Genomic DNA, 72089 nt, shown 5'->3' on the forward strand with positions numbered 1-72089 from the left:
CCATCTTCGCCTTCAAAAGGAATAGGAACCTTAAGAACTATTTGGTCAAAAGGAGACTTCAGGCACCCCCACCCTCTCAACAAACAGGCATTACGATCGCTGGACCTGTTCTAGGCAACCATCGCTGTGGCAACTGTCAGGCCTGCCCCAATGCTATTACAGGAGATACTATTGACACCCCAGAACGTCAAATTAAATTATCCAACATGACGAATTGCCGTACTTCCAACATTGTATATCTGATTATGTGTCCATGTCGGATGATCTATGTTGGAGAAACGGGGCGAGAATACAGAATCAGGATAGGGGAACACAAGTCGAACATTCGAAATGGAAAATTGTCAGCCCCCCTGGTCCAACATTGGCGGAACCTGAACCACTCTGTACAGGACCTTAAGTGGTCGATTCTAGAGAGAATCATGACCCCTCCGGGAAAAGACCCTACTCAGATTCGTAAAAAAAGAGAGGTTTTTTGGATCTACCTTTTGAATGCAGTGAACAAAGGACTCAACGAGCACTGCCCTTGGGAGAACGCAATTATCTAATTCTCCTTCAGTAGACCTCTTGAAACAACCTCTTCGGCCCAATTTGTCGGACCCAATCTCCAGAATGTCAATTCTTTAACAGATTCTTTTTTGTTTTCTTTATTCCTTATCCCCCCCGGTCCTTTTTAATCTTATTTATTTTTCAATTTGGTTTTCCTTGAATTAGTTGTTCCTATGAGGTACTTCTCGACCGGTCCAAGATGGCCGCCGTGTTCGTTTTCCTCATTGTCCCTTTTCTATATCTAGCTTGTTCGCCACCTACCCCATCCTCCATCTGTGATTGGCTACCTGACTATTTACATCGACATAAAAGAAGGTGCCCTCTCCTTTGACATTTCCTTCCCCAGGAGCCGCCTATGCGCTGTGCCTCCGTAGAGATCTGTGCCTCGAGCCCGTGTGGTCGTCTCCTAGTCGAGTGTAATTGGGTAAGTGTTCCTCTTTAGATGGAGACCTCTTCAGCCATACTTGCCTGCTGATAGGGATCTTAATATCGGTATCCTTACACCATTCTAGGTGCTTCCATTCTCATCTCTCATCTACCCAAATTTTGTATCAGTTTACCTGGCCGAGGGACGCTTGGTACGCTCATCCAGTATCCCGTAATAGGACAACCTTCCCTCTTTACTCCTGGACGACTAAAATGACGGGTAGGTTACATTCTACATTTCCTTCCCTTTCATTTAGTTTTGCTAGAAACCAGTGTAGAAAAGTTTCTTTTAAGTCCTTCCCTTAACCTTTGCCTCCATAATTTTTTAGATTCTGAATCGCTTGAGGTTCCCTTCAGCCATTAGATACCCGCTATCTTTTTGAAGATTTACCGTCAACGTTGGCTGCTGTTTAAAACTCTTGATTGCTAGTGCGTGGCTGAGTCCTCGACACGGAAAACTACTGACCTTTAGGTATTGGTTGGTCTCCCCCTCCCCAAGGGGCATTGACGCTCTTTACCCTTCCCTTTCTCATTATCGCCACTTACTGCTTTGAGGGGATATAAGGTCGTCATTCCCGTTTAGATATGTGACTTGTCCTGGTTGGTGCATATTTTTTCCTATCACGATGCTTTTGCTAACTTTCCAACTTGGAGCACATTCAATTTTCTCTGTTTCGTCATTCTCTGGTCATTCTGATCCTTATCGATAAGAAGGGATATAGGACTATAAATCCTTATGATCTACATCTTACTCACCCTTTATGTTTTGTTGGCTGAACACATATCTATTCTCTGTCTATTTAGATAGCTATTCTTCATTTCTCTATTCATTGAATACATGTTGAAACATCTGTTTATATTGTTTACCTTTTCCTATTTTTTAAAAAACTTATATTTTTAAATTGATGTTTGTTACCTATGCTGCACCTTATTCCAATTTTCCTATTTCATTTCTTGTAAACCTATATTTTTTTGCTTCGACCTGTGGCAAACCGCTTTGATGATTGCTAATCCACCGGATTTAGATTATATTAATTATGTCAGGTTCAACCTCTGATTGAACTTTAATCAGATCTATAAATTGTTTTCCTCATTCAATGCTGTAACTTCTATCATGTTTACATTTGTAGCTACACCATTGTGTTTAGATATTATGTTACTCTGAACTGTCTCATTTTTTGCCTATTGTTTACAATTTTTGTTTGTTTATAGGTGTGTCTGTCCCACCATCCCTGCTCTCCTTCGCCCTGATGAAGGTGCAGCCCCCGTTGGGGCTTGTTCACCGAAACGCGCGTTGGCATTCTGTAACCGCACTCCCGGCTACCATAAACGTGCTCATTGGTGCCTTTTAGCCGCATGGACTGTTCTAAGTCCATTCCTTAAACTTCAGTTGTTAAACGACCATTTCAACCTGTTATGTGTTTTTACGAATATGTATTATTGTTACATGTCGTTTGATGTTGCTGTCGGATATGTGATAGTATGAATGATTGTTCGTTTGAAGGAGCATTTGTGGGATTGTTTAGTAATTCGCTACATTGAAATTGTATTTGTTGGATATTTTGTTTGATTACTTTCTCTGATTTATTCTGTCTAATTTTTTACAATCTTTATAAAACAAATGATTTTCATATCTAACACAAACACTAATGATGAAATAAAATAAAAAAGACTTTTCTTTAAAAATACTCAAATTATTTTAGACTCTGTCTGTTTGTCTCCATTCCATTCTATCTTGGTTCGGTTTGCCTATTGGTTGTGGTCCCTTAGTATCTGGACCCTGATCCAGGGCCTCATTGTGATCAACCCGTGGCAGGTACTCTTTCTTTCCTTTGTAACTTGATGATTCCCCTGGTAGTCCTGCCCGCATCATTTTTCAGGGGTCCCCCTTCTTAGTAGGCTCAGCTAGCTACCTTGCTTGCTGTGCTGGGCTGCGAATGCTCTGTTTTATGCAGAGGATCTGAATTGAGTGCTAGTAGCATGCCCTGCCATCAGGCAACCCAACACAAGTACCTTCAGTGTACCCCATTCCCACAGAGGGGTGGCCCCTTCATTCAGCTCCTGATGCTAGAGCTTACCTCCATGCTGCCCTTGGGGTTACCATACCATACTATTGTTGCTCGGATATGAATTTACCGTTAAAAAATTAAAGACAAGAGGCATTTGGCAAAACAGGAATGTGTTGGTTTAATTAAATGCAGCGTCTGGGAGCGCATCAACTTAGTCGTATCTGAAGACTGTCTTGATGTACAGAAGTTTGGTCCGGCATTATTTACAGTTCTTGATGTACAATAAATCAATTACACATTCTTGTAAAACGTGTAAATCTGGGCCTAGTCATGAACCATAAATACATCTATCTGATAAGGACAAAACAGCTGGCTCTCGAATTTGTGTAGACCTAGTGTGGGCTAGTGTGTATGTGTCCAGATGTCTGGCAAGGGGAGTGTGTGGTCACTGCGTGTAGTGAGCATGTTGTGTTCTGATTGGCTGAGTGTTCCTAACTGCATGTGGCATATGTCTTTGTGGTATTGAGGAAATGCGCACCTTTGTCCAAACAGTTTTTATTGGGGCCAATCTCCTAAGACTTGTTGTGGTGCAACTGCCAATCTCCGGTATCAATCTGGGCTTTGCATGTTCATGCGTTTGTCTTCGGGCGAAGTGTAACCCCACCTGTGACCTATTAATTGGTAGGATTAGGTTTGGGGTCCAGGGACTGTCTAACCATTTCTCACTCTACATTGGGTTGATGGGGAGCAATGATACAAGTTTGGTATAACGTGTATATATAACATGGCTGTCATTTATATTACATTTACCAACATACTCAATATTACATTTGTCATAGTGTACATCAACATCGTATTTACTGGTATTGACATTGTTATGCATATATAGATTAGGACTTACAATGACATTGCATTTACTGCTATTACCATTGTTATGCGTGCATATATTATGAAGTACATTGACATCGCATTCACCGATGTTAACACTGTACCATGGGGAACAAATCCCACATTTTTTTTGTATTTGCGTCATCTTAAGGCCCCTATGAGGTTACCACGGAACATGCCCTGCCCTTTGACTGAGTGCACCCTGGGCCCTGCGTAATTTTCGTGACCCCTGGGGTGATCAACCCGTGTCTGATGCACTCGAAACCCATGTTCCTACAGAATTTGCTAACTGATTTGTTCAGTTTGCCGTGTGAGCGCTTCCTGTCACTATCAACTTAAACCATCAGCACAAATTCGGAGGGGAGGCTAACAATTAAGACGATTTACCACAATTTTGTATGCACAAATTTGGAAAAAACCTATACAGAAGTTAGAAATGAAACTTTCACACTTACATTTAAATTTTGTCAGGCCAAAAACCCTAGTCTAAAAACTAGGAGTTAATTATAATAAAGCTCAATTGGGCTTTCAGAAAGACTAATAAATACATGCAAAATATAACTGTACCAGGTCAGAAGATTATAAATGTGTCGCGGATAAAATGACGAAGAGATTTACAAATAGAGGTTATTCAGACACATTATTATAGGAAGGACAAACACAATGTATTATCTCTCAATTAATGTATATTGGTCAGGCATTCCTCTTTTTACTGGATACTCAAATTGAAGGTTTAAGCAGGGAAAAAGTATTTTAAAAAAACATTGATATATATCAGTGGCTGGGTCAATTTTTAGAGATAAACTTCCTCCACAAGAAATTATGCCCTATCATTCACTTCACAATTTGCTTGAAAATCTAACAATTGAATATATTTTACAGAAACGCAACATACATGATTGGGTTCACACCTCTGGATTTTGGAATTGTGGTGATTGCAGTCTATGTGAACTGCCTCACAATAAAGGAGAATCTGTTTTGGGCTACAATAAAAAAACATTTACATCAAAGGGTTTATGAATTGAGGAAGTGCTAATGAGGTATACATTTTGCTGTGGCCTTGTGGCTTGCTGTATGTCAGTCAACATTTAGATAACTCCGCCTCTGTATCTTTGAACACCTTTGGGTAATCAAAAAGAATGATGACAGATAATGGTTGTGTAATAATTTATAGAATGTCGTAACTCTGATACCCGAGTATTGAAGTCCACAAGTATCTATTACCAAAGGGTGGCAATCGAAAATTGAATGAAAGAAATGTAATGGTGTAATATTATAATGTTCTCCATGCTAAAATTGCAAGGTTTAAAATCTGAGAGTTTACACTATTTAAAAAAAAGGACTTGTTCTACCACATCTGTATTCTGTAGAAAAATTAATGTTTGATCACGTTACCACCTGATCATGATATGTGTTAGGATTGGGTAACTGCAAAATTGTTTATTATAGCATTTTGTTATTGGAATTCATCACTGTTCAGTTTCCTAGTTTGCTTATTAAAACAATTGTCTACTTTTTATATTTAATGTAGGATCAACATGTAACTGATTGACTGATATATTGATGGAAAGCTATTGATTTACTAAGTATAGCATTAATTCATGCAAAACCTTCTATTGGCAGCTAGATATTGTATGCACCAAAAATTGCTATCCACGCAAACCCTTGGCGGAGTTCGCGGAGTTCACGTAGTCGCGCTACGCTGAGCTCCTTGAAGTGGTAAACAAACTCCGTGAGCTACGCGAGATTCCGCGAGCACGCAGAGTTGCTTGTTCCGCCCGTTCGCAATGCGTTTTCCTGTTCGGGAAAGCGTATTGCATGTTCGGGAAGCTGTTTGCGTGCCCGGGGGGAAATATCTTGTGAACTTGCCCATGCGGTCGCCAATGGGCGTGGCCATCTTGTTTTTTACTTGTCCCGCCCGTTCGCGATGTGTATTTCCTGTTCTGGGGTGAGTATTGCATGTTTCCCACCCGTTCGCGATGTGGATTTCCGGTTCGGAAATGCATTTTGCGTGTTCGCGGCGCTTTTTGCATGCTCGGGGGGGAAAATATTGCGCAAACTTGCCCATTCGGTCGCAATGGGCGCAGCCATCTTGTTTTTCACTTTTTTGCTATGGTTCTGGGCCTTCTTTTCTATCCTCCCTCTATCTTTTCAATCCTTTGTTTCTGGAAACTTTTTTTTGATCTTTTTTATTTATTATCTATCTCTTTATTTTCCTGATTCTATATTTTGAGTTTTTTCCTACCTTATGTGTGTGTTTTCCTTTGCTTACTCTTTTAATTCCTACCTTTTCTTTCCGCCCCCCGAGTACGAGAACCATGGCAGAGCCAGAGCCGCGACCGCCTTCCTTCTGGAAGGGGTGAGGGCACGGGCCTTATTTTGAGAGGCAGAGGTGGCCGCACTTGTTTTTTTTGTGCAGCGCCACCTCCCTTAACTCTAGCAGCAGGCGTCAGGGCTGGGTCCGGGTACGGGCTCCAGAGCGTCAACAACGGTGGGGAAGGGTGTGCCGGGCAGTGTTTCGCTGCTCTGGGGTCTGGCGCACCCCTAACCAGCTTACGCACAGGTGGTCCAATATCCTGCTAGGAGTTGAGGTCCCGGGGCTTGGTGAGTAGCTTTTTAATATTGCTACTTTGTGTTCTTCTGCTCTGTGTTCTATAGTGCGAATATAATTTTTTTCCGAATAGCAAGAATGCTGCTGCTTACATTGCAGGTAAATTACATTTAAAAATCTTCTGCGATTGATATGCCACAGGTGCTCGGCGCTACAAATCTTACTTGTTTGCAACTTTGCGCTCGCTTGGGCTGATTATGTAAGAGTTTACTTTAGAGAACTTAAGTTAGGTAATGCTAGAGAGATTCTAGTCCTTCCTTTGTCCTCCTGTCACTAAGAGATAGTGGTGGATTGATAGGTTTAGTTACTTATTAGTATTAGTCATTTTTTAGCTCTGTTACGTCATGTGCTGCTGAGTGCTGCTTCACCCAGTCCTTAGTAGAACCTTCTGTAGTTTGTTTAGTGAGTGGTAATAGGCTTAGCACTAGCAGAACATCAGCAGCAACCAACCAACAATTTGGTGTATTCAAAAATGTATGCATGTGTCCTCCATCTATGCATTTTTGAGGACTAAAATAAATGGCAATGCAGAGTAAGTGAACAATTGGCCAGTCTGGAATAGGTGGGCTAGGTCAGGTGGTACTTAGGCTTAGTTAGTATTCTGGAATCAGAATGGAACACTGAATTAGTGTTCATAAATAATAACTAGACGGTCCGCGAGTCCCGCGATACTACTAGTCGACCAGATTAAATTGGCCAATCTTATTGCAATTGTTTCCATAAATGATTTTTTGAGCGTTTTTGAAAATATTTTATTTGTTTCACACCAATCATCAATGTTTGTCTCTTTCTTTCCTATTTCTTTCATGATCAGCATCCAGGGGCAAGAAGACTGGGTCGTTGGATTCGGCGGGAGCAGCTGCAGAGGATGCCGGCCAGGACCGCTCCTCTACCGAGGGCTCTGCTGCTGGCCCCAGTAAGTCCTCCTGTTGTTAATATTAATAATTATACTTCCCTAACTTTTACTGCACCTTATTTTTTCCGAACTATCATTTCCGTTTCCTAATTCTATTTTTTACCAATTCTTCTTCGATCTAGACTATCTTTTTCTAAGTTCTTGTTATCCCTGCCTCTAACTGCCTCTGCTATGACAGCTTGCCCAGTTGGCCACTCTTTATTTAAAAGGTTTTAAAACTCAGATTCACCAAAGCTCTAGCCACTGAGTCCAGTCCTTTAGGTTTTCCTCTTCTAGTCTTCTTAATCTTGAGGCTTTTCGACAATTCCCACCAACAAAATGCCCAACCAGATATTTTACCATTTTTAATAGGATAGGACATACTACTACTCATCTACTCTACTCTAGTACCCAATTTGTACTAGTGATGTGTGTTGTATATATATGTATTCACTTTTTTTTCAATCTTCCTAGTGAAAAAAAATAAATAGGGGGAGGTGTATATGGCATCTAAAAAATGTGTAATGTTTTTTCTAGGCGTACCGACCATCAGTGCCACGGCCAGCGGCGAAGGCGAGGCGGCCATTAAGGAGGGAGCAGAAGATGCGGCAGCTGCAGGGGGTGAGCCAGCAGCAGTGGCGGGCGGTGGTAAGCTATATTCCTTACATATTGACATTACACTCGCTGCAAGGGTGTACACTGTACTGATGAAAGAGACTAAGTTGTTGTGAACAACGGTTGAAGAAGACACCCTTTTCTTAGCATTAGCAATAGCATTAGCGGCGGGAGTTGAGTAACTAATGGCCTCTTCTATTTGACTTCAACTCAGCTCTGAAGGTTTCATGGAGAAGACTATGAGTCAGATCAGATGACCTTGATGGATGGGTTGAACGAAAAGGGAAAGAAGGGTGGAAGGAGGAAGGACGTGCGAGATGTAATATTTATGACTGGCAGAGAAGGATACACTGGATGCATGGGTGGTTGAAGGATGGGTGGAAGGTGAAAGAAATTATGCCTGCCTGGGTGGGTGAAACTGTAGGGGTGGATAGCAAGAATCCTCTGGGGTGTTTCATGGGTCACGCTCAAAGCCAAGGCAAGCAAGGAAGGAGGGACGCATGGGTGGTGGTTTAAAAAAAAAGAATTATTTGTTGTTGGTGAAACTGTGGAAATGTGGATTTTCCTAATCAGTTATGTCCCCTATCTTGGACCCCAACGGTTCTATATGCATGTTACAAGTACATGTATGTTCCCTCCAGTTCCAGTTTCTAAGACGCAAACATACGTGTGTCTACCGTCGACATGTTCTCTGTCAGATTCGCCATCGATGGGCTGGATATTCGATTCCTAAGTATGAAAGGCCACCGACTTTATATGGCTAAATTACTACATTTTTACAGTTCAGGCAAGTAGGCCCGATTCTGTCCTCAAAGCCTTTCCCTGCTCTCTATCTCTGACAGCTTCAGCTTGAGCTCGCATCTGTATCCATGAACTTTGTCCTACTCCCTGTGCAGCTAACGGTGCCTGCCTCGGCCAGTCTTCGCCTGCCTGCCAAGAAGCTGTATTTCACCTTCAAATTATCTATTTTGCTCTCCAGCCGATGCATTCCTGTCTAGTGATTTAGGTAAACATTTCCTTTAGCTCACAAGCAAAGGACTCAGCCTTTCCGTCCTCCTGCAAGTGATTCATAGCCCTGTTGCCATGGAAAGTTTTCTGCCCCTCGCATCTCATATAGACACTTAGACGCTTGTACACGCGCACACAGTTAGTATAGAATAGATTCTGTCCGAGAGTCCTTCCTTGTGGATAACATAGTTCTCTAAACATAGGATGTTAGATATGATTTGGGATTAGGTTGACTTGACCCCCCAGACTTCTCGTCTCCACATGTAGAGCTAAAATGTCAAGTCCCCTTCACCCCCTAGTTACACGTCAATCACACGTCATACTGCTGCGCACGCATCTATGTTAAGTATTATCGTATAGATCCACCTATGTAAGATAACCAGAGCCAATCATGTTTCTTTTTGCTCCTTATTACGCCTAGTTTCAATTACGTATCACTATGTTAATTTATCTTATCAATCGTTACGCCTTTTTTGCATTTGTTTCATTGTAAGGGTATGACCTATAAAAGTTACTTCTTGTCAATAAAGTATTGTACTTCACTTCCTGAACCCTCGTGGTGACGGAACCTGAAGGCCGCGACTCGAGTCGGCCATTTTTGATGGAATAAAGCCCATTTAGAAAACCTCTTATACCACGGATTCTGCCTCTTGTTATTCTGAGCTATTTTTATTTTATTTTAAAGATTCCGTATGAAATTCAGTATTAGGTAAAAAAGAATATTTACCACATAATGGCGCCCGAATAGGGACACTTTCTCATCTCACGCGCCGGCGGTGCGTTGCAGGCCCGGTCTCCTGCCACAACTGGACGGACCATAAACGCGTACCAGCAGGATTTCCTGTAAGCTCCCTCCGGTCAAGCGGGGGCGACTGAGGCTGCGATCAACCCAGACGAGGCGGTGAGAAGTGCGAAGTATCCCGACCAGAGCCTAGCTGAGAGAGCAAGATCCGAGGTATACAGAGGCCCACCAGGTTTCTCGAAATCCCGATGTCCAGAGGGTCCGCTGTCCGCAGTCATCGAGTCCTGTCCTTTCTCTGAGGCCTTCCGTTTCAAGGAGCTACTCGGTGAGTACCATCGCCGGGGAGGCGTGTTGACGCGCACATAGGTTGTGCCGGTCAAGACGGATTTGGGTACACAAATCCGGTCTGCACTGTTTAGCAGTGTATATGTACTGTTTAGCAGTATATCAAGTATTCCGAAGTATTCAGTTACTGTCAAGAATTCAGCGTGGTGATTAGTTAGGCAGACTGTCATCATTGTCGGTCGTTGTTAAAATGTTTAATGTTTAATGTTTAAAGTGTTCAAATATTGTGGTATGAATGATTGTTCATTGTTCACTGTTCATTATTGTGTTTTTTTCCGTATTAAGTGAATTCAAGAGTAAGTATCAGATCAGTTGTCAATATGCCGCTTTTCTCGAAGTTAAGACAGATTACCACCAGAAAAGGGGTGCTTGAAGAAGCAGTTCCTATTCCTCCTAGGGACACTCCAGGGCATTTTATGTACCATAAGCATGGCTTAGATGCCATATTGTTTCTTGATCTATGGGTAGATTATACCAAGGGATTGCCGGAAAGTCAAAGGTGGCCCGCAGCGGGAACCTGGGATGCAGAGTGCATCATGAAAGTGGAGGAAGAGTTATGGAAAAGAAAGGTCAGACAGTCACAGAAAGACGCTGTTGAGTTATGGCGTAAAGAATCTCATAGACGTACAGAAAAAGCACGTAGACAAGAAGAGAGGAGTAAAGAAAGTTCAAATAAAGTTCAAGAAAATCTATTAATTGAGGAAGGTATCCGAGTGAAATCAGAACAAGTAAATAGACAAAGGAATGCTCTTATGAATGGTATGTATCCCCTTCTAGCCGAAGGACTGCCTAAGGCTGTTACAGAGATGCCAAAAGACTTGCCACCCCCATTATTTCCAATTAAGGTACATCAAAAAGGGCATCCCAGAACCGCAGAAGACGTTTTTCTTTCCTCATATCTAGATGATGCAGCTCCCGAGTATGCTAGCGCCACACCACATAGACCGTCTGGCGGAGGGGTTCAACGTCAGGATCAGGTATCTGTACCCGTGCAACAGCAAGTCCCGACGCAAGCTTCGGCAAGCACATCTGTTTCCGCATCTGTCTCCGCAGTCGATTCTACAGGGGCGTCGACGCCCATAGTTGCTGTGTCACGTTCGACGAACCCATTCACACCCGACGCCCCAGATGGGGCCTCGGGAGGTGCTAGCAGTACCTTTACACCACCCAGAATAAATAAACTTGTTTTTCAAGAGTCAGCGCATTCACGTACACCTAAATTCGTAAGTGAACGTACGCTTAAAGAACTCCTTGTAAATTGTAGATATGACCCGGTGGTTGGTAAAGAGGATGAAATGGTCCTGGCATCATTACGTATCAGGCGAGCCGCAGAGTATTTAGCGAGGTTACCAGGGATGATTACGCATCTAGATAACATATATCATTTTGTTCAAACAGGACGAGATCCAGGATGTATTAACAGAGCTATGGAATTCCAGAAAGTAGAGATACAGGGGGAACTGTTACGTTTCCTCATAAACTGTGTGATCAGAAATCAAGACCGTTCGGGGGTAGACCCGAATGCAATGCTTATTCTTACAAGATGGAGTCAGAATATATCAGAAGGGAGACACGATAAGCAAAATTGTATAATAGCCATGTGCCGAAAAATCCGTAAAGAAATAGAGCGTATTCATGAAGAGAGATTGGGAACAGACGAGTTCGAGCAAGATGAAGTGTCCGAATCAGGGAATTCCGCAAGACAGTCAGAGACCATAGCCTATGTAGGCAGAGGAAGATCCTGTGAAAATACTAGATGTTTTTCTGATCCCATACACTCTGTATGTCCAAATAATAGCAGAACGTATCCGACGCCTGTAATAAATCTGAAGTCTCCTGAACATTCGTTTCAAGCCGCAGATAAAATACTACGAGAACGAAGGGGTTACCACCTCCTCGATTCCATGGATGAGCAAGAATTAGCCAGATCAGCTGTTCACTGGATTGACAGTCCTGAAAAATACGGTGATGAGACCGTAGCACACACGTTTTTTAATCTCAGTACAGATGAACAACGTTTAGCTGGAATCTATATGATTCAGCAACTCCTCATATTATATAAGAGCCAACATGCTGACCCTGGTCCTTTACCTGATATATTAACGGAATTACTCACAAACAGATGGAGAGGTTCTAGTAACAAGCTAATTAAAGAGATATTAGTGTCACGTAAGCAGTATGTCCTTTTTGTAAGTCCGGATTCTCTCTCGCTGCCCCGCAGAGAAAGAGCGCCGTACTATATGGATAGACAAAATCCCTTACGAGAAGTGCACCCAATAAAAGGCGAAGACAATGAGTTTCACCGTGTATTTGTTTACACACCCATATCAAAAATGGAATTATTAGAAATGAAGAAAGTAGTACCTAGTCATGATAAAGACCCAGCGGGTTTCCACCGAGAAATTAAAGACATGTTACTAATGGGAGAGTACACCTTTCCTGATATTATGACGATATTAAAGGTGCTTTTGCCTGCTGGCATTTATGAAAAACTGAAAGAAAAAGAGTGGGAAGTGGGAGACCAAAAGATAGACTGGACAGCATTAGCAGAGGAAGAAAGGGCCCGAACTGCAGGTTCAGGGCTCGGGGATAAAGTTAAACTGTTACCAGGTTTACTAGTACAGGTACTGCCACGTTTATTAACTACAAAAAAGGAAGATTGGGGTGCAATCACAGCCTGCAAACAAAAGCAAGATGAAGACACAAGCGATTATTATGCTCGATTTGAAAAATGTTTTGGTATAAATAGTGGTATAAAAGCAAGTAGTGACTCATATCCACATCTATTTGTGACAAAATTAGTGGAAAATGCATTGCCCCCAGTGAAGAATAGAATATTGAAATTCGAGAGTACCTGGCAAAGTAACACTCCGTCGCAAATGCTACAAATGTTACAGTATCATCACAATAGAATTAGGGATGAACAAGAACACGAGCATAGACGCATGAAGGATACAAAAATGAAAATGCTAGTTTCTCAGACAGTACCAGCAGATGGTCACAAAAAGGGTGTGACACATTCTGGTGATTCTGCAGTTCCTGTAAAAGGAACCTGCAATTACTGTAAACAACTAGGCCATTATGTACACGATTGTCCAGTCCTGAAACGTAATATAGCTACAGGTATTGCAAAAGAGAGACCACGATTAGTTAGACCAGATCAGAATGAACAAGGAGCTATGCAGCATGGACAGTCCATGCCAGTTCAGCAACAGTCCATGCCAGCCTCACAGCAACCCATACAGTTTGTGCCAGCTGCACCACCGTTGCCTGCTACTGCCACACAAACCACAACACGACAAATGTATCAGACTGCACAGTATGAATATCCTGAGTATCAGCGTTACGCATGAACAAGCCTAGAGAGGGAAGTTGACTTACCGCTTATCGAGATTCCTGTGGATCAAGAAGGACCTTATGTACATAGTGAATTATTAGGTCAAGATAGAAAATTCTTACTCGATACAGGGGCAAGTCGAACAACTATAAAACGTAGTGAAGTTCCAGGGGCACCCCTCTCAGGCTCTCAAAATGTTTCCCTTGGTTTTTCAGGAAAACCTATTGTTAATGAAGTATCACAGCCTCTACCACTTACGATAGGACCTTTGACACGAACTACAGATTTACTGCTTACTAAATCATGCCCAGAAAATCTGTTAGGAATTAAGACTCTGAAAGCACTAGGAGCCATAATATGTTGTTCTCCGGAAGGAGTAAGGTTGTTTTTACGTGATTTTAAAGGTCACTATGTGTCTAGGGACATGGATCCCCGACTACAGACTTTACCAGTACATCTATGGGCACAAGGCCCTACGGATGTTGGCTGCATGAACATTACACCCTATCGAGTCACACTGAAAGCAGGAGTGGTACTACCACGAATGCGACAATACAAGTTACCGCATGATGCTGTAGTGGCTTTGCTGAAAATCATTGATGAGCTGATTGCCCAGGGAGTAGTTGTAGAAACAGACTCCAATGTATGTAATTCACCGATAATTCCGATTCTTAAACGAACTGATCCTACTGCCCCACCAGTATACCGATTGGTTATTGATTTGCGTGAACTAAACAAGTGTATTGTACCACAATTCCCTGTGGTCCCTGATATATCATCATTGTTGACAGCAATTGATTCCGAAGCAACATTCTTTACTGTAATTGATCTCAAGAATGCCTTCTTCAGCGTCCCAATAGATCCGGAAAGCCAATATTTGTTCGGATTCAGTTTAAATGGGCGCAGTTTTAAATTCTCACGCGCTCCCCAAGGATTCACAGAAAGCCCCAGCATTTACAGCCAAGCACTGAAACGAGAACTTGACAGTATCCACATGCCAGTCAATACTGCACTGCTTCAATATGTCGATGATCTGCTGATCACCGCGAGAAGCGGACCTGAATGTGAAAAGGCTTCTCTGACAGTTTTACATTTTCTAGCCGACAAGGGGCACAAGGTGTCTCCTTCTAAGCTGCAATTCTGTGTCAAGCGAGTTATTTATCTTGGTCACTCGCTGTCCAAGGAGGGAAGGCAGCTTACACCAGATCGCATCCAGTTAATTGCTAACATGTCAATACCCCAGACACAAAAAGAGGTGCGGGCTTTCATAGGCCTCACTTCATATTGTAGGCAGTGGATCCCTCAGTACGCATTTCTAGCAAAACCACTCATTCAGTTAACCACACAGGAGGCAGCCACATCGACTGTTCTCCCTTGGACTCAGGAACATACACAAGCTTTTGAAAGCCTAAAGGAAGCTTTATGTCAAGCACCTGTTTTAGCAACACCATGTTATAGCAAACATTTTACACTCTTTGTCACAGAACGCGAAGGTACTGCCTTGTCAGTACTCACTCAGGATCAAGCAGGATCACGCAAGCCATGTGCTTATTTTTCCAGTACATTAGATCCCGTAGCTCAGGCTTTGCCTGCATGCCTGAAATCAGTGGCAGCGACAGCTTTAGCAATCAGACAAAGCGATGCCATAGTGTTAGGACATCCATTGACAGTACAAGTACCACATGCAGTAGAGGTTCTTGTGAACCGAACACAAACACAACACTTGACCATAGCAAGACTTACCGGTTATGAACTGACATTGTTTCAACCACACATAGAGATCCGACGGTGTAATACATTGAATCCTGCTACACTATTACCTGTAATTGGAACAGACCCACTAGCTCATGATTGTGTTGAAATCATTGAAATAAAGACGAAACCTAGACAAGACTTGACAGACGTTCCATTGTTAGATCCAGACCTGACGTTGTATGTAGACGGATCGTGCATGAGAACAAGTACAGGAGATTTAGTGGCCGCGTATGCAGTCACAACAGACACTGAAGTTATTGAGACAAATTGTATAGATACTTTGTCAGCCCAAGCAGCAGAACTTATTGCTCTAACGCAAGCCTGTATTCAAGCCACAAATAAGAAAGTTAATGTATACACTGACTCACGTTATGCATTCGGAGTTGTACACGACTTCGGCGTGCTGTGGCGAGAGAGAGGTTATTTAACCTCCCATGGTGCCCACATTCAGCACGGACCCCTCATTCATGCCTTGTTAGACGCAAAACATCTACCCACTGCTATATCGATTATGAAATGTAAAGCACACACGAAGGTTACTGATATCATTTCTCAAGGCAATGATTTAGCTGACAGAACAGCTAAACAGACTGCTCAGAATCGCACATTAGACATGACAAAGCCAATAGTTCAGGCACCAACACAATGTATGACAATTAAGGATCCCGCACTTGACGTAATTGACATACAGACACATGCCACAGCAGAAGAAATAAAGAAGTGGACTGAACTAGGAGGGATCCAGACAGATCAAGGATGGATGACGAAGGAGAAATCTGTATGGTTTCTCCCTGATTCCATGGTTCAAGCCATTATAGCTACAGTTCACAGTCCAGCACATTTAGGAGAGAAGGCTATGCTAGACAGCATTCAGCACATTTGGTTCAACAAACATTTACGAGCAGCAGCTAAACAAAAAGTTCGTACCTGTATGATATGTTGTCAGTTCAATCCAGGAAAGGGTGTTCCCGTAGAGCAGGGTGGATTTCAGCCTCCTGACCATCCTTTTGAAGTCCTCCAGATGGATTATATTCAGATGGAACGTTGTCGAGGATTCAAATATGTTCTCGTAGTTGTCTGCGCTCTCTCCCGTTGGACAGAGGCGTACCCCGTATCAGATTACACGGCCCCGACTACTGCCAAACAGTTAGTTCGAGAATTCTTCCCACGGTACGGGCTACCACGTGTTGTATATTCAGATAACGGCCAGCCTTTCTCATCCGAATTAATGAAACATGTCTCACTTTTGTTGGGATATCAGTGGAAATTCCACTGTGTCCGACACCCCGAGGCAGCAGGTCTCGTGGAACGACATAATCAAACTTTGAAAATCAGATTGTCTAAAATATGTAAGGAGAAAGGTGTTGACTGGATAGTAGCCTTACCAGTTGCACTATTTTACATGAGAATGGTAGCACACTCTCGAGCAGGGCTATCCCCTTATGAAGTGATCTTTGGTAGACCACCGAATATGTGGGGGACGCCTATACCCCGTAAAATAACTGATGTTGACTGTAATATGCTGACAGATTACCTGGCTTCCTTGATGTCTGCACTACAATCTTGTCGTTCACAGGTAGTCGCAGCTTTTCCCGACAACACCGAGGTGAAACCTCATGATGTAATTCCCGGCGATTATGTTCTCGTCAGGAATTTCGATCGGAAAACCCAACTGGAGCCAAGGTGGAGGCTTCCTAAGTTGGTCCTGCTGACGACCAGAACAGCTGTGAAGATCGAAGGAAGAAAAGGCTGGGTGCATTCCAGCCATATCAAGAAATTTCATGGACTTCCTCCTGACACAAACAGTACTCCCCGTGTGTCTTCCCCCATTGACTCAAAGCTACCCTTGGCTGAGGCCAGTAGCACCGAAATCTATAAGCAGAAACTCAGGTCCAGATCCAAACTGTCGGACGATTTGATTGTTTAAGTCCTCTCCAAGGTGAAGCGGTTGAATCTGTCCCGACATGTATCCCTTAGGTCTGAATGATGTAGAGTCCAGAATCATAATGAAACGACATGCTTATTGTAAATTACTGCGTAGCCACTGTATTGTGACTTTATTAATTTTGTTTTCTTTGAGTTTTTTAATAGTTACTGCAAGCATATTGTTGCATATGTATTATCCTGTTTCTAAACGTGCTTTCAATATAACTAATGAGCATTCTTTTAGTGATCTACCCCCACATGAGTTGTCCTATAGACTTGCGCTGCGCAATAACACATTCATTAGTATGTTACATCATTCCCATCAGACTAGTAATGCCACCAATTGTTGGGTGTGTGGCCGACTCCCTCCCTATCAGAATAACAAAGGAGTTCTGCCTTTCTTTCCACATCCGTTCACACACAATGGCTCCTGTGGAGCATGGTTTAGTTTATTAAATTCCATAGACCCAGACACAGCAGTTTATCAACAACATTGGATATGGGGAAATCTGAATCTAGTTTTATTCAAAGTCTGTCACCCCAATAAGGAGGGTCACCCCAGTAGAACAGGAACTGATTTAGAAAATGAAGTGTATAAATTAGGTAATTTTACGCCTAATCTTATGATTTTGAATGTCAAATCCGAAGTTGAACTAATTCTGCCCACTATGTCTGTATTTCCAGTTAAGGGTGAATTATGTGTGAGAAAAGTTGGTTCCATACATATGGGCCATAGCCAATGCGTTACTACAGTAGAATATAGTGATCAAGGTAAATCTTCATTTAGAGCTTCTCGCCATTCTTACTTTATATGTGGTCAGACGGCATATATGCGTCTGCCTCTAGATTGGGATGGTACCTGTTACATAGCATTCCTTCTGCCACCTGTTTTCCTAGCTCCCCCTGATTATTATCGAAATGTTCATTTAGTACACAAAAGAGAGCGTAGAGATCTCCCAGTTGTCGATTATACTGAGACGGCATGGGACAAGTATGTAGATTTCAATAAAGGTATCTTTCCCTATATAGGTACCGTATCAAATAGTAAGCTGATACGCAGACTCACCAAGACTCTTGAAGCTGTAGTAAACGAGACTATAGCCGCCCTAGGCAATCTGACAGAGGAACAATCAGTGATGAGAATTGTTGTTCTCCAGAATCGTCTTGTCCTTGACGTCATCCTGGCCGATAGGGGCGGAGCTTGCAGGGTCATCGGATCCAGCTGCTGCATATTCATACCAGAAAATTCGCCATCTGTATATAAAGCTATAACACGCCTTCATAAGATTGTAAGCCAGATACACGAAAATCCAGGCACTTGGACGTGGTCCGGGTGGTTTTGGAGTGTGGTATCAGCCTGGGGATGGAGAGTTCTATCCTTCCTAGGTATTGGCCTTCTTATGCTCTTCAGTTGTTGTTTATGCCTGCAATGTGGACCAGCGATTTGTGGTCTGTGTGCCACATCATGCATTCCATATCACAGTTCTCGTTCAAAATGCCGGAAGAAGAAGGAAGAAGAAATGATGCTCCATGAGCAAATCGATGGAATGATGAAGATTGATATCTCTTGAAGGGCAAGTAGGGGACAAGGAGGGAATGTGGAAATGTGGATTTTCCTAATCAGTTATGTCCCCTATCTTGGACCCCAACGGTTCTATATGCATGTTACAAGTACATGTATGTTCCCTCCAGTTCCAGTTTCTAAGACGCAAACATACGTGTGTCTACCGTCGACATGTTCTCTGTCAGATTCGCCATCGATGGGCTGGATATTCGATTCCTAAGTATGAAAGGCCACCGACTTTATATGGCTAAATTACTACATTTTTACAGTTCAGGCAAGTAGGCCCGATTCTGTCCTCAAAGCCTTTCCCTGCTCTCTATCTCTGACAGCTTCAGCTTGAGCTCGCATCTGTATCCATGAACTTTGTCCTACTCCCTGTGCAGCTAACGGTGCCTGCCTCGGCCAGTCTTCGCCTGCCTGCCAAGAAGCTGTATTTCACCTTCAAATTATCTATTTTGCTCTCCAGCCGATGCATTCCTGTCTAGTGATTTAGGTAAACATTTCCTTTAGCTCACAAGCAAAGGACTCAGCCTTTCCGTCCTCCTGCAAGTGATTCATAGCCCTGTTGCCATGGAAAGTTTTCTGCCCCTCGCATCTCATATAGACACTTAGACGCTTGTACACGCGCACACAGTTAGTATAGAATAGATTCTGTCCGAGAGTCCTTCCTTGTGGATAACATAGTTCTCTAAACATAGGATGTTAGATATGATTTGGGATTAGGTTGACTTGACCCCCCAGACTTCTCGTCTCCACATGTAGAGCTAAAATGTCAAGTCCCCTTCACCCCCTAGTTACACGTCAATCACACGTCATACTGCTGCGCACGCATCTATGTTAAGTATTATCGTATAGATCCACCTATGTAAGATAACCAGAGCCAATCATGTTTCTTTTTGCTCCTTATTACGCCTAGTTTCAATTACGTATCACTATGTTAATTTATCTTATCAATCGTTACGCCTTTTTTGCATTTGTTTCATTGTAAGGGTATGACCTATAAAAGTTACTTCTTGTCAATAAAGTATTGTACTTCACTTCCTGAACCCTCGTGGTGACGGAACCTGAAGGCCGAAACTCGAGTCGGCCATTTTTGATGGAATAAAGCCCATTTAGAAAACCTCTTATACCACGGATTCTGCCTCTTGTTATTCTGAGCTATTTTTATTTTATTTTAAAGATTCCGTATGAAATTCAGTATTAGGTAAAAAAGAATATTTACCACAAAACAAACTAAGGTTTGTTGAGAGATTAAGAAGAATGATAGACATGTTTACTTTGAATGGATGGATGCCTGGATGGTTTTCATCTTAGATAGCATAGACTGTCACTGGGTGAAGAGTCTTAGTTTAAAGAGAATGTAAAAGAAACCGCGCCAGAGTAGCAAAGCCAAGGAGAATAGAAGTTGTATTTTCAGAATACACCCTAGACTCACAGTAGTTTACAAGCACAGCATTTATATTGTGTATGTAAGTTGTTATCAAGCGCCTTCCTCCGACTCCGAGGCCCACTCCCTATCTATGTTAATTAATTTTCGACTGTGTCAGCCTGACATGGGTGGCCTAACGGCTGCATGTTTATTGTTTACACAATCAATCAAAACAAAGTACCTCATGTCGTCCCATATATAAGCAATGATCACTTGGATCAGATATCATCTGCCGTTTTGTAGTAGTCAGGGCAGGGTGAAAGTGAAATTGAGCAGTTGCCCTTGATACAACAGAGTATGGCCAGTACCACCCGCAATAGAAAAATAGGATGATTGTGTAGTCAGCTTCTCCACCTGCAGACAGTAGTAAATAAAACTAACATGAGTCTGCGTCACAAGTATGTTTGTCTTGGGCGCAAGCTGACTAAGCTGGCATGCCGGCTACAACAAGGTTACATAATTTTGCTAAACAAGAGAGAAGAAGAAGACTGGTGTACTGTGTACTTGAGTCCATAGTGCTAGTATAATGCCTGAAACTCCCACAAATGATAGAGGCAGAGGAAGTGGGTGGATAGATATATACCACAAATGTTATGTACTGTGCTTGCCAGTGCTACTGTGCCACTATGTGTAGAATTAATTTGTCTTACTGTTTTGCTAAGAGTATATTGTTACAATAGTCTTCTTTTTCTTCTGGATATAGCTACTCCTTCCAAAGGAAAATCAAAACTGGACAGGAAGGAGTTGGCAGCCAGGGCCAGGCGCCAGAAGCTGGAGGCCATCCAAACCAAATACCGGTGGCAGGTGGTTCTGACGGAGGAGGAGGAGGCTGCAGCAGCTGCAGCCTCCCCCAATGCCCCAGGCCCCAGAAAGGGCAAAGCCTCTCCAATGGTATGGCGCCGTGGTTTAGGCAGCCACCCGCCGCTGCACTACTTCATCCAACACTGCTGCCTCCCCTGTGGATACAATTATAGGGTATTCAAGCACCGCATGCTCCTCCGAATGGCACACCTAGAGCAGCACCTAGATGAGCGGGTAAAGGTCCTGGTGGACAAGCGACTCAGAGTCCGTCGATAATAAAGACCCTGTTGGATTGCCCCTTTTTTATTCCTTTTTTTGGTGGGTGGGAATTGGGCATTAGGGTTTTATTCACCGGACATTGGTTGGACTTTTTCTTGTTGGACATTGGTTGGGGTTAGGGAGAGAGGTGGGTCAGGTGTTGTGGGATTTTTTACATAGTTTATTTTTGTTAGGGGATAAAATTATCTTTATACTTAAACTTTACCTACGATGTTAATGTTTTGTGGGGGTTACTGTTTTACGCAACATGGTTTCCTTGCTGCTGCAGGGCCGCAGCCAGTGTTTGATTTAAATAATCTGCTGATTTTGTAACACACAAACAGATAGATGTGGTACCCCTCACTGATTGACTTGTCCTACTAGTGCTGTCAGTCTCTCATCCTAGTCTATGCATTCTGCAACAGAAGGACACAAGGGGTGTGTGAATTATTTAATTAATTTCCATTAATAATTATACCTCCCCCAAACGTCTTCTCTTACCTGTGATTGATGTTTAACTTAGGCACAGCGATGGCTGCATGACGATGATGGTTTGGTTTCCCAAGATGCCATGGTTGTGGTGGAAGTAGTAGACACTGGCAGTAGCATTTGCAAAAAAAGAAAATGAGACAGTCAATCTCCTGAGAGAGAATCTGGGAGGAGAAGTAGAACAAAGTACAGTACAGTACACAAGAAGACTACCAAACAATACAAATTATGCTGTTATACAGTAAAATAAAACATAATGGTGGCAGGGATAGCGTGGTACAACAAGTTATAAACTGTAGTTGTGTCGAGTCACTCGACACAAGCGTAACCTTTAGTGCTGTGTAGGAGGATGATGAATCCAATCGATGCAGGCAATTAATTATGATAGATCAGGTTCCTTTGGAAAAAAAATTGACTTGCAAATATACTGAGCATGGGTGGGCAAGAAGAAGAAGATCCTCGCCCTGCCTTGAAATTGAATTAGTGTTTCTTTCACAACATCCGCCCCAGCAAGCGTGTGATCAATTATTGGTTTATGTTTATGTTTATGTTTTTGGCAATTTTTATAGCGCACAACTACCCGGGGGTGTCTCGGCGCTCTGTAAACAAAACGATAGCAAAGGCAGATTTTAATGCGGGAAAAGCCAGGTTTTCAGTTTCTTCCTGAAGCTAATAAGCGTTGGGGCAGTTTTAATGGAGAGGGGGAGTGTGTTCCAAAGTTTGGCTGTGGAAATCACGAAGCATCTGTCTCCCCAGTTGGCCTTTTTTGTTCGTTGGACTTTAAGCAGATGAGCTGTGGAGGAACAAAGCGTTCTTGGATTTATCTAGTGGGCAGAGGGCGTTTTTGAGAAATTATGGGCCTAAGGTATTGATGGCTTTATAGGCAATACACAATGCCTTAAATTTTGTCCGGTTCCTCACGGGAAGCCAATGAAGCTGTTGAATATACGGGAAGCTGGAGGTGAACTTAGGAATGCCCAGTAGGATTTTGGCTGAGGCATTCTGTACTAACTGAAGCCTGTTAAGAACTTTTTCCTGGGCGTTAAGAAGGAGGGCGTTGCAGTAGTCTGTTTTGGAGAAAACCAAAGTGCTGATTAGAGTTTTACCAGCTGAAATGGGAAGGTAGGGAAGAAGTTTTTTGATTTTTTTCAGGGTGAAGAAGGAAGCGGAAACTACGGAGTTGACATGATGGTGGAAGGTCAGTCTATTATCAAAAATAACTCCAAGGTTACGAACCTTGGTGACAGGTTCAGGTGGAGGTCCCATCTCAGTGGGCCACCATCGAGGGGACCAGATAGGTTCCAGTTTCCCGAATGTCATCACCTCTGTCTTGTCAGAGTTTAATTTGAGACAGTTTGATGACATCCAGGAACTAATTGCAAGCATTCCTTTTTGAAAGTTTGCAGCAACTGTCATTCCGTCATAGGACCAATTGGGTATCGTCGGCATAGGTCTTGAGGGCAATGCCGTAGGACTTAATCACCCTCGCCAAGTCCGAAACATATATATTAAATAGGGTCGGACTTAGCGAGGAGCCCTGTGGTACTCCGCAAGGAAGGGTGAAGGTATGGGAAGTAAAAGGGCTTATTTTTACTGCCTGTGAGCGGTTGGCCAAAAAGGAGGTGAGGAGTTCTTTGGCCTTGTTCTGAATGCCTATTGCTGAGACACGGTCGATCAGGGTGGCATGATCGACCGTGTCGAAGGCAGCAGAAAGATCTAGCAGTATTAATACTGCCGCTCCTCCTTTGTCCAGTGTAATTCTTATTTCATCTGCCGCTTTTGGTAAAGCGGTTTCAGTTCCGTGTCCCTGCCTAAACCCAAATTGGGTTTCGTCCAGTAAGTTATTTTCATCTATGAATTTAGAAAGTTGTATATTCATAGCTTTTTCAAATATTTTTGTTGGAAGGGGAGACATGCGATAGGTCTGTAACTGGATGGAAGAAAGGGATCAAGGGTAGGTTTTTTCAGAAGTGGCTTGATGATAGCCTCTTTCCACACTGAGGGATATGAGCCAGTAGTGAACATAGCGTTGCAAATGTTAGTCAAAGCGGGGGCAATGGCTTCTGGAATAAGGTTGAGAATAGCCGGAGGGCAAGGATCTAGGGGGGATCCTGATTTAGTGCTGGAAATTAAACGGAGGATTTGTTCCTCAGTGACTTGGTGTACATTTATTTTAGTCACACCTCAATATAAAACACACAGCCTGGAGGAAGAGGGTTAGGGTTTGATGAATGGTTGGGAAGGGGGGTTGCAGAAAGGTTTGACAAAGAAAAACACTACGCATGGACAAACAACAAAACACAATCTTGGCAGACGACCATCATATCCATAAATCTGTTAAGGGAGAAAAAGGAAATACATGCATGATGATGATGACTTGATGGTTAATGATAAGTAGTACATACTAGCTAGACTAGTAGACAGTACAGGGCAACAGTATATTATTAATTATTTTGCAATTTGCCATGCCTGTCTGCCCTCAGAGAGACCCAATTTAAATACATTTTTACTTCTGTTGTGCCATGCTTACTTTTTAAAGCTAGCAAAGAAATTTAAAAAAATAGCTGTAGAGATCAATTATAAGCAGAGAGCAAACAACAACAACACACAGTCGTAATGATTGAAGAGAAAAAGTGAATCAAATTATTTAAAAGATGATGAATGCTGATACTAAAGTGTTACTGTATGTTATCCTGGTCAAATTGGGGAGTTGCATCTCGGCATTCCTCTTGGTCCTCCCTTCCATGGACGCTGCGTCCGTCAATCTTGGGTGCCACTGCCTGCCTGGCGGATGTGGATTGGTAGGTGAGTGTGAGTTGTTTTTCTATAGCACAGGGTAAAGGCTGGCCTGTAAGTGTAGATGGAAAAACAAAAGGGATATTTGAAAATCAAGGAGAAAAAAAAGCATAAATTATGGAGGAGTGCAAACACTTTCAGAGTGGCATAGCTAAATCATGTCTACTCTGTTGTCTGTCTCCAGTATTAACCTACAACAGCAACTGGACAGAGCATGCCCACAGCGCCCACCCAACCTCCACTTAGATTAGATTTTGACTGAACCAGACAGAGCACACTTGTCACATATATAGCAACATAGCATTTTCCAAAGTAAGTAACTAAATCAATGGCATGCACAGCTGTCAGTCATACCACCACTACTACACTCGTAACTCGACTTCACCAATAGACAGATATGTAGGTCTGCTGTGGTTGTTGTTGACTTGTTTACCTTTTATGCCACTCATGAAACGCCCAGAGTTATTCCATCAATCATCTCCGATCCTACTGACTGACCCCGAAGATATTATGTCACTGTGGTCATCATCATGGTGTTGTCCAACTCTGTCTGCAGTGTACCGATTGAGTCCAGATCCCATATTCAAAAATGCAATGGATCAGCCTGCAGTAGAAGTACAATTTTGGTATTAAACAACAAGAGGGGAAACATTGACTTGAATCACTTTTAGTGTATGAATTAACTTCATGCACAACAAACAACAACAAAAACACCAATAACTCAGAGTCAGCGTCCAATGCATGCCATCATTACCTGTTCCGTTTCATCTTAAATTAAGGGGCAGTCTCTCTCGGCTCAGAAAGGAGGATAGCTATAGTAGTCATCATGTTCCACTTCTTTTGGAGGGACTCGATGAGGCAACATTTATTGTACTATTCTCCATCCAATCATCATCTGGTTTGAGGGAAATAGATTTAGGGCGAGTCAGGAGGATGGAGCAGGACTTGTTGTGATTCAAAGTTTCAAACCAGAAAGACAGAGACACACACAAATAAAAGTAAATAAGGAAGAAAGAAAGTAAGAAGTTCGAAGCCTAGTTGTCAGGGAAGTATAGCTCGTCTTCAAACTCTGGTGGTTCAACCAGAAGTAGGTAATCATCTAACACACTACTTCTGTCACCTAAGTCGCTGTCCTCATCTTCCTGCGTTGATTCACGTACTTTGCAATTCGGTGGTATAAAGTGCTGATTCATGTTGATCATGGTTAACCTCTCCACCTTTTTGGGCAAGAGACTGGTCCTTTTCACTGTTACAATGGTACCAGCAGCACTGAAAACACGCTCAGAAGAGACACTTGAGACAGGGCAAGCCAGATAGTTTATCGCCAGCCTGCTGAGCACTGGCCATTGGCCCCTTTTCCCATACCAATACAGCAATGGGTTTTGATCAATGTAGACCTCTGTTGGGTCATCTAGATAGGCTTGGACCATCCGCTCAATGTTCAGAGGTGCTCCACTTTGCTGGGCCTCTTTTGTCTTTGCATCAGCACTGGACCTAGGAAGCCCTTGCTGGAACTACCAATCCGGTGCCGTTTTTACTGGGGCTGATGATCCGGTTCTTGCTGCTGTCGATAGTGTTGGTGACCGCTGTGAGCCAAACGCACTGCCCTCAGGCTCTGAAGTTGAACTTGACGCCGGAGGCCCTGCTGCAGTACTTGTTGTGGGTTTGAGTAGCGGGCCTTTAATTACCAGCCACCATTTTCCAAGTCACTGGCTGCCTCAGCTATCCAAGTTTTGTACTGGGCAACACCCACTTCTGAAAAAGGAATTCATGTCTTAGTGTTCAGTGCCGATTTGTACCATGAATCCAGAATTGTGGCACAAATGTAATGTTTTTCTGAAACAATGCGAGTTTGCACCCTTTTGTTTTCAACTAAGTAATGGGATAAGCTCTCCAACAACTCATAGGCTTCATTTTATCCCTCCACACCTGTGCACGTTTCAGACACCTCCTTCAGCTGTTCCTCTAGCATGTGCAACAATGGGATAGCTTGGCCCATAGTACAGTCCTCCTTGCTGACTTCACATGTGAAGAGCTCGAAAGAAAGTAGCATCTCTGTCAGGCATTTAACTAGGACCCATTGGTCCATCTGTACGGTCATGCCTTTCACAGTCGCATCCCCTATTCTTTGCATGACATAGTCATTGATTGGTCTGTACTGATCAAACAGACAATCAAGCATGTAATAAGTTGAGTTCCAACTTGTTGGCACCTCATAGATGAGTGCTTTGACTGGCATTCTATGCTCACGTTGAATGATCCTCAGCTGCTTCCGGGCTTTAAAAGAATGGCTGAAATGTGTGCATATTCTTCTGCAGGTGGTCAGTAAGTTGCTGACTTGGTCTTCTTTTTTCAGAAAGTCCTGAACAATAATGTTAATGCAGTGCGCCAAACACAGGACCCTGAAATAGCCACCGTCCTGCATGGCCCTAACTATATTACTGCCATTATCTGTGGCAACAAAACCAATGTTGGGCACAGCCATTGAAAGACCTTGCTGTTAAACTCTTCCAAAATGTTTGCAGCAGTATGAGATTTCTCCATGGCGAACATGGCTACAATTGCATGTTTCCGAGTAGCATTAAAAATCTCAGCTGTGTCAACAACACCTGCTTCAGATATCTTTTCTCTAACCCCCACAAAAGAGATCCAGTGTGCAGTGATGCACATGTAATCAGTGGCTTGGCAACTGGTCCACATGTCTGTTGTCAGGTGGAGATTGCAAACAGCACTATGCTGCAAAGCTTGTCCAAGCAATTCCAGCACATCGTGATGTAGTGCTGGAACAGCAAATATGGCGAAATAGGACCTGTTGGGAACCTTCCATTTTGGGCAGATGGCTGTCACAAATTCAAAGAAACCCACCCCTACCACAAAAGAAAAGGTAGAAGGTCCAGAGCTAACATTTTAGACAGCTTCGCATTGTACAAACGTGCCATTGGGCGATTGCGTTCATCCTGCCCCTCCGACCTAAGCATGCTGACAATGGTAGGCTGGATTTTTTTCTTTTCTGGTGCAGCCGATGCAGGTGAGTTCTTGAACCCAGTTAGGCTCAACAACGCACTTTTTTTCATTGCGGTACTCTATTGCCTTGGTGTCTCAGCCTGACTCTTACTACGGTGACACTGAGGATGTGGGCGGTACCACTACACTGCTGGGGACAGGGTTTCTTTGTGTACCAGAGAAAATGTCTCCCTCTTGTTCACCTTCCACTGCAATCATATCTTCTTCTACTTCTTCATCCCCACCAACAGCAATGGGTGCATTTCTACTTTTTTGTACGCTAAGTAGGTGCGCCTTCCACTGGATCATGTGGTGTTTTTTCAGATGGGTTGTTTGGCCTCCGGTACCATAGTTTGTACCAAGCTTACCCCGACTAACACCATGTCGACAAATTGAGCATATAGCAACATTCTCCTCCTTACTGCTTACCGAAAAGAAGTCCCAAACTGGGGAGGGGAACTTTCTTGTGCTGCTGGAGGTGCCACTTGCAATGCCAGATGAACTGGAGGGTGTGCCTGGAATTTGACTGCAGTTACAGTACCACTAGCGACTGAGGTGGTAGTTGTGCTGGATGTAGGTCCCTGTCGGGCCTTTGCAAAAGCAAATATGGAAGCTGGAGGTTGTGTTGGTGTTACCTGTGTTGGTGGTATCCGTGCCACATTCCTCACAGCAATTTGGGAAGGGGTAATAATAATGTCGGTCTCCATCTCCACTGGGGCGGGAGTGATCTTCATGATGACTGGCTCATCATCATCCTCCTCTTCTACATCTTCCTCCATAACTCTAAAGCTTTCTGGAACCTTCCTTTTCCTTAGCCTTGTCGTGTGGTGTGTCTCACTCTGAGACTGAGCTGGTGGGTTCCAAGTGGTATCGAGATCATCAGAAGGGGGGCTTGAAGAAGAAGTTGGACTAACCCTCCTTTTCCTTGCTGGGGATCTGGAAGATAATGGATCTTATGAAATAGTGGCTTGCTCTTCTCCCTCTGCAGGAAGCTCGATTTCCTGAACTGCCCCTACTTCGGCAGGAACAACTACTATTGTGGGCTGTTGGTGAGGCTGTTGTTCTGGCTGTTGTTGCCCACTTATCTGCTGAGTTTCCTCCTGCGTTGACTGGGTACTACTTTGCGATAGTGACATTTCAACATCACTGCTCGTTGGCGTTTGCGCAAGTAGACTGGCTACCTCTGTAACACTCATGGGCATGGGCCTAGGTTGGTGGGGTGGGCCCGCTGATGCGGAGGTGCTGCTCCCAGCTTGGTCCCCGGACACCGCTGATGCAGGCGTATTTTTTGTTTCACAAAAAATATCTTGGCCATCACACCAGTCTTGATAAGTGGCAATGCCACTTCCTTCTTCTGTTCCTTCTTCTCACTGGCAACTTTCTTGGTACTGGAGGACCTGGTACCTTTCTTTGGGCCATCTTCTTCGTCCAAAGTCAACAGGACGCAGGTGCACAAGTTGCAGAGATGTCTATGGTCACATGTCACACTACGTCGTGCGCAGCAGGGCTTCTGTCTGGCAGTACAACGGGTGATGATGACACCTCCTCCTCACTATTTTTGTGCACATAAAAGCAGAGAAGCCAGAAGAACATCAGTTAAATGTTGCCTTTGTTGTTGTGGTTCAATTACTACTAGTACAAACAAACAAATATAATATATAACTTAGTGTGTGGTGGTCACACTTGTTAGTGTTATATTATTACATTTTATTACCTCAGTTTAAGTTATAAAGAAAACAGAACAGTGTAGCCATCTGTGAGATTTTGACAACAAGGGCTTTCATGGTGTACTGGGTACACTCAGGAAGGATACGAAAGAAGAAGAACAAAAAGTAATGGAAGTGGAACCTGTTTGGCATTAAGTTGCGCATCACATCATTCAGGGAGCTGCAGCTGGCAAAGGGGATGGAAGCAGTAAGCCAAGAAGGACAAAGGAAAGACATACAGGCCTATATGGCAAAAGCAGCACACTACTAAACTACCACCACAAAATGGCCACCAGCCACATGGTCACTCACAGTCACAACAAGCAGGAGGCCTGGAAAACAATGAACTCAAGCAGGTCTATATGGCCGGACAAAGGAGTCATGCTAAACAACACAGCTTAAATTCAAAAATGCAAAAAGGAAAATCCACAGGGCTAAACAATGTTGGAAAGTTACGTAACAACCACATCACACACACACACATCCAACAAAGGCATTTCTTTAACACACACCAAAAAAGTGAAATACCCCCCCCCAAAAAAACATTTTGCAATTTAATTCAATGCCATCCGTGCCCTAAATGATGTTTAAATTCAACAGACGCAACAGAGGCAGTTGTTTCATGCACCCATCAGTAGCTCTGGGCCTACTGGATGAAAGGCCTATTGGCAGACTAGGCCACAAGCTTGCAGGCCTATGGCAAAAGCACACTGCCTGGCTTCAAAATAGCCACCAGTCACATGGCCAGGACCACAACAACAAGAAAGGGAAGACAGATAATGCAGGCCTATGGTAAAAGCACACTGCCTGGCTTCAAAATGGTCGTCAGCCACAGCAACAAGAAACCTAGGCCAAAAGGAAGAAAGGAAACACATGCAGGCCTATATGGCAAAAGCAGCACACTACTAAACTACCACCACAAAATGGCCACCAGCCACATGGTCATTCACTGTCACAACAAGCAGGAGGCCTGGAAAACAATTAACTGAAACAGGCCTATCATGGCCAGTCAGAGGAGGCATGCTAAACAACACAGCTTTAATACAATAAAATGCAAAAACGAGAATCCACAGTGCTAAACAAGATGTGCAAGTTACACAACAACCACACCAAACACACACACACACACACACCAAAGGCATTTATTTAACACACACCAAAAAAGTGAAATACCCCAAAAAATACACATTTTTCAATTCAATCCAATGCCATCCATGCCCTAAATGATGTTTAAATTCAACAGACACCACATAAACAGTTGTTTCATGCACCCATGAGTAGCTCTGGGCCTACTGGCTACCCACAATAAATAAAAAAATTATGAAAAGCACAACAAATGTAGTTGCAGCAACTGCAATGCCCCAATTAAACAAACAATATTAACTTACTTGTAAAATCTCAAATCCAAAAGTCCTCAAATCCAAAAGTCCCCAAATCTAATGATATATGATTCAGCAGACACAAAGAGTGATCCTTTCAGCTCCAAATCCAAATGAAAAGTGAACAGTACATGGATAATGCACTGGGAGGAGCTTGCTGGACAGGAAAAGAAAAGGACTCCTTGCACAAAAAAGTACAGCCAAATGTCAATCTGAGGAGTTATTTTCATCTAAATCATTATTTTCTAGAAGGTTTTATGCTGCGAGCTTCACTGAACATCCGCCGGAAGTCAGATGGCGCGTCCGAATGACGTGTTCGTGATCGCACACTCTCGCGGGACAGTGGGGCCGGCTACCAAATCTCGTGGTGCACGCGAACGGATCGGAAATTTCGTTGTCGAACACAGGGATCCCGGTAAGTCGCTACCGCACGCATGAAAACACATGTAGAAAGCATGAAGAAGAAAAAACTCCGCTACACTACAGAGAGCAGAGTTTTTGGTAACTCCGCATTCTACGCGGAACGCGGAGTTGCCAAAAATCCCCAAACTCCATGAGCGGAGCGGATTTTACCACCCAGAGTTACTATAGAGTAATTTTTTTAATCAGCTTACATTTCAGGTATATGAGCTCTGTATATTAAACAATGGGTTGGTTTTGAGCTGGATTTTTTCTACATGTCCATACACTTCAAACTGGTTGGTAGGTGTAATTACCTAGCCATGTTTGTCTGAAAACAAGCATGTGATGCAATTATGTGTTCTTTACAAAACCCACGGAAGTGGATGCAACACTGGATAGAGACTGATTTCCATCCGCTTTTTATTCTCAGCACTTGATCACTTTTCACTGTTCATGAATGTTCACGATAAGCAAATACCATATTGCTTAATACTTCTTCCCACAATGCAATGACGTTAACTGCGAAAAAACTATGCAAACTAATTGAACGGATATACTCTTCACAGCCTGCTCAGACTTGGAAGAGGTGTGGCGCCGCGGCCAGGGCGACTGACTCCGGAATCTGGGGATCACGGTTCGATCGCCGGCAGCAGATTAGCCCAGCACCATGTAACTCTGGGCAATAGCTTGCTTAATCTTTCCAACGGCCCCCAGCGCCTAGAGACCCTTACGGGTGATTGTTCACGCTTTACAAATGTGGATATTATTATTATTATTATTTATTATTCTTTCCCAGCCTGAGCCCATACCGCTAAATGCATTCTATTCACAGAACAAACAAGCATCTGCAATGCATTAGGTCTCACATTTACGCGAATTTGAGCTATTGGCATTGTAAATGAAAATGCCTTTTATTAATGTTTTGGTTTTTAAAACATAAATAATAAGCATTGTCATTTACAATACCAATGGCTTAAACTCTCGCAAATGTGAGACCTATTGCATTCCAAATGCTTAAAGGCATCGCTGAGTTACCCCCTTCTGTCTCCCATGACCCCTGAAGAGCTCCCCATTTGCTACGAGTTAAATAAACAAGCTGGTGGTCACAACTGCGCACAAGAGACCCTCCTTCCCTCCTGCAGTAAGAGAAGGTCATTAATGAAAATAGTGCTGACAGACTAAAGAAGACTACTGTGTAACAGGCGAAGTAAAAGGGCCAGTCCTCATGGAAGGTTACAAATGAAGACAAGGCGGTTCTAAGGCGGGACTAACAAGCCTAATACCTTTTCAGAAGCCAACATTTACATAGAACAATGACAAAAGCCAATGGCAAATATGGGGCGGAAATGGGTGGGTCTTCGAGTACATACTCCATTACAGCATGGTTTGCAGAGCAGTGCAAGCACTGCCCAGGTTCGACTTACAAATTATGGGCCAGCTATATCAAGGTAAATTGCGTTCACAATTTCAGCATTTGCGATTGCAATTTAGCTGTGTGCAATGCAGGTAAGTAGAAACCCACTCGCTAAATAAGGAATTTCAAAATTTGCGATTCCCTATTTTGCGCAAGCATTTAGAGAATCTCAATTTGCGATTCCCTAAATGCCATTCTGGGAGACATCGCAAATTGCGATTTTGCTGTAAGGAATCGCAAATTACCACCAACTTCAGGTTGGTGGTAAATTGCGATTTTCTTAAAAAAATGCAATTTTATGCATTTTTCAAAGTGCCATGTGGCAGGCATGTATGTGCGCAACATGTGCAATCCTGCACATTTCAGGGGTGCAACAGGGTGTTCTTCAGGAACTCGTGCAGCCCAGAAATTGCGTGCGCAATATGCAAGTACCTATTGGGTACTCGCAAATTGCGCACATAATTCCCATTCATTCCGATGGGCCTCTTGGCCCATAGGAATGAATGGGAAGCCATTCCTTATTTGCAACTCGCAATTTGCGAGTCGCAAATAAGGAATGTGTAGTAATCGCTAAATATTAGCAGAATCCTACCTACATAGCAGTTTGCGATTCCTTAATAGCGATTTGCAAAATATCGCTATTAAGGACATGCAAACATGTACTTTCATACATGTGCCCCAATATCTTGAATATATTGTGTATATCACTGTTGAGAACTACACTGTTAAACTGGGCTTCAACAATGTTACTTTTACTGAGACAATTTCATGATGTTTAAAACAATATGTCACAATCGGTATTGGACACGATCTGCACCTCACGACTCCCGTTTACTTTACCTCCATCAGTCTTATTCTTATTTTCATTTTTCTCAATCAACGTTAACTTATCCAATTTTCTTTTAAATATTGAACTAGCATTTTTAAGTGAAAGAGTTGCATGTCCATACCAAGCACTATAAAAATGCCTAGGCAACTTGGTCACACACCAGACTCTGCATGATTTACACATCATGTTGCACTTCATGAGGGATCCACCATAGCTAGGAGACCTCCATGTATATGCATGATGGGAATGATCCCCACCCAATGACAGAGACACAGCTCACATTATTAACCTCTTCTTGAAACAACCACATTATTCGGCTCTAATAGATCACAAATGCTTCACTTTTCTCATATCACGCATGGTAGTGGACACACTTGCTCTTTTTTGAAAACCCAACGACTTACCACAACCACATCATTTGTACCTTTTTAGCCTTGAGAATGCCCCAAGCCATTTATAGGGCAAAACACATTGTTGGCTGCTCACAGAACAGCAATATAATTTTTGTGTGTAACTATCTGTTGGAATAATTCACGTTGGAAGAAATAATTTGTCGACTACAAAAACAACGGAAATCTCAAAGAGGCACCAAAGGGCTTTATTTTGTGGGTAGACATACTTTACCGTCTATACAAGTATACAACTACAGAGGCTAAGTAGGTCCAAACCTCCTTCCGTGGACTACCCCCCATTGCCTATGGGTATTACTCAACAGGGAGGCGGAGCTGGACCTTGACGTACACCGTTATAATTATTACATGTGCACTGTTGACAGCATAATGTGTAGTCAAAAAGTAGAAGTAATTATGTTTTTGAATGTATGTCACTGGAGTGAGTCTTACAAGCAAACTTATGTAAGTATCCCCTGATATGGGATTATAGCACCCTTGGCTGACATCAAGTACAAATGTTGTGTATTATAGCGCCTGTGTTTAGAAAGACTCTTGTGGGCATATGTATGCCTATGAATGTTACTATACATACAAAACACAATACAAGTACATATTTGAAACTCTGGACTGAATAGAGCAATATGATTAGTTACAGGTATGTCACCAGACGGGTTATTTTGAGGATTTGTTTGATGTGACCTAGGTGGGACACACACTGGTAAAAGAAGAGCAACTCTTCTCAACACTTCAAATGGGGCCCTTAGATCGTTTTGAAAGGATCATGGCCATATCTCAATAAGGAGAAGGGGCACATTATTGAATTCTGAAAAGTTAACCTTTTGATGCACATATCATTGTCTCTGACATCCAGATGTGAGGCCCTAGTCACTCCCATGGTCACTGCTGTGTATGTATCATATTTTGAGTTTTTTCTGCTGTTACATACTGTTTTATTGAGAAAGGTCAGAGGAGTAACCACTTCAAATGGGAGCACACCCCAATTCATAAATCTTAGATTCACGGGATAAATACACATTTTGTATGTTAAAATAGCATAATGATGCAACCTTGATGGACACATAAATTATAACAGTTATGGAGCCAGTTTGTCTTTGGGAGGAGGGGAGGCTCTGCAATACTTATGTCCATGACCATAGTTGGAGGTTTAGGGATGCCGGTTTACCATCTGCCTCACCCAGGGACATCTAACACCATTGGCACTGGAGCAACAGTGACTACCCACTTGCTGAGTTCAAAGTGGCATGTGAGTAAGATTAGGAAGCTGGAGGGAGCTATGTCCAGTGGTGAATTCTGGTGAGTGGATTTCTGTATTGAGGTGTAAGGTGTGGTAAATAATTTAATTACCGGAACTTAATTTGATGCGGAAAATCTATAACAATAGCTCAGTAAAATAAGAGGCAGAATCCGTGGTATTAGAGGTTCGGAACGGGCTTTATTCCAGAATCAATTTAAATTGATGCGCTCCATATTCCATCACCACGAAGGTTCAGGAAGTGAAGACGTTACTTTATTGACAGGTAATCATTTTTATACAATAGGCATTACAGTGAAACAAATGCAGGAGGCGTAACAATTGATAGTAAAGATAAAACATACATGCGTAGCAAAGGTGGGTGTAACTGGGCGTAACTAAAGAACGTCATCAGGTATGATGTCATAATAGGGTGGTTCCATGAAAGAATTTCGCAATGTCAGCAGAAATACTTGGCAGAAATGCGCGCGCAGCAGTATGACGTGTGATTGACGTGCAACTAGGGGGTGAAGGGTACTTGACATTTAGCTCTACATGTGGCGACAGAAGTCTGGAGGGTCAAGTCAACCTAATCCCAAATCATATCTAACATCCTATGTTTAAAGAACTGTGTTATCCAAAAGAGAAGTCTCTTAGAGTAGAATCTTATTCTATACTGACTGTTAGTGCGTGTACAAGCGTCTAAGTGTCTACACAATATGCGGGGGCAGAAAATCTTCCATAGTAACAGGGCTATGAATTACTTGCATAAAGACAGAGAAGCCGGGCCTTTTGCTCGGTAGCTGGAAGAATGTTTACTTAAATTACTAGACAGGAATGCATTGGATAGGGAGCGGAGCAGATAATTTCGAAGGTGAAATACAGTTTTTGGCAGGCAACAGGCTGATGTCAGGCACCGTTAGCTGCGCAGAGAATGAGGACAAAGTTCATGGATACAGATGCGAGCTCGGACTGAAGCTTTCAGAGGCAGAAGGCAAGAAAAGGTTTGATGGCAGAATCAGGGCCTACTTGCCTGGACTGTAAAATGTCATAAGTGAACCATATAAGGCCGGTGGCCTTTCATACTTAGGAATGGACTATCCGGCCCATTCATGGCGGATCTGAAAGAGGACATGTTGGCGGTGGACGCACATGTGTTTGCGTCTTCATAACTGGAACTGGAGGGAACATACATGTACTTGTGATTCATACATGAAACCGTTGGGGTCCAAGATAGGGGACATAACTGATCATAAAAATCCATATTTCCACATTCCCTCCTTGTCCCCTACTTGCCCGTCAAGAGATATCAATCTTCATCAATCCATCGATCTGTTCATATAGCATCATTTGTTCTTCTTTTTTCTTCTGGGATGAACGAAATCTTGATGGTGGAATACACGATGTGGCACACAGACCACAGATCGCTGGTCCACATTGTAGACATAGACAGCAACTGAATAGTATGAGAAAGCCAATACCGAGGAAGGATAGGACCTTCCATCCAAAGGTAGATAATACACTCCAAAACCAACCGGACCAAGTCCAGGTGCCTGGATTCTGGTGTATCTGGCTTACAATCTTATGAAGTCGAGTTATGGCTTTATATACAGATGGCGAATTTTCTGGTATGAAAATGCAACAACTTGATCCGATGACCCTACAAGCTCCGCCCCTATCGGCCAGGATGACGTCAAGGACAAGACGATTTTGAAGCACAACAATCCGCATAGCAGACTGCTCTTCTGTTAAATTGCCTAAGGCGGAAATAGTTTCGTTCACTACTGCTTCAAGGGTTCTGGTTAATCTACGTATCAGCTTACTATTGGTAACTGTACCTATATAGGGAAAGAGACCTTTATTGAAATCTGTGTATTTTTCCCATGCGGTCTCAGTGTAATCGACTATTGGGAGGTCTCTCCTTTCTCTATTGTGTATTAAATGAGTATTTCTATGATAATCAGGAGGAGCTAGGAAAACAGGTGGCAAAAGGAATCCGATGTAGCAGGTACCATCCCAATCTAGTGGCAAACGTATATATGCCGTCTGACCACATATGAAGTAGGAATGGCGGGAAGCTCTAAATGTAGACTTGCCTTGATCACTAAATTCTATTACAGTGGTGCATCTACTATGGCCCATATGTATGGAACCATTCTTTCTTACACATAATTCACCTTTAACTGGAAATACTGACATGGCGGGCAAAATTGGAGTAGCTTCGGATTCGACATTCAGGATCATGAGATTAAGCGTAAAATTACCTAATCCATATACTTCATTTTCTAGATCAGTTCCTGTTCTTTTGGGAAGTCCCTCCTTGTTAGGGTAGCAGACTTTAAGTAAACCTAAGTTCAGATTTCCCCATACCCCGTTGTCTTGATAAACTGCAGAATTCGAATCTAGGGAATTAATTAAACTAAACCATGCTCCACAGGATCCATTATGTGTGAACGGGTATGGAAAGAGAGGTAGAATTCCTTTATAATTCTGATAGGGAGGGAGTCGGCCACATATCCAACAATTTGTAGCATTGCTAACCTGATGGGAATGATGTAACATACTAATAAAAGTGTTATTGCGCAGCGCAAATCTATAGGACAACTCATGCGGAGGTAATTCACTAAAAGAATGTTCAGCAGTAACATTATAAATATGTCTAGAAATAGGATAATATATGTGCAACAATATACTTGCAGTAATTATTAAAAGACTTAGGGAAAACAAAATTAATAACGTCACTGTGCAATGACTACGCAGTGATTTACAGTACGCATGTCGTTTCAGCTTTATCCTTCTGTTTCTTTCTCTACACAGGTCTAAGGAGTACATGTCAGAGACAAATTCGACCGATTCACCTTGGAGAGGACTTAAACAATCAAATTGCCTGACTTGTTAGACCTAAGTTTTAGTTTGTATAGTTCATGGCTATTCAGTTCAACCAAAGGAAGTTTTGAGTCAATCGGTGAAGACACGCAAGGTGTGTCGTTTACGTCTGACGGTAGTCCATGAAATTTCTTGATATGACTTGAATGTATCCAGCCTTTTCGACCTTCGATCTTCACGGCTGTCCTCGTCGTTAACAATACGAGTTGAGGCGACTTCCACCTAGGATCCAGCTGAGACTTCCGGTCAAAGTTCCTTACTAAAACTAAATCCCCTGGAATTACGTCATGGGGTTTCACCTCGGTGTTGTCGGGAAAGGCTGCAGCTACCTGTGAACGACAAGATTGTAGTGCAGACATCAAGGAAGCCAAGTAATCTGTCAGCATATTACAGTCAATATCAGTTATTTTGCGTGGTATAGGCGTCCCCCACATATTTGGTGGTCTACCGAAGATCACCTCATAAGGGGATAGCCCTGTTCGAGAGTGTGCTACCATTCTCATGTAAAAGAGTGCAACGGGTAAGGCTACTACCCAGTCGACACCTTTCTCTCTGCATATTTTGGACAATCTAATTTTCAGGGTCTGATTATGTCTTTCCACGAGACCTGCTGCCTCGGGGTGTCGGACACAGTGAAATTTCCACTGATAGCCTAACAAAAGTGAAACGTGTTTCATTAATTCGGATGAGAACGGCTGGCCGTTATCTGAGTAGACAACACGTGGTAAACCGTACCGTGGGAAGAATTCTCGAACTAACTGTTTGGCAGTAGTCGGGGCAGTGTAATCTGAAACCGGGTATGCCTCTGTCCAACGGGAAAGAGCACAGACAACTACGAGAACATATTTGAATCCTCGACATCGTTCCATCTGGATATAATCCATCTGGAGGACTTCAAAAGGGTGATCAGGAGGCTGAAATCCACCCTGTTCTACGGGAATGCTTTTACCTGGGTTAAACTGACAACAGATCATACAGGTACGGACTTTTTGTTTAGCTGCTGCTCGTAAATGTTTGTTGAACCATATGTGTTGAATGCTGTCTAGCATAGCTTTTTCTCCTAGATGTGCTGGACTATGTACAGTATTAATTATAACTTGGACCATTGAATCAGGAAGGAACCACACAGATTTTTCTTTCGTCATCCATCCTTGATCCGTTTGGATCCCTCCTAATTCAGTCCATTTCTTTATTTCGTCTGGTGTAGCATGTGTCTGTATGTCGATTACGTCAAGAGCGGGATCCTTAACCGTCATGCAATATGTTGGTGTCGGGACTATTGTCTTTGTCATGTCGGATGTTTGAGTTTGAGCAGTCTGTTTAGCTGTTCTGTCAGCTAGATCATTGCCTTGAGAAATGATATCAGTAACTTTCGTATGGGCTTTACATTTCATAATTGATATTGCAGTGGGTAGATGTATTGCATCTAATAAGGCATGAATGAGGGGTCCGTGCTGAATGTGGGCACCGTGAGAAGTTAAATAACCTCTCTCTCGCCACAGCACGCCGAAGTCATGTACAACTCCGAATGCATAACGTGAATCAGTGTATATGTTGACTTTTTTATTTGTGGCTTGAATACAGGCTTGTGTCAGAGCGATGAGCTCTGCTGCTTGAGCGGACAAGGTATTTATGCAATTTGTTTCAATGATTTCAGTGTCTGTTGTGACTGCGTAAGCGGCCACTAGCTCTCCTGTACCTGTTCTCATACATGAACCATCTACATACAACGTCAGGTCTGGGTCTGACAATGGGACGTCTGTCAAATCTTGTCTGGGTTTCGTCGTGATAGTGATAACTTCAATACAATCATGTGCAAGTGGGTCTGTTCCGTTTATTGGTAACAGTGTGGCAGGATTCAATGTACTACAACGTCTGATTTCTATATGTAGCTGAAACAATGTTAATTCGTAACCAGTAAGTCGTGCTATAGTCAAGTGTTGTGTTTGTGTGCGGTTCAAGAGAACCTCTACTGCATGTGGTACTTGTACTGTTAATGGATGTCCTAATACTATGGCGTCGCTTTGTCTGATTGCTAAAGCTGTTGCTGCCACTGATTTCAGGCACGCAGGCAAAGCCTGAGCTACGGGATCTAATGTACTAGAAAAATAAGCACATGGTTTGTGTGATCCTGCTTGTTCCTGTGTGAGTACTGACAAGGCAGTACCTTCGCGTTCTGTAACGAAGAGTGTAAACTGTTTATTGTAACATGGTGTTGCTAAAACAGGTGCTTGGCATAAGGCTTTCTTTAGGCTTTCAAAAGCTTGTGTATGTTCCTGAGTCCAAGGGAGAACAGTCGATGTGGCTGCCTCCTGTGTTGTCAATTGAATGAGTGGTTTTGCTAGAAATGCATACTGAGGGATCCACTGCCTACAATATGAAGTGAGACCTATGAAAGCCCGCACCTCCTTTTGTGTCTTGGGTATCGGCATATTTGCAATTAACTGGATGCGATCTGATGTAAGCTGCCTTCCCTCCTTGGACAGCGAGTGACCAAGGTAAACAACTCGCTGGACACAGAATTGCAGCTTAGAAGGGGACACCTTGTGCCCCTTTTCGGCCAAAAATTGTAAAACCGTCAGTGAGGCTTTTTCACATTCAGGTTCGCTTCTAGCGGTGATCAGCAGATCATCGACATATTGGAGCAGGGCAGTGTTGACTGGCATGTGGATACTGTCGAGTTCTCGTTTCAGTGCTTGGCTATAAATGCTGGGGCTTTCTGTAAATCCTTGAGGTGCGCGTGTGAATTTAAAGCTTCGTCCATTTAAACTAAATCCGAACAAGTATTGGCTTTCCGGATCTATTGGGACGCTGAAAAAGGCATTCTTGAGATCGATTACAGTAAAGAATGTTGCTTCGGAATCAATGGCTGTCAGTAATGAAGAAATGTCTGGGACTACGGGGTATTGTGGTACTATGCATTTATTTAATTCGCGCAGATCAATAACCAATCGATATACTGGCGGGGCTGTTGGATCGGTTCGTTTAAGAATCGGAATTATCGGTGAATTACATACATTGGAGTCAGTTTCCACAACCACTCCTTGGGTAATAAGCTTGTCAATGATTTGTAGTAAAGCCACTACAGCATCTGGGGGTAACTTGTATTGTCGCATTCGTGGAAGTACCACTCCTGCTTTTAATGTGACTCGATATGGTGTAATGTTCATACAACCAACATCTGTAGGGCCTTGTGCCCATAAAGGTGTCGGTAAAGTCTGTAGTCGGTGATCCATGTCTCGGGACACGTAGTGCCCTTTGAAATCACGTAAAAACAATCTTACTCCTTCCGGAGAACAACATATTATAGCTCCGAGAGCTTTCAAAGTTTTTATGCCTAACAAGTTTTCTGGACATGATTTAGTAAGTAATAAATCTGTAGTTCGTGTCAAGGGACCAATCGTAAGTGGAAGAGGCTGTGTTACTTCGTTAATGATAGGTTTTCCTGAAAAACCAAGGGAAATATTCTGTGTGCCTGAGAGGGGTGCCCCTGGAACTTCACTACGTTTTATTGTTGTTCGACTTGCCCCTGTATCAAGTAAGAATTTTCTATCTTGACCTAACAGTTCACTGTGTACATAAGGTCCTTCTTGATCTACAGGGACCTCAATAACGGGTAAGCCAACTTCCCTCTCTAGGCTGTTTCATGAGTATCGTTGATAATCAGGATAGTCATACTGTGCGGTCTGATACATCTGTCGGGTCGTTGTTTGTGTGGCAGCAATAGGCTGCGGTGGCGGAGCTGGCATAGACTGTTGCGGAGCTGGCATGGACTGTGCATGCTGCGGAGTTCCTTGTTGGTTCTGATCCTGTCTAATTGGTCGTGGTCTTTCTTTTGCGTTACCTATGGCAATATTATGTTTTAAAACTGGACAATCGTGTACATAATGACCTGGCTGTTTACAATAGTTGCACGTCCCTTTAACAGGACCTGCTGAAACACTGGACTGTGTTATACCCTTCTTATGACCGTCAGCTGGAACTGTCTGGGAAACTAGCATTTTCATTTTCGTGTCTTTCATGCGTCTATGTTCATGTTCTTGTTCTTCTCTGATTCTATTGTGATGGTACTGTAGCATTTGTAACATTTGTGATGGAGTGTTACCTTGCCAGGTACTCTCGAACTTCAATATTCTATTCTTAACTTGGGGCAAGGCATTTTCAACTAACTTTGTCACAAACAGATGTGGATACGACTCGCTACTTGCTTTTATTCCACTATTTATACCAAAACATTTCTCAAATCGGGAATAGAAATCACTAGTGTCTTCATCTGGTTTTTGTTTACAGGCTGAGATTGCACCCCAGTCTTCCTTTTTCGTAGTTAATAAACGTGGCAATACCTGTACTAATAAACCTGGTAGTGCTTTGGTCTTGTCCCCGAGCCCTGAACCTGGACCTCGAGCTTTTTCTTCGATTTCTAATGCTGTCCAATCTATCTTCTGATCTCCCACCTCCCAATCCTTTTCCTTGAGTTTTTCGTAAATGCCCGCAGGCATTAATACCTTCAATATTGTCATAATGTCAGGATAGGTATATTCTCCCATGAGTAACATATCTTTAATTTCACGGTGGAAACCCGCTGGGTCTTTGTCATGACTGGGTACCACTTTCTTCATTTCTAATAGTTCTATTTTGGATATGGGTATGTATACAAACACACGTTTAAACTCATTGTCATCACCCTTTATCGGGTGCACTTCTCGTAAGGGATTTTGTCTATCCATGTAATACGTCGTTCTTTCCTTGATGGGCAGTGAGACATGTTCAGGACATACAAAAAGAATGTACTGCCTTCTAAATTCTAGTATTTCTCTAATTAACTTAGTACCGGAACCTCTCCATTTATTCGTGAGTAATTCAGTCAATATATCTGGTAAGGGGCCAGGATCGGAGTGTTGGCTTTTATATAATATAAGAAGTTGTTGAATCATATAGATACCAGCTAAACGCTGTTCATCTGGAGCGAGGTTCAAAAACGTATGCGCTAGTGTATCATCACCATATTTTCCTGGACTATCAACCCAGTGAACGGCTGACCTGGCTAATTCTTGTTCGTCCATAGAATCGAGTATATGATAACCCCTTCGTTCTCGGAGTAATTTGTCAGCGACTTGGAATGAATTTTCGGGGGACCTTATATTTATTATAGGAGTTTGGAATTTTCTGTTATTATCTGGACGTATCGGACATATCGGATCAGTAAAGCATCTAGTATTATTGCAAGATCTTCCTCTACCTACATAGGCCATGGTTTCTAACTGTCCTGTGGGCAGTTCTAATTCTTCCTCGTCCTCGATTTGTTCTGGTTCGTCTACTGCTAATCTTTCCTCGTGTATTCGTTCTATTTCTTTGCGGATCTTTCGGCTCATAGCTACTATACATGATCGTTTATCGTGTCTCCCCTCTGATATATTTTTACCCCAAGTGGTAAGAATTTGCATTTCTGCCGGACTTACCCCTGGTTCATCTTGATTTCTGATCACACAGTTTATGAGGAAACGTAACAGTTCCCCCTGGATTTCCACTTTTTGGTACTCCATGGCTCTGTTTATACTCTCAGGGTCTCGCCCTGACTGAACAAAATGATATATATTTTCTAAGTGTGCAGTCATTCCTGGTAGCTTCCCTAAGTATATTGCAGCTCGTCGGATACGTAATGATGCCAGCATCATCTCGTCCCCTTTTCCGGGCACAGGGTCATATCTACAATCTATTAGAAGTTCCTTGAGCGTGTTCGGAGTTACTAGTTTGGGCGTACGTTGGTGGGCTATTTCTTGAAAGGAAAGTTTATTTGTTCTGGGTGGCGTAGAAAAAATGCTTGATGTACCTCCGGTAGCACCACCTGGGGAGCTGGATGTGAAAGGATTCGTTGAACGGGATATAGCAACCATTGGTGTGGATGCGGAGGTAGAAACAGATGTGCTTGCCGGAACTTGTGTCGGGGTTTGCTGTTGCAGAGGTACAGACGGAGGAGGGTCTTGGCGTTGAACCCCCTCGGCAGACGGTCTATGTGGCGCAGCATTAGCATACTCGGGAGCTGCGTCGTCTAAATAAGAGGAAAGAAAAACATCTTCTGCGGTTCTGGGATGCCCTTTGGGATGTGCTTTTATCGGAAATAATGGGGGTGGCAAGTCTTTTGGTATTTCCGGAGTAGCCTTAGGTAATCCTTCGGCCAGAAGAGGATACATACCATTCACAAGGGCATTTCTTTGTCTGTCTGTTTGTTCTGACTTTACTCGAGTACCTTCTTCAGTTAATACACTTTCTCGAACTTTATTTGAATTCTCCTTACTTTTCTCTTCCTGTCTGAGCGCTTTCTCTGTGCGTCTATATGATTCTTTACGCCATAATTCAATGGCATCTTTCTGTGACTGTCTAGCTTTCTTCTTCCACAATTCTTCTTCTACTTTCATAATGCAATCTGCATCCCAGGTCCCAGCTGCGGGCCACCTCTGACTTTCTGGTAATTCCTTGGTGTAGTCTACCCATAGATCAAGAAATAATATGGCGTCTAGGCCATGTTTATGATACATGAAGTACCCTGGAGTGTCCCTAGGAGGAATGGGAACAGCTTCTTCGAGTACCCCTTTTCTAGTTGTGATCTGTCTTAATTTCGAAAAGAGCGGCATATTGAGAACTGATCTGATACCTAATTTTGAACACGTTTAATACCATAAAACACAATAATGAACAGTCATTCACACCACAATATACAGAACGTATTTAAAACACTTTAACATTTAACATTTAAATGAAACAGACAATGATGGCCATTTAGGGAACTAGTCACTAAGCATAATACTCGATACTAACCAGGTAATTCTGAATTTTATATACTAGACATACTTGATATACTGCTAAACAGTACAGATACACTGCTGAAACAGTGCAGACCGGATTTGTGTACCCAAACCCGTCTTGACCGGCACAACCTATGTGCACGTCAGAATGCCTCCCCGATAATGGTACTCACCGGGTAGCTCGGAACGGAAGGCCTCGGAACTGAACTGAACTTGAACCGGACTGGACTCGACTCGGAACTTCGGAAACTTCGGAAACTGGTGGGCCTCTGTATACCTCGGATCTTGCTCTCTCAGCTAGGCTCTGGTCGGGATACTTCGCACTTCTCACCGCCTCGTCTGGGTGTTGATCGCAGCCTCAGTTACCCCCGCTCGGCAGGAGGGAGATACAGGAAATCCTGTGGGTACGCGTTGTTGTCCGTCCAGCTGTGACAGGAGACCGGGCCTGCAACGCACCGCCGGCGCGTGAGATGAGAAAGTGTCCCTGTTCGGGCGCCATTTATGTGGTAAATAATTTAATTACCGGAACTTAATTTGATGCGGAAAATCTATAACAATAGCTCAGTAAAATAAGAGGCAGAATCCGTGGTATTAGAGGTTCGGAACGGGCTTTATTCCAGAATCAATTTAAATTGATGCGCTCCATATTCCATCACCACGAAGGTTCAGGAAGTGAAGACGTTACTTTATTGACAGGTAATCATTTTTATACAATAGGCATTACAGTGAAACAAATGCAGGAGGCGTAACAATTGATAGTAAAGATAAAACATACATGCGTAGCAAAGGTGGGTGTAACTGGGCGTAACTAAAGAACGTCATCAGGTATGATGTCATAATAGGGTGGTTCCATGAAAGAATTTCGCAATGTCAGCAGAAATACTTGGCAGAAATGCGCGCGCAGCAGTATGACGTGTGATTGACGTGCAACTAGGGGGTGAAGGGTACTTGACATTTAGCTCTACATGTGGCGACAGAAGTCTGGAGGGTCAAGTCAACCTAATCCCAAATCATATCTAACATCCTATGTTTAAAGAACTGTGTTATCCAAAAGAGAAGTCTCTTAGAGTAGAATCTTATTCTATACTGACTATACTGACTGTTAGTGCGTGTACAAGCGTCTAAGTGTCTACACAATATGCGGGGGCAGAAAATCTTCCATAGTAACAGGGCTATGAATTACTTGCATAAAGACAGAGAAGCCGGGCCTTTTGCTCGGTAGCTGGAAGAATGTTTACTTAAATTACTAGACAGGAATGCATTGGATAGGGAGCGGAGCAGATAATTTCGAAGGTGAAATACAGTTTTTGGCAGGCAACAGGCTGATGTCAGGCACCGTTAGCTGCGCAGAGAATGAGGACAAAGTTCATGGATACAGATGCGAGCTCGGACTGAAGCTTTCAGAGGCAGAAGGCAAGAAAAGGTTTGATGGCAGAATCAGGGCCTACTTGCCTGGACTGTAAAATGTCATAAGTGAACCATATAAGGCCGGTGGCCTTTCATACTTAGGAATGGACTATCCGGCCCATTCATGGCGGATCTGAAAGAGGACATGTTGGCGGTGGACGCACATGTGTTTGCGTCTTCATAACTGGAACTGGAGGGAACATACATGTACTTGTGATTCATACATGAAACCGTTGGGGTCCAAGATAGGGGACATAACTGATCATAAAAATCCATATTTCCACAAAGGGGATTACAGCTGCACCCATGGGCTTGTTGTCCATATGCATAGCGAAGTCAGCAAACGTGTATTCCAGGTGAAGACAACTGAAAGGATAAGCACTAGTGGCATTTTCCATTCAGGGTCATGAGGAGAGTCTTCTGTGGAGACTTGCGCAAATTTAAGCTGCAAATATGGTATTCAATGGGAGCACCATATAACTCACCTGTGTTAAGGATTTCAGGAAATTACAGTCTCACCCACAAGAAGTGTAATGGACCACCAGATCCTGCACCGGCTGATCCCAGAGTCCTACTCACCAACATCTGACACAGTTTATCCTTGCCAACCCTCTAATGTCATCAACCTTGCCAAAGAGAGTAAGACTGACTGCAGATTCTGAAGTCTCAGGTGTAACTCAAAATTATACACAGTGCTTTGTGTGCTGTATCAGTGCTGATGCCTTACTTATTAATGTTGCAAATCCTGATAGTTTTAGTATTAGGGAGGCAGAACCGGAATATTGCCAGTAGTAAATGGGTATTTACCATTAGCAGTGTTGTTTGTGAAATTTAAGTAATGGAGCTCAATCCCTGATACTAGAGTCCTCATCTTTGATGTAGGGGTGTATATTTGTGAGTAGTTTTATGTGCCCTTGTGTTACAGTATTTGTATTTAACACACTTCATATTTTCAAATATTTTATTTGTTTGTTATATATTCCTAGTAATATCCACACTTTGAGTATTTAGCCTGCGGTCTGGACAATGTATGTTCCTCCCTCCCAGTTAGTTTTGGACTTCTCCACCCAGGCTAACATTGAGAATCAAGTTTTGGAGGTGTTTATTTTGGCAAGTTGGTAATGATCCATAGGATAATCTGTTCTGGGACATCTGAAATTAAATCCCACAAGCCTCAAGGTTAGGCCCATTACATCCTGCTTGCAAAGTGGGCCTCCGTTCCACTTGGACCACTCTGCAGGGTTACCTCCAAACCTTTTGCCTTCACCACTCCTGTTTTTGCTGAGGTCGTTGTTGTTGCCACAAGGACTCTGTGCACTTTACCACTACTAACCATTGCTAAAGTGCTTGTGCTCTCACCTGCCAACATGGTAAAATTGGATTACACCTGATTGGCATGCGTAATTTACTTATACGTCCCTTTTAGAGTGGTTTACCATATACACAGGGCCTGTACATTAAATGCTACTAGTGGGCATGCAGTCCTTATTGTGCCATTCACTTGAGTAGCCCCTTAACCATGTCCCAGGTGTGCCATTTCAGCAGCTTTAAATTACAAATTTAACTTAGCAATATAACCCCTTTGCCAAGCGTTAAACTCTGCTTTTATTTCATATACGTCACCCCTAAGGTAGGCCCTAAGTAGCCCATAGGGCAGGGTGCATTGTAATCGAAAGGCTGAACATGAACATTTAAGTTTTATGTGTCATGGATAGTGTAAAGTTCCTAATTTTGATTTTCACTACTGTGAGGCCTACCTGTCCCATAGGATAATATTGGGTTGCCTTTTTATATTTATATGTGCTAACCTTTGATAGGGAACAGGTAAACATGTCATGTTTGGTGTCTGAAAAATAATAATGTAAACCCCCTTTTAACAGTAAAGTCAGATTCTAAGTTACATTGTTGAAAATGTCACTTTTAGAACATTGGCATGTTCCTGCTATGTTTAGTGCTTGCAGCCTGTTCCTGGGTCACATGACTGGGTGTAGTTGGCAGTTGGACTTTGTTTATTCCTCCAAGACAGCTGCATACTAGAGAGATTAAGTGTGCCTGGATGGAACATCAACTGGCAGGATGGAAGGGGCGGTGCTAGGCACAGCCCCGCTAGCAACTGTATAGGCTGAGCTCTGCCATCACACAGAGGACTTGTCACCCCTGCATTGTTCATACAGCCAGCTTGCAGTAAACTTTAAACACTTCAAATGGAATTCTCTAGAAACTCCTACTTCTTCAAAGAAGGCACCAGGTACGAAAATAGGACCCTCAGTCACACTCTTCAGTTCAATTTCTGGTATTGCAGAAGCACTCTCAGAGGACTACCTGCTGCTGCGTCTGTTTTGTACTCCACAAGACTGATTTGCTGCACCTGGAAGGACTGCTTTGCTTCCTGGAGCCTTCCTTGAACTCTCAGAGGCCAGCCCTGCTGTTGTATCCCTGTTCTGCTGGTGAACCCAGGACTACCAGAGTGACTCCAAGGGCTAGTTGACCGGCCTCCTGATCAGAGCATCAGGGACAGAAAAGGATCCAACCATCTTGGACCCTGCCTGAGTGAGCCATAACCCCCCAAGGCATGCCCCTCCATTCCTGGACCCTTGGTGGTGGCACTAAAGGTGCCTAAATACCCAAAAGGCAAACACTGGGTCACCCCTCATTCAATTAGCATCCCATTTTCTCAAAGCTTCTGAATGTTGTTATGTTATGTTATGTTATGTTATGTTATTTATATTTTTATAGCGCACAGCTGCCCCAGCAAAGGGGCGTCCTGGCGCTTTGACAGACACTATAACATAACACACTATAAAAGAAAAGGAAATTAAACAAACACGGGAAACAGGAAAGTTTTAATCGCCTGCCTGAAGGCGAGCAGGTCTTCAAGAGCTCGGATGTGTACCGGAAGCGAGTTCCATAAACCTGCCGCGAGCACCCTAAAGGAGCGGCCACCCATACTGCTCAATTTAAAGCGTGGACAGCCAGCCAGATGAAGCCCCTCCGATCTCAAGGATCTCAAAGGAATATAGGGCGTGAGTAGGTTGGCAAGTGCCAGCGGCGAAGAAGATTTTAAAATTTTAAAGGTCAGGCACAGCGCTTTGAACTGGATTCGCTGTCTGACCGGGAGCCAATGTAAGGCCGTGATGGTACCAGACACTGAGCAATGTCTAGGGAGGCCCACTATGGCCCGTGCCGCGGCATTTTGTACCCTTTGGAGCCTAGAGGCCTCCGCTTGATTCACCCCTAACAGCAGTGAACTGCCGTAGTCCAGCCGAGATAGTATAGAGGCCTGGACCACAAGCTGTCTGGTAGGGGGATCAAAGTACTTTAAAACCGGCCTTATTCCCCGCAGAATACCATAGCACGTGGCAGCCACCTTCTTGGTGTGGTCCCTGAAAGTGAGCGCAGAGTCCAACCAGATGCCTAAATTTCTCACTCCAGAAGCTGGAATGGGAGTGACACCCAACTCTGATGGCCACCACTGGTTGCCCCATAGCTCAGCGTGCTTCCCTAGTACCAACACCTCTGTTTTGGTGGCATTCAACTGAAGGCAGTTGGTGTGAAGCCAGCTTGCTACTGCCATCAGACCCGCTCGGAATCTGGGGGCCTCCACCTCAGGGTCTCCACTAAGTGTCACCGCTAGCTGTGTGTCGTCCGCATATGAGGCCATCGCAAGACCCCACTGTTTGACGACACCAGCCAGCGGTTTCACATAGAGGTTGAACATAGTAGGGCTCAACGAGGATCCCTGTGGTACCCCCAGCTCCAGGGGATAAGTGGCGGATTGGCCAGGTGGTATAGCCACTTTAAAGGATCGATCCGATAAAAAAGACCGAAACCACTGGAGAGCGAGATCAGTCACTCCCACCTCCTGTAAGCGTTGGATCAGTATATGGTGGGACACAGTATCGAAGGCAGCGCTTAGATCTAATAGTAAAAGCGCTGCAGTACGACCTGAGTCCAGTACCTGGCGAAGATGTTCCGTGATGTAGAGTAATGCCGTCTCGGTACTGTGTCCCGACCGGAAGCCGTTCTGACTGGGATCCAATATCTGGTTGCGAGCCAGATGCTCAGACAGAACAGAGTTGACGTGGGCTTCTGTTACTTTGGCAATCCAAGGCATTCTACGCGGAACGCGGAGTTGCCAAAAATCCCCAAACTCCATGAGGGGAGCGGATTTTACCACCCAGAGTTACTATAGAGTAATTTTTTTAATCAGCTTACATTTCAGGTATATGAGCTCTGTATATTAAACAATGGGTTGGTTTTGAGCTGGATTTTTTCTACATGTCCATACACTTCAAACTGGTTGGTAGGTGTAATTACCTAGCCATGTTTGTCTGAAAACAAGCATGTGATGCAATTATGTGTTCTTTACAAAACCCACGGAAGTGGGTGCAACACTGGATAGAGACTGATTTCCATCCGCTTTTTATTCTCGGCACTTGATCACTTTTCACTGTTCATGAATGTTCACGATAAGCAAATACCATATTGCTTAATACTTCTTCCCACAATGCAATGACGTTAACTGCGAAAAAACTATGCAAACTAATTGAACGGATATACTCTTCACAGCCTGCTCAGACTTGGAAGAGGTGTGGCGCCGCGGCCAGGGCGACTGACTCCGGAATCTGGGGATCACGGTTCGATCGCCGGCAGCAGATTAGCCCAGCACCATGTAACTCTGGGCAATAGCTTGCTTAATCTTTCCAACGGCCCCCAGCGCCTAGAGACCCTTACGGGTGATTGTTCACGCTTTACAAATGTGGATATTATTATTATTATTATTTATTATTCTTTCCCAGCCTGAGCCCATACCGCTAAATGCATTCTATTCACAGAACAAACAAGCATCTGCAATGCATTAGGTCTCACATTTACGCGAATTTGAGCTATTGGCATTGTAAATGAAAATGCCTTTTATTAATGTTTTGGTTTTTAAAACATAAATAATAAGCATTGTCATTTACAATACCAATGGCTTAAACTCTCGCAAATGTGAGACCTATTGCATTCTAAATGCTTAAAGGCATCGCTGAGTTACCCCCTTCTGTCTCCCATGAGCCCTGAAGAGCTCCCCATTTGCTACGAGTTAAATAAACAAGCTGGTGGTCACAACTGCGCACAAGAGACCCTCCTTCCCTCCTGCAGTAAGAGAAGGTCATTAATGAAAATAGTGCTGACAACTAAAGAAGACTACTGTGTAACAGGCGAAGTAAAAGGGCCAGTCCTCATGGAAGGTTACAAATGAAGACAAGGCGGTTCTAAGGCGGGACTAACAAGCCTAATACCTTTTCAGAAGCCAACATTTACATAGAACAATGACAAAAGCCAATGGCAAATATGGGGCGGAAATGGGTGGGTCTTCGAGTACATACTCCATTACAGCATGGTTTGCAGAGCAGTGCAAGCACTGCCCAGGTTCGACTTACAAATTATGGGCCAGCTATATCAAGGTAAATTGCGTTCACAATTTCAGCATTTGCGATTGCAATTTAGCTGTGTGCAATGCAGGTAAGTAGATACCCACTCGCTAAATAAGGAATTTCAAAATTTGCGATTCCCTATTTTGCGCAAGCATTTAGAGAATCTCAATTTGCGATTCCCTAAATGCCATTCTGGGAGACATCGCAAATTGCGATTTTGCTGTAAGGAATCGCAAATTACCACCAACTTCAGGTTGGTGGTAAATTGCGATTTTCTTAAAAAAATGCAATTTTATGCATTTTTCAAAGTGCCATGTGGCAGGCATGTATGTGCGCAACATGTGCAATCCTGCACATTTCAGGGGTGCAACAGGGTGTTCTTCAGGAACTCGTGCAGCCCAGAAATTGCGTGCGCAATATGCAAGTACCTATTGGGTACTCGCAAATTGCGCACATAATTCCCATTCATTCCGATGGGCCTCTTGGCCCATAGGAATGAATGGGAAGCCATTCCTTATTTGCAACTCGCAATTTGCGAGTCGCAAATAAGGAATGTGTAGTAATCGCTAAATATTAGCAGAATCCTACCTACATAGCAGTTTGCGAGTCCTTAATAGCGATTTGCAAAATATCGCTATTAAGGACATGCAAACATGTACTTTCATACATGTGCCCCAATATCTTGAATATATTGTGTATATCACTGTTGAGAACTACACTGTTAAACTGGGCTTCAACAATGTTACTTTTACTGAGACAATTTCATGATGTTTAAAACAATATGTCACAATCGGTTTTGGACACGATCTGCACCTCACGACTCCCGTTTACTTTACCTCCATCAGTCTTATTCTTATTTTCATTTTTCTCAATCAACGTTAACTTATCCAATTTTCTTTTAAATATTGAACTAGCATTTTTAAGTGAAAGAGTTGCATGTCCATACCAAGCACTATAAAAATGCCTAGGCAACTTGGTCACACACCAGACTCTGCATGATTTACACATCATGTTGCACTTCATGAGGGATCCACCATAGCTAGGAGACCTCCATGTATATGCATGATGGGAATGATCACCACCCAATGACAGAGACACAGCTCACATTATTAACCTCTTCTTGAAACAACCACATTATTCGGCTCTAATAGATCACAAATGCTTCACTTTTCTCATATCACGCATGGTAGTGGACACACTTGCTCTTTTTTGAAAACCCAACGACTTACCACAACCACATCATTTGTACCTTTTTAGCCTTGAGAATGCCCCAAGCCATTTATAGGGCAAAACACATTGTTGGCTGCTCACAGAACAGCAATATAATTTTTGTGTGTAACTATCTGTTGGAATAATTCACGTTGGAAGAAATAATTTGTCGACTACAAAAACAACGGAAATCTCAAAGAGGCACCAAAGGGCTTTATTTTGTGGGTAGACATACTTTACCGTCTATACAAGTATACAACTACAGAGGCTAAGTAGGTCCAAACCTCCTTCCGTGGACTACCCCCCATTGCCTATGGATATTACTCAACAGGGAGGCGGAGCTGGACCTTGACGTACACCGTTATAATTATTACATGTGCACTGTTGACAGCATAATGTGTAGTCAAAAAGTAGAAGTAATTATGTTTTTGAATGTATGTCACTGGAGTGAGTCTTACAAGCAAACTTATGTAAGTATCCCCTGATATGTGATTATAGCACCCTTGGCTGACATCAAGTACAAATGTTGTGTATTATAGCGCCTGTGTTTAGAAAGACTCTTGTGGGCATATGTATGCCTATGAATGTTACTATACATACAAAACACAATACAAGTACATATTTGAAACTCTGGACTGAATAGAGCAATATGATTAGTTACAGGTATGTCACCAGACGGGTTATTTTGAGAATTTGTTTGATGTGACCTAGGTGGGACACACACTGGTAAAAGAAGAGCAACTCTTCTCAACACTTCAAATGGGGCCCTTAGATCATTTTGAAAGGATCATGGCCATATCTCAATAAGGAGAAGGGGCACATTATTGAATTCTGAAAAGTTAACCTTTTGATGCACATATCATTGTCTCTGACATCCAGATGTGAGGCCCTAGTCACTCCCATGGTCACTGCTGTGTATGTATCATATTTTGAGTTTTTTCTGCTGTTACATACTGTTTTATTGAGAAAGGTCAGAGGAGTAACCACTTCAAATGGGAGCACACCCCAATTCATAAATCTTAGATTCACGGGATAAATACACATTTTGTATGTTAAAATAGCATAATGATGCAACCTTGATGGACACATAAATTATAACAGTTATGGAGCCAGTTTGTCTTTGGGAGGAGGGGAGGCTCTGCAATACTTATGTCCATGACCATAGTTGGAGGTTTAGGGATGCCGGTTTACCATCTGCCTCACCCAGGGACATCTAACACCATTGGCACTGGAGCAACAGTGACTACCCACTTGCTGAGTTCAAAGTGGCATGTGAGTAAGATTAGGAAGCTGGAGGGAGCTATGTCCAGTGGTGAATTCTGGTGAGTGGATTTCTGTATTGAGGTGTAAGGGGATTACAGCTGCACCCATGGGCTTGTTGTCCATATGCATAGCGAAGTCAGCAAACGTGTATTCCAGGTGAAGACAACTGAAAGGATAAGCACTAGTGGCATTTTCCATTCAGGGTCATGAGGAGAGTCTTCTGTGGAGACTTGCGCAAATTTAAGCTGCAAATATGGTATTCAATGGGAGCACCATATAACTCACCTGTGTTAAGGATTTCAGGAAATTACAGTCTCACCCACAAGAAGTGTAATGGACCACCAGATCCTGCACCGGCTGATCCCAGAGTCCTACTCACCAACATCTGACACAGTTTATCCTTGCCAACCCTCTAATGTCATCAACCTTGCCAAAGAGAGTAAGACTGACTGCAGATTCTGAAGTCTCAGGTGTAACTCAAAATTATACACAGTGCTTTGTGTGCTGTATCAGTGCTGATGCCTTACTTATTAATGTTGCAAATCCTGATAGTTTTAGTATTAGGGAGGCAGAACCGGAATATTGCCAGTAGTAAATGGGTATTTACCATTAGCAGTGTTGTTTGTGAAATTTAAGTAATGGAGCTCAATCCCTGATACTAGAGTCCTCATCTTTGATGTAGGGGTGTATATTTGTGAGTAGTTTTATGTGCCCTTGTGTTACAGTATTTGTATTTAACACACTTCATATTTTCAAATATTTTATTTGTTTGTTATATATTCCTAGTAATATCCACACTTTGAGTATTTAGCCTGCGGTCTGGACAATGTATGTTCCTCCCTCCCAGTTAGTTTTGGACTTCTCCACCCAGGCTAACATTGAGAATCAAGTTTTGGAGGTGTTTATTTTGGCAAGTTGGTAATGATCCATAGGATAATCTGTTCTGGGACATCTGAAATTAAATCCCACAAGCCTCAAGGTTAGGCCCATTACATCCTGCTTGCAAAGTGGGCCTCCGTTCCACTTGGACCACTCTGCAGGGTTACCTCCAAACCTTTTGCCTTCACCACTCCTGTTTTTGCTGAGGTCGTTGTTGTTGCCACAAGGACTCTGTGCACTTTACCACTACTAACCATTGCTAAAGTGCTTGTGCTCTCACCTGCCAACATGGTAAAATTGGATTACACCTGATTGGCATGCGTAATTTACTTATACGTCCCTTTTAGAGTGGTTTACCATATACACAGGGCCTGTACATTAAATGCTACTAGTGGGCATGCAGTCCTTATTGTGCCATTCACTTGAGTAGCCCCTTAACCATGTCCCAGGTGTGCCATTTCAGCAGCTTTAAATTACAAATTTAACTTAGCAATATAACCCCTTTGCCAAGCGTTAAACTCTGCTTTTATTTCATATACGTCACCCCTAAGGTAGGCCCTAAGTAGCCCATAGGGCAGGGTGCATTGTAATCGAAAGGCTGAACATGAACATTTAAGTTTTATGTGTCATGGATAGTGTAAAGTTCCTAATTTCGATTTTCACTACTGTGAGGCCTACCTGTCCCATAGGATAATATTGGGTTGCCTTTTTATATTTATATGTGCTAACCTTTGATAGGGAACAGGTAAACATGTCATGTTTGGTGTCTGAAAAATAATAATGTAAACCCCCTTTTAACAGTAAAGTCAGATTCTAAGTTACATTGTTGAAAATGTCACTTTTAGAACATTGGCATGTTCCTGCTATGTTTAGTGCTTGCAGCCTGTTCCTGGGTCACATGACTGGGTGTAGTTGGCAGTTGGACTTTGTTTATTCCTCCAAGACAGCTGCATACTAGAGAGATTAAGTGTGCCTGGATGGAACATCAACTGGCAGGATGGAAGGGGCGGTGCTAGGCACAGCCCCGCTAGCAACTGTATAGGCTGAGCTCTGCCATCACACAGAGGACTTGTCACCCCTGCATTGTTCATACAGCCAGCTTGCAGTAAACTTTAAACACTTCAAATGGAATTCTCTAGAAACTCCTACTTCTTCAAAGAAGGCACCAGGTACGAAAATAGGACCCTCAGTCACACTCTTCAGTTCAATTTCTGGTATTGCAGAAGCACTCTCAGAGGACTACCTGCTGCTGCGTCTGTTTTGTACTCCACAAGACTGATTTGCTGCACCTGGAAGGACTGCTTTGCTTCCTGGAGCCTTCCTTGAACTCTCAGAGGCCAGCCCTGCTGTTGTATCCCTGTTCTGCTGGTGAACCCAGGACTACCAGAGTGACTCCAAGGGCTAGTTGACCGGCCTCCTGATCAGAGCATCAGGGACAGAAAAGGATCCAACCATCTTGGACCCTGCCTGAGTGAGCCATAACCCCCCAAGGCATGCCCCTCCATTCCTGGACCCTTGGTGGTGGCACTAAAGGTGCCTAAATACCCAAAAGGCAAACACTGGGTCACCCCTCATTCAATTAGCATCCCATTTTCTCAAAGCTTCTGAATGTTGTTATGTTATGTTATGTTATGTTATTTATATTTTTATAGCGCACAGCTGCCCCAGCAAAGGGGCGTCCTGGCGCTTTGACAGACACTATAACATAACACACAATAAAAGAAAAGGAAATTAAACAAACACGGGAAACAGGAAAGTTTTAATCGCCTGCCTGAAGGCGAGCAGGTCTTCAAGAGCTCGGATGTGTACCGGAAGCGAGTTCCATAAACCTGCCGCGAGCACCCTAAAGGAGCGGCCACCCATACTGCTCAATTTAAAGCGTGGACAGCCAGCCAGATGAAGCCCCTCCGATCTCAAGGATCTCAAAGGAATATAGGGCGTGAGTAGGTTGGCAAGTGCCAGCGGCGAAGAAGATTTTAAAATTTTAAAGGTCAAGCTCAGCGCTTTGAACTGGATTCGCTGTCTGACCGGGAGCCAATGTAAGGCCGTGATGGTACCAGACACTGAGCAATGTCTAGGGAGGCCCACTATGGCCCGTGCCGCGGCATTTTGTACCCTTTGGAGCCTAGAGGCCTCCGCTTGATTCACCCCTAACAGCAGTGAACTGCCGTAGTCCAGCCGAGATAGTATAGAGGCCTGGACCACAAGCTGTCTGGTAGGGGGATCAAAGTACTTTAAAACCGGCCTTATTCCCCGCAGAATACCATAGCACGTGGCAGCCACCTTCTTGGTGTGGTCCCTGAAAGTGAGCGCAGAGTCCAACCAGATGCCTAAATTTCTCACTCCAGAAGCTGGAATGGGAGTGACACCCAACTCTGATGGCCACCACTGGTTGCCCCATAGCTCAGCGTGCTTCCCTAGTACCAACACCTCTGTTTTGGTGGCATTCAACTGAAGGCAGTTGGTGCGAAGCCAGCTTGCTACTGCCATCAGACCCGCTCGGAATCTGGGGGCCTCCACCTCAGGGTCTCCACTAAGTGTCACCGCTAGCTGTGTGTCGTCCGCATATGAGGCCATCGCAAGACCCCACTGTTTGACGACACCAGCCAGCGGTTTCACATAGAGGTTGAACATAGTAGGGCTCAACGAGGATCCCTGTGGTACCCCCAGCTCCAGGGGATAAGTGGCGAATTGGCCAGGTGGTATAGCCACTTTAAAGGATCGATCCGATAAAAAAGACCGAAACCACTGGAGAGCGAGATCAGTCACTCCCACCTCCTGTAAGCGTTGGATCAGTATATGGTGGGACACAGTATCGAAGGCAGCGCTTAGATCTAATAGTAAAAGCGCTGCAGTACGACCTGAGTCCAGTACCTGGCGAAGATGTTCCGTGATGTAGAGTAATGCCGTCTCGGTACTGTGTCCCGACCGGAAGCCGTTCTGACTGGGATCCAATATCTGGTTGCGAGCCAGATGCTCAGACAGAACAGAGTTGACGTGGGCTTCTGTTACTTTGGCAATCCAAGGCAACAGGGATATGGGTCGATAATTTTCTGGCAACCGGGGGTCAGAGTTGGCTTTTTTTAGTATAGGAGTAACCACTGCCTGTTTCCATGCCGTGGGTACCGTTCCGTTGGACAATGACATATTGATAAGATTCAATATGGGGTCACGGCACAGTGGGGAAAGTGTGTTGATAAAGGCTGGCTTTAATGGGTCCGAGGGAGAACCTGACTTGACCCTGAGGCTAAGCCTGTCAAAGGTCTCAATAGTCAGTTCAGGTAGCATAGCAAGGGTCTCATATCCCATCGTATCGGGGACAATAACCTCTCGGTTCTGGTGGAGTGTGTCAAAACCTTGGTAGATTTTTTTCACTTTCTCCACAAAAAAGGAGGCCAGCTTATCACAATGGGAGTCTGTGCAAATCACCTCTGAGGCGGATCTGTTTTTCATAAGGTCCTTCAGTACCTTAAAGATCAGTTTTGATGGGTTGGGGCTGGTAGCAAATTCTTGAGCGTAAAATGCGGCTCGTGTTCTGCAAATAGCTCTATGGTAGAACTTCAGCTCAGTAAAGTACCGAGTTTTCAGAGCAGGGTCATAGGATCTTCTCCATTCCCTCTCTGTTTTTCGGCAAGCTTTTTTCAGTTCTGCGAGTGACTCATTATACCAAGGACTAGGTGTTTTTGTCCGGCCTTTCGACCACCGTAGAGGTATGAGAGAGTCCAGGCCATCGGTGATCCAAGCGCAGAACTGTTGGTAACCTTGTTCCACATTAATAAAGGTGCTCAGAGGTTTCTGTTCCAGTATGCTATAAAACTCTTCAAGCCTAAGCTTGTGCCAAAGCCTTTTTAGAATAGGTCTGTCCACAGCTATAAAAGGCTTATCGTGGACCGGACAAAAGGCTTCTACCAGCAGATGATCAGTCCACCCCATCAGCCTCGGATCTGACAACCTCACCCCATCAAGTGTGGAAAAGAAGGGGTCCAAAATATGGCCCCCTGAGTGGGTTGGAAGGGTGACGAGCTGAGTGAGTTGAAGAGCTTCAAGGTTCGCCAGCAGAGTGCTCACAGTAGTGGATGACCCATTATCAAAATGGATGTTGAGGTCCCCCACGATGTTGAAATTGGCACAACCGAGTGCTATAGGACTGACCATATCGGCCAGTGCGGACCTGAAGACAGAATCATTGCCGGGAGGACGGTAAATGAGCATACCACTGAAAGTGAATTGATGGGAAAAAGCGACTTTGAAAATAGCACTTTCACATGCAGGTAGTCCTGACGGTTTCCATTCAGCTGGAAAACAGGATTTGACTGCCATAGCAATACCACCTCCTCTTGTGGTCCTATTGGAAGTGAAGACAGTATAGTTCTGACGGAATGCAAGATTCAATATGGCAGAATCCGAATCCTGAAGCCAGGTTTCTGTCATTAGAAAGACATCGGGGTCCTCTTTCTCAAGCAAATCATAAATGGACAGGTGGTGTTTTACCAGCGATCTAATGTTTAGACACCAAATACGAAGATCTCGAGATGCAACACACGTTCGCGTAACAGGAATAGCATCTTCCAAGGAACGGATTTTAGTAGGGCTCTTAAGTGACCAGCCTTTGCAGGCACAGCTGTAAGGGCCGACTAAAGGGTCCACAGGCTTACAGACACATCCTCTGGACATTTGCCCTATGTCCAGCAGCTCGGACCGTGTGTAAGACAACATACCTGCCAGAAGCGGCGAAGCAAAACCGCGACAAAAAACAGAGCCTGCCCCGCCTCGCGCTGCCTCGACGCGGACGAGCGCAGACGGGCAGGACTCTGGCAGGACTCCGGCTAAGCGACGGCGTCCTCACCTGCGCGTCCCGCTGCGCGGGAGAGGGGAGCATTAAGTAGGCTCACCATTCCTAGCGCGAGCGCGAGGACGCTCCAAGATGGCGCCCGAAGCAACATTTACAGCCCTACCCAAAATGGCGCCCACAGTGAACCACCCCCGGGATCCAGGCCCGCCAAAACGGCGGTGAGGGAGCCAATTATATGCGGAATGAGGAAGGGGGCAAGACCCTGCTAAAAACAGGGGAGAAGTGCAGCAAAGTAAAATAAAACAAATGCCAATTTTATGCGATTTTGCTTTACCTACATTGCCATACAAAACACCTGGCCAAGTTATACATGTTTATAAATACGGTTCAAAGTATTGTATTTAATTTTTTCACTTGGAAAATAATGCTCATATCACATTGGTGTATTTGTAAATGATGGAAAATTTAGGCCAATTTATCCATTATTATTGTGTATGTTTGTTAAATAACCCAATATGTACTACAATGCTAAATAGATTTGAAAATAAATAATCTCATGTTTTTCTTCATCTGAAAATATTAGGATGAACTAAGATACATCTGTTTTTGTTTTTTAAATATCTTTATGAAAGCGTTTTATTCCCAGCTTTCTTTCCAGACCCTATCCCACCCTCCACCCCCCCCACACAGTGATATTACAAACAAACAGAGAAAAAGCAGGGATCAATTCTTGAGATACAATTAAAACCTGGTCTTAAAAGAGAAATAAATACATACACTTTTCAATAAATAACAATTCATTTAGATGATAAAATTAATTATTCAGCTCAGCCATATCTATAAATTGCACGTGCAGCTTATCCATTCTTTTGCTCTACCCAAGAAGAAAAGTGCTTCCACATGTTTAAGCCTTTTTTTCTTGTCCTAAGGCCTTACCGAACATATATAGATTTTTCTAGACTGATAACAGCCGGGCTAGCCATTTCTGAAAAGAAGGGGGGTCTGGATCTAACCATGCCGTACAAATGCATAACCTAAATATGGCCATTGAAATGCTTAACACCCCTGTCCTCTTTTATACTACAATTCTCTTGTATTCCCACTAAGATTAAGGCAGGGGTCTAAACTATTTTCTAAGACAGTTTTTTTCTACAAAAAACTCCCTGATTTGGCATATAACCAAAGAAAGAGAATTGCAGGTTGCAAAAATATGAACTATATCTGCCTGTTGAAGGGCACAATGTGGGAACCGCGCCCCCTTCACTTCTCCCCACTTTGCAATTCGGTATGGGGTACAATATAAAAAAAACACTTTTTATAAAACTGAACCTGCAATTTAGCCGGCATCAAAGCATCCTGCGCCAGCAAAAAGGCTTGCTGAAACACACTAACGGGAATATCCAGCTTGGTTTGCCACTTTTCAGAATATTTCTCCATGTCATCCTTCATGAAGTTATTTAAAGAGTGGCATATAGCACTTATGCGGGGGGGATTACATGTGTTAATTTCTCTATAAGTTTGTTTTTAAGCATTTTTCCTGGCCCACCCCCTTCTTCTGTAAAAAATCCCTTATTTGGAGAAATTAAAAAAACTCTCTATGGGTGAGAATAAACTTTGTTTTAAGTTCATCATAAAAGACAAAGCTCGACGATGAATGAAAAAAACACCCTATTTTATCAGTCCACCCCTCAACCAGTTAGTCATAGATGGATGATAACAAATTGATGGTAAATTTCCATTGCCCTGAAGAGGAGTATAAATATTGAGCCTAACAAATCCTAATAGGCAGCAAATAGGAATCCATGTTTTTTAGGCAGTCATAAGAGTCTTAAACTGCACCCTTTTATAGTACCCAAGCTCTAGCTGATGCCATAGACAACCCCAGACTTCGACCCCAATTAGTAACTCAAATGGAGAAGTATACCTCTGTGGTTCACCACTAGAGTGTTCCCTTAAGAGCACCGCATAATGCACTAGAGCGGTAGCCCAATAGTATAGCCTCAGGTTAGGAAGCAGCAGCCTTCCACACTCTTTAGGGAGTGTCAAAATGTAAACGATCTTCTTGGTTTTGAATAAGCTCAGATGACTTGCGAGAATATATTTTCACATTTTTGAATCCATTGATTGGAAAACAGAGGGGAATGGCTCTCATGAAGTATGAAATCTTAGGAAAATAAACCATTTTGATTATATTACATCTGCCCACCAGCGTTAAATGTAAATTATCCAGGTTTCTCAACGTGTATTACGTTTTTTACACTACTGGTGTTAAATTTTCATTTACAATAGCGTCCAGATCAGTCAAAATTGTGACCCCCCAGATAGTCTGCACTCCACTACTCTGCTGTTGCTTATTGTGGCATGCTCATTAATGACAATCTGTGTTTTTACTTTGTTCAGGGAGTGCCCTGAGTGTGCCCCACAAATAGCAGCTTTTTCTTCTAAAGCTTTTATGGCTTGCACGGGGGTATGCTTGAGTTTAAGTCCAGCCTATTTAGGAATGGGTCAATGCATAATGCAAAAAGCAATGGGGAGCATAGGTACCCTTGCCGCGTCCCCCTTGTACTACTTAATCGTCTGGATAATTCCCCATTAATACCCACTCTGGCAACCGGGCTTACATATAATGCTTTGACTTCCCTGATGAAGTTTGGGCCTATCCCCTTTCCCTGCATTATAGTCCAAAGAAAGTGCCAGGAGACCCTAACAAAAGCTTTTCCTGCATCTAGCAGGATCACAGCCATAGGATTTCCTGACACCTGTCTTGAATCAAGTATTTTTATAATCCTTTTAATATGGTCAATAGTGCCCCTCCCAGGGATAAATCCATGCTGACATTCTACTACCATTTTATCAACCACTAGAGATAATCGGGAGGCTAGAGTCTTTGAATAAACTTTTGCGTCACAATTAATTAATGTAATTTGACAGTAAGATCCTAGCTCTTGTGCAGGCTTGTTTTGTTGGGGGAAAACAATAATTTTTGCCTCTGCCCAGGATTTTGGTGGAGCATCCCCCTAAAAAATTTGGTAAAGAGATTTTTCATGACATCTTTTACCTGGTCAGCAAAGATCTTACAAAACTTGGAGGGAATTAGATCTGGCCCGGCAGCTTTTCCATCAGACAAACTCAAAAGTGCCGCAAGCATCTCCTCCCAAGTCAGTGTGCATCAAGATATTCCTTTTCCTCCTTTGTCAATAAAGCTACAAGTGTTGGATTTAAATAGCAATTAAGTAAATCCTGCTTTTGAGAGCCTGACCCCTTAGATTCCTTTCTAGTACAAAGATTGATAATATTTCTGAAAGGCCTCTCGAATCTCTTTTGGGCAGTGGCGGACGGTGACATTTGAAAGTGGTGGGGCGTAAGATGTTTGTCATACTTCAGCATAGCGAGCGAGCGTAGCGAGCGAGCGAGCCCGAACAACCTAAGGGGGGTTTGGGGGGGTTCGCCCCCGAGAAAATTTTGAAAAAAGAGTGGAAAAATTGTGCATTTTCAAGCAAATTTGAGAAAGCAGAAAGGTTAATAAAGCAATGAAGAAAGTACAGTTATTACAGTAATAAAGAGATCATGTCATATAACATAGGTAGCTGCTTATTCAGTATAACCACAGAGCTTCATAACAGACTTTGAGATATAATGCATTTCTGAGTACCTCACAGGTGTTTTTTATTTAACAAACAGCTAAACAGGTGGACAGGCATCTATCTTTCCTAGATACTGATTTCAAGGTGCATGGCGTAGGGTGGGGTATTTAGCGCATAGGGTAATTAGTACAAAGAAAGCAGTTTTAGGCCAGAGCTTGGACTGCCGGCTGGCTAGAGTCCAACTTAAGTCACCCAACCACACACCAACTTAAGTCACCCACATAGGGGTAGTAAGCAACTGCAGCACTATATAATTGCAACAATACAATGAAGACAATTATATTTAAACCGCTAGTTCAAAACGTGCCGGAATGGAAACCAGAAGCCACCCTGGCAAAAAATACTCAAACCAGTCCCGCTCCCTTCACCTCTTTGCTCTAGCTCGCCTCAGTCTCGCCATCTATTTTCTCGCTCTCCTCTCTTTTCTCTTGTCCCCTCTGAACTGTCTCTCTCTCTCTCTCTCTAGGCCCCCTGTGGATGCTGCAATTAACCCCAGGGAAATGGGGCAAGGGAGAGAGACCCCACCAGCGGTCCCGGGATTTCAAAACCGGCCTCCGGCCCATGGGGGAAATGTCCTATTGAATGAAAGGCCAGTCTCTGTCCTCTCATCACCTCGAGCCCACGCCTCCTGTGCCACCTGGGACTCGACTACGACTACTTTATACATGAGACAGACAGGTACCGTACAGTCATTTGTCAGCAAAGGTTTCCAGACATGGAAAAAGCATTGAATTTGTTGGAGCAAACGGAACGAGGAGGCACACTCCCAGATGACACAACTGTCACAGCTGGCATGACGCATGATCATGAGGCACCTGACTTGCCACCACTGAGGCTCGAGCCGCCTAGAAGGCGAGCGGCTTTATGTCACCGTCACATCCTTATTCCGGTGATGACTCACAATGGATGTGCCATTTAAACGGCTCGCTATAATAACCTTTCCTGGCTTGGTGCAAACAACGCATTCTGCTGCCAACAACACGGGAAACCTTGTGCGTAGGCAAGGTGCCTGCCGTATGGGACACACTTTGCAAGCTTATGATGTGAAATGTGCTGCAACGCAGCCCCCTTACATGCCAGAAAGGATTTCCATCACACATGCATTGTTTTTTGCTTATTCCTTTTTACATTTGTATGTTTAACATGTTTTCTGTTTGTACAGCGCACAGATACCCAGACGGGTTATGTTCACACCAAATAAAACTCCTCAAATCAAATAAACACTACAGCAGAGCTGCACTCAGTACCAACAGACACACCTTTATTCCCCGTGGTGGGCGAATAACATTTTATTATGGCGAAGAATCCAGTTTTAAGAGCACCTTGTTTTAAATGAAATCCTTCCCAGCGAAACGTCACATTGATGTATACACATGTTCGTAAAGGTAAACCTCTAAAGGCAAGTGACAAGTTTATACATCAAATTTCGGGCTTATTGCCTCTCCAAATGTTTTTGTGTTCTCCAGTCTAGTGGGATGTTTCTATCACAAAGCCTTCTGGCTTCCTCGTGCTCCTAAAGTTGCCATGCTCAGTCAGTGCCACTGCCAGCTGAGGGCGGACTGCTGGCAAGGACTGAAGGTGCCCGTTCTTCAGTGGCTACTCAGCTGGGTAAGTGCAAGTGAGGAGAGGGGTTCTTACCGAGCCCTTCGACTGAGGCCCAGTCCCTGACCTGACCCGTTATACATAAGATTCTTATGTATAACGGGTCAGGTCAGGGACTGGGCCTCAGTCGAAGGGCTCGGTGACGTGACGGTGTACTGTACACATTACAAAAAAAAATACAAAAACTTAAGCCTCCACAATCATAGTGAGTGTTGTCGTGATACATACTAGAGTCAAACTCAAAACTGACTGACTCGTTGCTGGCTCCGGCACACTGTGTCTCGTCTGCTCGTCGTCGTGCTCGCTCCGACTCGTGACTCTCTCTGTCTCTGACCGTGACTTAGTCCTCGCACCTCGTGGTCGTGTCGTCTCATGTGGCAGGCAGCAGGCACTGGCGCGGTGACGTGGTGCGCCGAACAGCGTAGAGACTGGAATGGCCAATCACTACTGCATGGCTTCACATTGCCGCAGTGTGATTGGCCATACCATACGCATGGCGCACCAGGGACCGCGGTGAATAAACTCAGCCAATCCTGGCGCTGCATTACCAGCGCCACTGTGCCAGCAGCGCCAGGATTGGCTTAAGAGCAGGGTTAGTCCCTGCCCATAATGAGACCCGGGGGCCTGCGTTAGGAGAAGCACCCTCGGGTCCCAGTCACCTGTAGTAGTCAAAATTTCTAAGTGCCACACACACACGTGTGCGCATGTTCGGGCCAGGATTCCAGAATAGAGCCCAAAACATGACATGCGCATTGCCCACTGCTCTGCTGTCTGCTGGACTGCTGCGCGCCGCTATCCACGTCAGCGGCAGCCCCGCCCCCACCCCCCACACACACCCAGGGCAGGCACAGACTGCGATGCTCGGCTGCGAAATTCATTAATTCAACAACAGAAGCTGCCGTTGCGGTGCGTCCATTGGGGGCGTTGCTTGGGGCTGTTCCAGCTTAGTGGGGCAACGCCTCCAATGGACGCACCGCCACTGCTTTTGGGTCACAGACCACACCCAGAACAGGATCTCGAATATTAATGCTCTCGTTGTGTATATATTCATGCCGTGTTCGTATTGCCAGTTGATGACCTATTTTCTTGCTGTTCTCGTAAATCTTTTCTTGGTAGGCAGCAATTCTATTCGCAGATTTGCTCGCGAGAATTTCACCAACTGCGGCTTTTGCTATTGCTACCTTGATTTGAACGTCTTCTACCCCTTTACCTAATTGTACTGCCACAACAAGCTTTTCCTCCACTCATGCTAGCCTTAAATCAATATCTTGCATCATGCGTTTCTTCAACTTTCTACTTGTTAAGGAGAATTTAAGTTTCCCCCCAAATACAAGCTTTCATGGAATCCGAAACGTTGGCAAAGGAAGCAGTTCCTACATTCACCTTCAGATACTCCGGTATCCACTCTCTCATATGCTTCCTATATTCATCAAGAAAAAGGGTTCTCTCAAAAGTCCATGGAGTGACTTTTTTTGTAAAAGATGTCTTTATTGATAAGAAAACACAAAAAGAAACCACCGGCGACAGTCCCGCACAACTTCCCTTGCAGGGGGATGCATATTAGGAGGGGAGGCCAGGGAGCCAAGCAGCCGCCTGGTGTAGCACCCACGTTAAGCAATCAGCCCTATAGCTAGAAGGAGACCCAAACGAGTCTGAGGTAGCAGGGAGAATGTCAATGGTGGGGCCTCACTTCCGCCCAGTAAAATGCCCCTGCAAAAGTCCAGGCTATCGGGCAATGCTCAACAATCAAGAAAGATTTAGCTCCCCCCTCCTCTTCAGGCGCCTCTCCAAAAATCAAACTCAAAAGAAAAGAGAACTCTCCCCAACCCGCAACCTTCCCGACCCTCCCAACCCCTCCCACCCTCCCCCCAGTGGTGGTAACTCTCAGTCGTGTGCAGGGCATTCCCCAAGCGATAATCATACCTGGAACAGGTGAAGGGCTCGAAGTGAGGGAGGACATACCGCCGCCGGCAATCCCCTAGAGAGAAAGCGCACCAGAGGGCCCCAGCGGAAACTGAAATTCTTAAAGGACCCCAGGCAGACATCCGCCATCCGTTCCATGCTCAACAATTTCCACAACCTCGCATGCCACAAAGATATCGCCGGGGCTTCCTTCTTTTTCCAAGCTGCCGCCAGAGTGACCTTAGCCGCCCCCAAGCACAACCAAAGGATCTTTTTGTCCGCACGCGTCTGGTGTTCGAGGAGGGGATCCCGGAGACCCAGTAATACGTGAGCCACGGAGTCCGCGATCGGGTAACCCAAGATCTCTTTAATATGGGACAATATCTCCTGCCAGTCCCCCAAGAGACCACATCCCCTCCAACACCTGTCTGAGGAGGTAGGGAAGATGCAGTGTATCTTGGCGGGAGAGAGATACCAGTCCATCATTGCCTTGAGGTGCGCCTCTCGCAGCTCCACCGAGTGATTGTGGCTGGTCAAATCACGCCACAAGTGAGACCATTCTTCATCTGCAACGGCCCTCCCCAGGATGTCCTCCCAGAAGCCCATATAGCGCGGCCTCGGAGAGAGAGCGGTGGCCAAGAGATGGCCATAGATAAAGGAGATGGCTCCGCGCATCGTCGAGGTGCGCGAGAGGAAAGCCTCAAAGGGGGTGGGCGGTCTAACTGCCGCCTCTCGCACCGATGGAGACAAAGCCCAGTGCAGCAGTTGGGCGTGGCGGAACTGCTCTGTCTGAGGAACCCCATAGTCCTGTCCACAAATGGCAAAGGTGAGCGGGGCAGAGCCATGAAACAAATGCATAAGGGCGAAACAGCCCCCGCTTCTCCAAGCGTCGAATGGACCCTCTTGCATCGCAGGGGGGAAGGCCGGATTGAAATGTATGGGAGTAAAAGGCGACGGGAACGTAGTCCAGCACTCATCCCCAGAAACCGAGTCCCAGACCTTAAGGCTGGTGCCGGTAGGGGTGCTGATGTACGCATTCTGGGGCCTGTCCCCCTTAGATTTCCATACCAGATCCCATATCGTGCGTCCCGCCACACTTCTGTCCATGTGGAGCCAGTGTTTCTCCGAAAGCGGTTGGGTCCATTCCACCAAGACCCTCAACTGCGCAGCTTTACAGGAGCACGTCCGGGAGGCCCACCCCTCCCTCTCCCCGAGGGCGTCGGAGAGTGGCAAAAGAAAATCTAGCTCGCCCCCCCTGCCATATGAAACGGAGCATTAGAGTCTTTACGCGGCGAAATAAGTCAGTGTCCAAGACAATAGGAAGCGCCTGAAACAGATATAAAAGCTTCTGCAAGAGCGTCATTCTAATCGAGTGTATCCTACCGAGCCAGGAGATAAACAGCGGTTTCCACCGGTTCAAATCAGCCCGTATCGCAGCCATGAGAGGAGGGAAATTGGCCGAATACAGTTTCCCCACTGTGGGAGTCAAGTGCACCCCCAAGTATAGTAATGAAGAATGAGTCCAAGGAAGGGGCGAGAGCGGCCGAAGGCGGTCCACCTCTGTCAGCGAGAGTGTAAGATTAAGGATATAGGATTTGTCATAGTTCACCTTAAAACCCGCCACTGCTTCAAAATGCACCAGGGTCATCTGGACGTGGGGGAGGGAGTGCGCAGGATCCGCCAGCGAGAGCAAGACGTCGTCCGCGAACAAGGAGATCTTGTGCTGTTCGCCCGTAAAGGGTAACCCCCAGATATTCGGGTGCTCCCGTATCGTCAGCGCCAGTGGTTCAATACTCAGAGAGAACAGCAAGGGAGAGAGCGGACACCCCTGCCTTGTGCCCCGCGAGTGTGGGAAGAAGGATGAAAAGTAGCCATTGACCACGACACGGGAACGGGGCCCGCTATAATTGGCCCGAAGCATGGTGAGGAATCTATCCGAGAACCCAAACGCTTCCAAGGTACGAAAGAGAAACTGCCAGTCCACCCGGTCAAACGCCTTCTCGGCGTCCAGGCCAAGCAAAGCTGCCGGAATGTTAAATCGGTTGGACTTCTCGATGAGGTGAATCACCCTCCTGGTGTTATCATGGGTTTGTCGCCCTTTAATAAACCCTGATTGATCCGGGTGGATTAGCACCGGCATCAGGCCTTGCAGGCGGGGCGCTAGGATGGAAGAATAGAGTTTGGCATCGACATTTAGCAGGGCGATCGGCCTATACGATGAACAGATAGCAGGGTCCTTACCGGGTTTAGGGATGACGGAGATGACGGCCTCCGCCATAGAGGCCGAGGTAACCCCCGACTCAGCCATCGCATTGAACAGTTGGACCAAGAAATCACTGATATCGGCAGCAAAGGTCTGATAAAAGAGGGTTGTGAAGCCGTCTGCACCCGGCACCTTATGAGGCTTCAGGGACTTGACGGCACTCAGCACCTCCTCTCTTGTGATGGGAGCAGAGAGCAGCTCATTCCAGGCCGCAGAAACCTGTGGGAGCGGGAGAGTGCGCAAGTAGTCCCTCTGGGCAGCGGGGTCAAGGGATTCCCCCGCGTATAACGTCGCATAAAACTCGCCGAAGCGTGCCGCCTTGTCCGCATCGCAGTGATGCAGCGCGCCTGCTGCGTCCCGAATGCCTCCGATGTATTCCCGCTCACGCTTACGGCGCAGTTGGCGGGCCAAGTGTCTCCCCACCTTGTTCCCCTGAGTATAAGAGAGATGACGGAGCTTCAGGAGGGTAAACTCCGACCTATTATTGTAATGAGCCCATAGCTTGCCCCGGAGAGCAGTAAGCGGTCGCAACGTGTGTTTGGAAGGATGGTCTTTATGCGCATGCTCCAGCACGGCGAGTTCCGCCTCTAATGCCTCTCGTTCCGTTCTCCTCAATCTATTAAGTGCCGTAATAATAGCTAAGCAACTACCCCTCACGGAGGCCTTAAAGGCATCCCAGGTAGTAAAAACAGATGTGTCTTGAACTGGGTTAAGGTCGAAAAAATCCCGAATCGCCACACGGAGCTCCTTGCAAGAGGAATCGTCCCTCACCAGGGAAGCCGGAAAGAACCATCTGCGCGGAACGTCCCCCACCGGGGCCCACTGGCGCCCCAGCGCAAACAAGCTATGGTCAGAGACAGAAAGAGGAAAAATCTTGGCCTCACTCACGGAACCCCGGAGGGACTGGCTGTAAAAAATATGATCTAAGCGGGAATACGATTGGTGGACATGAGAGAAGAAAGTGTAGTCCCGGGAGAGGGGGTGCAGGGAGCGCCAACCATCCAGCAACCCCAGCTCCTTGATCCGCCGGCGCGACTCATCAGAGAATACCCCAGTTTCGGCCCTTCGGCAGTGGGAGCTGTCCAAGTCCGGATCCCAAATGAGATTGAAGTCCCCCATTACGAAGAGCGCCCCCTCCACAAAATCCTCTACAGTTCTCAGTAAGCTCAAAAGGAATCTATTTTGCCCCGCATTGGAAGCATACAGCACAAGGAAGGAACAGGTCCTGCCGAGGAGCACCCCCTTAACAAGAAGCCATCTACCCTCCCTATCGCTCCGGACTCCCAAGGGCTGGAAGTGGAGAGTCGAGCGGAACAGCAGCGCCACTCTCCTATGTTTCGAAACCGCCGAAGATCTATAGATAAGGGGGAACTGCTTATGTTTCAACCTGACCTCATCCCGCCGAGCCAGGTGGGTCTCCTGGAGACCCACCACATCCAGGTGATGATCCAGTACATATTTCCAAACTTTTTGGTGCTTCTGAGGCGAATTCAACCCCTTCACATTCCAAGTTCCTAGGGTAACAGGCATGCCGCAGATCTCTCAACTCTCAGCTCTCTCAGGTCAGCCACAGACACAGCGCCGCCCCGTCCCAGGGACCTAACCCGACTAGAAAGGCCCCGGCAGAAGTGGGCCCGCAGTACTCCCCAGGACCACAGTCCTCAAACCATCTCACGTTATCTCTCCGACGGTGGCCCGCAGCCCAGACCCAGCCAGAGCAGCGCCCCCAACGACAGCCACTCTCTCCTCCCCCACCTCGCCTAGGATCAGGGCCCCCTCCAAAGCAAGCGTAACTCCCCCTCTGCCATTTAAGAGTGACCCCCGCCACCCCCTCGAGCTCCCCCCCTAGAGCCCCCACTAAGCGGAACCCACAGAGCCTCCCTCGCTGCAGCTCCATGTTACCACCACTGCCCCCCCATCCCACCCCCACCCATCCAGCCCGACGCCCCCCCACCCCACCCCCAAAATCCCCTTCCCAAAAACTCATTAAAAAACCAAATGCAACAGGCAGAAGAGTCAACTGGACCCCCCCAAAGAGAGTAAAAAAAAACGAATGTTGCAACCAGGAGGGCTGGTGATGAGACCCTCAGTGAGCGGGGTCGCAGGCAACAGGCAGTGTCCCATCTGCTCTCCGGTCCGGGGTATCTTCCCCAAAAGTACATAGGGGCCGATTCACAGAACTAACTTAAGACAAAATCCTAAACTTACTACTTTTGGTATTCACAGAAGTTAGGATTTTGTCTTAAGTTTGTCTTAAGACACACTTAAGACAGACTTAAGACAGTCTTAAGACAGACTTAAGACGGTCTTAAGACAGACTTAAGACAAACTTAAGACAGACTTAAGACAGACTTAAGACAAACTTAAGACAAAATCCTAACTTACGTCTGTCTTAAGTCTGTCTTAAGTCTGTCTTAAGTCTGTCTTAAGTTTGTCTTAAGTCTGTCTTAAGTCTGTCTTAAGACTGTCTTAAGTCTGTCTTAAGACTGTCTTAAGTCTGTCTTAAGTTTGTCTTAAGACAAACTTAAGACAAAATCCTAACTTCTGTGAATACCAAAAGTAGTAAGTTTAGGATTTTGTTGTAAGTTAGCTCTGTGAATCGGGCCCATAGTTACCCATGGTACCTGAACAGGAGGGAGGTGTCCCCCCGCCACCAAGCAGCCTTCCCTCTACCATCAAGCCGCCGATAAGCTGTCCCGCGGCGACGACACCGTCACATTCACTACAGAGGCCACTGCTCCATCTCTTTCCTGTTGACTGGATGCGGTATCCGGCCTATTCTGTGTCCCCAGGTGCCCAACTCTGTGCCAGGAGGAAGAGCGCCTTCTGCGCCGCGATGGTGAGCGTACCCCCCTCGGGGAGTCCGTGGCATCGTCCAGACCCAGGAGGTCCTTGGCAGCCTGCAGAGAGCGAATCTGGACCAGTCTGTTTTGCCACCTGAAGATGAGACGAAAGGGATGACCCCAGGAGTATGCCACGTGTTGATCGCGCAAAAACGCCATCACAGGACGAAAGGCACGTCGCTTCTGCAGCGTAGAAGCTGCCAGATCTTGGAAGAGTTGGGGATGGTGCTCTCTGAATAGCAGGTGAGGAATCCTCCGCGCCTTCCGAAGAATACGTTCCTTGAGCTGGAAATCATTGACGCAGACCAGAATGTCCGGCGGTGGAGCCCCCGAGCCCCTCGGTAGGCCCACTCTGTGGA

The sequence above is a fragment of the Triturus cristatus genome, chromosome 2_2 (assembly GCF_964204655.1).
Source record: "Triturus cristatus chromosome 2_2, aTriCri1.1, whole genome shotgun sequence".
Taxonomy (NCBI): domain Eukaryota; kingdom Metazoa; phylum Chordata; class Amphibia; order Caudata; family Salamandridae; genus Triturus; species Triturus cristatus.